At 35.0% G+C, this 70,757-nt stretch overlaps 6 protein-coding genes across 15 annotated transcripts; all 6 read left to right on the top strand.

Annotated features, from left to right (window-relative positions):
- The first annotated feature begins 3,675 nt into the window (after window positions 1-3,675).
- Window positions 3,676-6,344, top strand: LOC142619871 (uncharacterized). Of its 3 annotated transcripts, none has more exons than XM_075793212.1 (2): window positions 3,676-5,003; window positions 6,155-6,344. In XM_075793212.1, exon 1 carries the CDS (start codon window positions 3,814-3,816, stop codon window positions 4,933-4,935), a length of 1,122 nt encoding a protein of 373 aa, XP_075649327.1. In that variant the 5' UTR covers window positions 3,676-3,813; the 3' UTR covers window positions 4,936-5,003; window positions 6,155-6,344. The 3 variants fall into 3 exon arrangements, with proteins under 3 accessions (XP_075649327.1, XP_075649328.1, XP_075649329.1); XM_075793213.1 differs by having other exon boundaries at window positions 5,626-6,344; XM_075793214.1 differs by lacking the exon at window positions 6,155-6,344 and having other exon boundaries at window positions 3,676-4,300; window positions 4,414-5,232.
- Window positions 6,345-22,530: 16,186 nt separating this feature from the next.
- Window positions 22,531-26,877, top strand: LOC142618940 (uncharacterized). 3 transcript variants are annotated; one of them, XM_075791996.1, is made up of 8 exons: window positions 22,531-22,653; window positions 23,944-24,097; window positions 24,210-24,295; window positions 24,385-24,427; window positions 24,562-24,618; window positions 24,869-24,923; window positions 26,099-26,190; window positions 26,397-26,877. In XM_075791996.1, the coding sequence occupies exons 2-8, from the start codon at window positions 23,969-23,971 to the stop codon at window positions 26,514-26,516; spliced, it is 582 nt and encodes a 193-aa protein (XP_075648111.1). In that variant the 5' UTR covers window positions 22,531-22,653; window positions 23,944-23,968; the 3' UTR covers window positions 26,517-26,877. The 3 variants fall into 3 exon arrangements, with proteins under 3 accessions (XP_075648111.1, XP_075648112.1, XP_075648113.1); XM_075791997.1 differs by having other exon boundaries at window positions 22,540-22,653; window positions 23,948-24,097; XM_075791998.1 differs by lacking the exon at window positions 22,531-22,653 and adding an exon at window positions 22,776-22,884.
- Window positions 26,878-38,070: 11,193 nt separating this feature from the next.
- Window positions 38,071-39,741, top strand: LOC142619137 (transcription factor bHLH30-like). Its single transcript, XM_075792211.1, has 3 exons — window positions 38,071-38,211; window positions 38,360-38,596; window positions 38,725-39,741. Exons 2-3 carry the CDS (start codon window positions 38,360-38,362, stop codon window positions 39,244-39,246), a joined length of 759 nt encoding a protein of 252 aa, XP_075648326.1. The 5' UTR covers window positions 38,071-38,211; the 3' UTR covers window positions 39,247-39,741.
- Window positions 39,742-40,412: 671 nt separating this feature from the next.
- On the top strand, window positions 40,413-45,188 carry LOC142619136 (beta carbonic anhydrase 5, chloroplastic-like). Of its 6 annotated transcripts, none has more exons than XM_075792206.1 (10): window positions 40,413-40,575; window positions 40,726-40,972; window positions 41,118-41,170; window positions 42,484-42,645; window positions 42,740-42,788; window positions 42,971-43,084; window positions 43,190-43,243; window positions 43,666-43,748; window positions 43,857-43,962; window positions 44,875-45,188. In XM_075792206.1, exons 2-10 carry the CDS (start codon window positions 40,850-40,852, stop codon window positions 45,070-45,072), a joined length of 942 nt encoding a protein of 313 aa, XP_075648321.1. In that variant the 5' UTR covers window positions 40,413-40,575; window positions 40,726-40,849; the 3' UTR covers window positions 45,073-45,188. The 6 variants fall into 6 exon arrangements, with proteins under 6 accessions (XP_075648321.1, XP_075648320.1, XP_075648324.1 ...); XM_075792205.1 differs by having other exon boundaries at window positions 40,426-40,575; window positions 40,830-40,972; window positions 43,860-43,962; XM_075792209.1 differs by having other exon boundaries at window positions 40,426-40,575; window positions 40,830-40,972; window positions 43,857-43,954.
- Window positions 45,189-51,612: 6,424 nt separating this feature from the next.
- On the top strand, window positions 51,613-52,104 carry LOC142620257 (uncharacterized). Its single transcript, XM_075793655.1, has one exon. It carries the CDS (start codon window positions 51,613-51,615, stop codon window positions 52,102-52,104), a length of 492 nt encoding a protein of 163 aa, XP_075649770.1.
- Window positions 52,105-57,919: 5,815 nt separating this feature from the next.
- Window positions 57,920-69,766, top strand: LOC142619252 (AP-4 complex subunit mu). The gene is made up of 13 exons (XM_075792314.1): window positions 57,920-58,103; window positions 59,245-59,339; window positions 61,206-61,409; window positions 62,694-62,801; window positions 62,924-63,052; window positions 66,226-66,352; window positions 66,796-66,899; window positions 67,012-67,116; window positions 67,613-67,707; window positions 68,138-68,225; window positions 68,417-68,477; window positions 68,617-68,690; window positions 69,352-69,766. Exons 1-13 carry the CDS (start codon window positions 58,046-58,048, stop codon window positions 69,448-69,450), a joined length of 1,347 nt encoding a protein of 448 aa, XP_075648429.1. The 5' UTR covers window positions 57,920-58,045; the 3' UTR covers window positions 69,451-69,766.
- Window positions 69,767-70,757: the final 991 nt, after the last annotated feature.

The following is a 70,757-nucleotide window of genomic DNA, read 5'->3' as shown; positions in this document are numbered from 1 at the left end:
ATCCCGCCCAAAATTCGAGGGGAAATGCTAGCCGTAGGATCTCCTTCTCACCGTAGAATGTGGGGAACAAAGAGCCTCCTTGAGCATTTAATGAGACGTTGCGGACTCCAAAGCGTCAGGAACAGTTACAGGACATGCGAAGCGACATTCTCACGTGTGAGAGTCAGAGAAGTGTGTTGAATCAACTACCTGAAGTCAAAACCCCATTTCTCTCCACGATAGGAGGAAACGAACCGAAGTTTTGAGTGGCTATTGTGGGGTGTAGGAATTCTAATAAGGTAATTGCGCCACATGTCACACCCATGGTCGAGAAGGGCCATTATGCCGAGGAGGCTATGCCTTCGGACAGTAAGGTCACGTCAATAGCATGTCATCAGAGGAAGTCGACTATAGAGAAAGAGCTTTGAGGAGGGGATTAGCACTGACATGATTGAAGGGATGGTGGCTGCCATCACATTTAATGCATCACACCAAACCTCCTGGTTGCATTTATGTGGAGAAGACCCTTGAACAGTGTTGCTTTGGCTACCGTGACTTACAAGGGGTTTGGGAAGATGTCTGATGGGACAGACACTCAAGTAGTGGTCTAGATGATCAACAAATGGAGGGCCAAGATCATCTAAAGGGAGCTATATAATGTAAGGGATCCTCCGGGGACAAGAGGAGGAAAATCGGAAGGGAAAACACTGTAGTAACAAGAACTGTAATAGGATTTGAGTCTAATAGAAATATAGGCCAAGATCATTCTCCTCGAACGTTGCCGAGGAGGGTTTCCTTTGCTTAAGAGCTTGTCCTTCATATTTTCTTGCTATCTTTTATTCACTGCGTATATTCTTGGATCCATTGAAGCCTAGCTTTTAAGCTCATTCTCTACAAATTCATTGTATTGGGCTCTTTGAGCCTTAACTTATTCATCTTTTGGGCTTAAGAAGCAAAGCCCACCCCTACAGTTATACACATCAAATCCCCCCACTTTTCTAACAATGCTGGCTGGTAGTTGAACCTTTTAATTTTTTACCTCTTATAATATCCGAATACCTAACATAAAGTTATTTGGTGCTTTGATATATTAGACAAAATATGAAATTGACACAAAGTCATTTTTAAACATGTACAATGTCATGCCGTATCTAATTCATTGAAAACATTGGAGTATTGAAAACAAATGAAACATTTTATATTTAGTTCTTGCCATCCTCTTTAATTTTTAATTTTTTTTTTATATAGAATGAGTTCTTGCCATCCTCTAATATGGAAACTCATCATGTTTTGTTTTATTTAATAAGTCAATTCCAACCACATGGCCTCGTGCCTCATGGCATAGTCGTTTGTTGCATGAATTAATGAGATCTGAACCCCTAGAAACCAAATATCCTTTGACAAGAAAAGGAAAAACATTTGAAGTTGGAACTTCACAGAAATACAGGCTGTGAAGTTCAAATATTTCTCTTATAATTGTGTGAGATGGACATATATTCTGTGAAAAAAAAAATGCATGAAATGCTAGATATTTTGGGAAGTTGGAGAGAATACGAATACCAATTTGGACTTGTCTTGCCTCTTGCCAATTGTCAACTTGCCATAAACAATACTTTGCCCTTTCTGCAATTTACCCAAAAACATTATTCCCTTTTATAAATAAAAAGTATTCTCTTTCTTTTTTGGTATATAAAAAAATCTGTTTGGAATCTGCTTATTTTACAAAAATTAAAATTTTTTTGCTAAAATTACTGTAGATAAAGGTAAAAGTTAGCTGAAATGGTACAGTGAGACCCATGAATAGTAGCAAAAAGTATAATGAGACCCATGAATAGTAACAAAATGTGTAGTGAGACCCATGAATAGTAGCAAAAATAAGCTGAATAGTAAAATAAGCTGGCTTTTTAATTTTTGTCAAACACACACAAAGTATTCTTCTTCGCAAGAAATTATTAGGTCCACTAGGAAGATTGTTGATGTGGTTCTCCTTGACCTTCCACGAATAAAATGCTTTTATTTATACAAATGTGACATCACTTAGTAATTTTTATTTTTTATTCCTTGTGCTGATTAGAAAGTTCACTCACACATTTATATAAATAATATTATCTTATTAGTTAGGAGGACCATATCAACAATCTTCATAGTGGACTTAATAATTTATCCTCCTTCATCACCCAAGCAAAAGCACCTCGTCAACTTTGAAAGCTAGAATTTCAGTAAAAATAAATAAAAATTATGTATTAAATATTAAAAAATATATATATTAGATTTCATTTAATCATATATAATTTATATTTGATATTTAACACTTAACATTTAATAATTAATAGTAATACTAAAATGAAGGAGTTGTTAATTTGGAAGTAACACGCAAGGTATTTAAAAATCATAAAAAGACAGAAAAAAGAGCCAACTATGGTTGTGACATAAACCAGAATCAATGCTGATGAAAGTCCAAAGACCATAATACCCACAACCCAAAATGAGCTACACCTTAGTTTCTCTGTCATTTTCAAGAAAAGTTTATTCCCAATTAAAGTCTTTTAAAACATTTGGAGTGATGCTAAAAATATTACAAATTTTTAATCATAAAAATCTTATGTAGGTTCCAGTTAGTTCAGTTGGTAAAGTCTCTGATGGTTGTATAAAAGATCTGGGGTTCAATTCCCGCCTACATTAAAAACTGATTGGTGTCTTGCTCTGATAATAAAGAGCTATTATCAGAAGTGGACGCCATAGGTTGAAACTCTCTAAAAAAAAAATCTTACAAATTTTTTAAAGCCACTCGTGTGACAAGTGGTAATTAAAAATGAAATTTATTCATTATAATTATTACTAATAAAAAAATTATTTTGATTCATTATTTTTCTTTATCTTCCACCTATTAGGACTTATTGCATATTTTTTAATAAAATATCCAATAAAAATAATTCGTAAGCCATAAAGTAAATACTAAAATGAGATGAATTATTTTTATTTATTCGCAATGACATCATTTGTCATATTTTAATGATGTGATCAATTGTGAGTGATGAACTGTCATTTTTAAACACATCATTATTTTAACCACTCACCAGAAAATTTATAAAATTGGGACACAATTTGTGGCTCAAAAGTTATGTTCCTAGATTTTCTTATAGATAAGATTTAAAAAAAAAAAAAAAAGAGGCTAAAATGTAGAGTACACTCTTTAAGTTTGACTAAAATTATTTACGTCCTTTAAGTTTACTTTCGTTCAATTGAGTTCTCTAAGTTTCAAAGTTATTTAATTTAAGACTCTTATTTAATTTCATTAAAAAAATTCATTAAGAATGCAACTAACTAATGAAAAAAATTTATTACATAAAAAATCTATAAAATATTTTTATTAATTTTATAGAATTTTTTTTTTCATGTGAAACTAATCTTTTTTAAAGATTTTTTTTTAATAAAATTAAACAAAATATATAAACTGAATAAATTTAAAATTTAGAAAACTTAAGTTGGAGGAAGTATTTTTTTTTAGAACACTAAATATTTTTAACATAGATAAAGATGAAAATAAAAAACTAAAATATATTTTAGCCAAAAAAAATAAAAACAGCCATCGTTAATAAAAAATTATTTATTATTTTAAATAATATTTATTTCCTATATTTTGTCAAAGCCAATAAAATTGATAATATCCTTAACATTCTTGCATCATTTTAAGATTTTTTACAATCTCAACTTTAGCTGTAAGAAAAGTAGAAACTCAAAACCAACACCAACTCTCCACAGTTACAAACCAAAAACCAATCACAAACACCCAAAAAAAAAAAACCACCATCAAAAGAAGAAAACAAAACAAACATGGAAGACCCAAACAGAGCCGAAGCCGAACGCTTACTCGGAATCTCCGAGAAGCTCCTCCAAACCCGAGATCTCACCGGTTCACGCGACTTCGCGATCTTAGCCCAAGAAACCGAGCCGCTATTGGACGGCTCAGATCAGATCTTGGCCGTCACCGACGTCCTCTTGGCAGCCGAGAAGCGCATGAACAACCACCACGACTGGTACTCGATTCTCCAGCTCGATCGCCGATCGGACGATCAGGAACTCATCAAGAAACAGTACCGCAGGCTCGCGCTGCTCCTCCACCCAGACAAGAACAAGTTCCCTCTCGCAGATCAAGCTTTCAAGCTCGTCGCCGACGCTTGGGCCGTCCTAAACGACACGGCGAAGAAAGCCCTATACGACAACGAGCTTACCCTGTTTTCGAAAGTCGATCTCACCTCGGTTTTGCAGGCGAAATTGCCAGTTCGCCGTAACATGAGGCCGAGTCCGAGTACTACTACAGGTAACAACAACACCAACACCAACAACAATAACAGTAGTAGTAGCAGTAAAAAGGATCAGAGGCACGGTAATAGTAGTAGTAATAATAATAACAGTAGTGGTAATTTTCACCAGGAAGATCAACGGCTGAGAATGTCGAGTTTCTGGACCATGTGTCCGTACTGTTACAATCTGTTTGAGTATCCTAGGGTTTACGAAGGTTGTTGTTTGAGATGCCAGAATTGTCAGAGGGCTTTTCATGCGGCGGTGATTCCGTCTTTGCCGCCGGTTGTTCCGGGCCAGGATGCTTACTATTGTTGTTGGGGTTTTTTCCCTATGGGGTTTGTGGTTGGAAGTTCGGATCAAAATAATAATAATAATAACAACACTAGTAATAGTAATGCAACGAAGACCCCGCCGAGTGCCGCGGCGGCGGCCCCAACTGGTGGGGCCACGACGTACCCGAATTGGATGCCGCAGCCGCAAGAAAGCGGGAGAAATGGCGGCACGGTGGTGGCTGCGGCTGCCGGGGAGACGAGAAATGCGGTGATTGTGAATTTGAATGGGAATAATAATAATAATAGTAATAATAATAATTCGGTGATGAGGTTGACGAAGAAGAGAGGAAGGCCGCGGAAGTATTCGGTGCAATCTTGATGATTGGTGTTGCTGGCTGGCGATTTGGATGAAGAATGAAGATGCTCGGAATTGGGGAAACTTAAGAGGTATTGTTGTTGTTGTTGTTAATGTTGTTGTTGATGATGTTGATGTTGTTGTAATGTACTGATTAATGTAGCTGTTGGTTGTATTGTTGTTTGTAGATTTCAGGGGTTTGATTTTATCTTCTTTTGTTAACTGACTACTGGATCATGATGAAAAATGATAGTGTAATTTTATTTCTATATATAGTATGCAGTACTGTGATTTCACTTTTCAGTGAAGTCTTTTTGGCTACCTAGCATTTGGTAGTATAGAACTATAGCTGGTTTATTTGATGTTTGGTTGTTACTTTTTACTTGTTGATCGCTAAGTTTCTGGTCATTCATTCAAGCTTTCTAATGCATCAATTTTTACTTGTTAATCTTGAAGTAGTTCATGTTATTCGGCCCTAAAAATAATCAAAAAAGCTCATGTTTGTTGAAGCAACATTTTGTTCTTAGGTCATAATTTAGGTACAATTCTTTGCGTGTTTTGCCTTAAATTCTCTAATTAAATCCAACCATGTGTGGCTTTTATTGTTTGTGTTGAATTGATCAATACAACCATATGATTGAATTTAACTTGAAGGACACCATCTAAATTTATTTTGCCTTTTTTCTTTTTTCTTTTTCTTTCTGGTTTAAACAGTAAACTTCACAATTGGTAGTTGAAGTTTGTTGGAGCACCATGGATGGTTGGAAGCTGGAACTTTTATTTATTTATATATTTATAAATTGACTCTATTTTTGTTGTATTGTAACTTAATTAAAGGCCCCACAGTTAGCCAGTTAAATCAAACTAATAAATCTACCACATTGTAAAAGCATTTCCTGTGATGTGCCGACTCTGGCAAGTAGAAATCCATGTCATGCTGTTGGGTCATGTGAGCTATTAAAGATACATCCTGTGGCCCTATACTTGGACAGCTTGTTTATTTGTTCCCTGTAAAGCTTGTTTTGAGATTCTCTAATAACTTTTCTAAACCTGTATGTTTCGCACATAACTAGATGGTAAGGACAGAATGATTTGTGGATGATGATAAATCAAAATGGCATTTTCTTTTGCCTTCAGCTCTTACTTCTGATTGTGTAAATAAAGATTTACGCTAGAATTGTTTTGTACTTTGTAAGAATACTTTTCTCCATAAGCTGCTACCTTGACCCTCTTTACATCACAGATGGCAAATCGAAAGATGGAAGGAAGAAAAGTTAGTTGCTGAGAATGGTTAATAGACATCAAATTTTTTTTATGTTCATCAATCATGAATACATGTAATTGACTGGTCTGCTGTGGATTCATGAGGTTCAGTTGTTGTTATTATATCAATGATGAAATGCTATATATTTTTTTCCTTGCTTGTGATGAAATGTCAATTTACAGTGATGTTGTTACTTGTTAGCATAAACAAATTCTTTACATAACGGGTAGATAGCACAATATCTATGCATGTCAATCGTGTGAGGTGAAAGAGGAAGTGAGACTGAGGAACACAGCTTCACTCCGTTGGTTGCTGTGCTGTGATCAGCTATGGTGGGAAAGAAATGAGCTACTCCATGCCATTAACAACACCCATTTTCTGGTGCTAGTTAAACAAATAGACAACATTTATAGCATCTTTAGGAAGTGGAGTGTATTGGAATCCAATCCTCCCCCAATTGTAGAAAGTAACTTTTGACACGGCACTTAGGCATAGTACAGTGTATTTGGCTGCAGTTTGTAAAGAGTCTACAGGTGCAATCTGTTAGGTATTGACTGGATCAAAGGTGAAAGGATCCCCGCATGAGCTAAAAAGCAAAAAGGGGATAAGATCTCATCCTATTCCTTCTTATTTTTATTTTAGGCAAAAATACTATTTTGGTCCTTATAATTTGGGGCCTCAGTTAATTTGGTCCTTATATTTTTGTAGCAGTCAATTTAGTCCTTGTTATTTTCAACTTCGAATCAATTTTGTCCTTACCATTAATTCATTAACAGAAAATGCCTACATGGCACATGACATGCACAGTTGGCACACCTCAAACCTACGTGGTCTCTAAAATAATGTAAAAAAATTATTTAACCATTAAAAAATGGCAAGTCAGTATCTAAATTAAAAATAAAACCAAAAAAAAAAAAAATTCAAATCCCAGTGGATTTTCAGGGATTTTCATCGAACAAAGGGTGGGAATTGGACATTTTCAAGATCTAGCAATTTCAAGGCTTCTCGCTTCGGTTCTTTGCTTTGGAAAAACACCTAGTTTTTCTTGTGCGACACAAATCGAAACCGTACACATTTTGATTCAAAAAGCAAGCAAAGAGAAGAACCTGAAGATTGCTAGTGTGGTACCAATCGAATATTTTTCTGAAGAAGTCACGGAGCTGGCAGAAAGAGAAGAGCAAGCCGTAGCTGAAGTAGCTCGTCAACTTGGTCAAATATGGAATTGTTATCATTTTCACTTAAAGCTCTATGACAATGGTTTTGAATTTGAGAAACGAAAAATATGAGAGAACGAGACAGAAAGAGGGATTCAGAGATTGAAGAAAGGATTGGATTTTTTTACCAGTCCTCTTTTTGAATATTGATTTTTTTTTTTCCAAATATTTTTTTGCTAGGTGAATTTTTTTTTTTTTTTTTTTTACCTTTGCGTTTGTTTCTCTGGTTTTAGGTTCGATGTTCTTGGAATGGTCGGGGAAGGTGGGAGGGGATTTGGAATGGTTAGGCAAATTAGGCCGCTTTGAATTTCTTTTCAAAATCTTGAATTCAAATTTCATAGACACAATCAAATTCATCACCGATCTCCACAGGATCTTTTACAAAAATTAAACATTAAAACTTTACAATTTTTCCTTCTGTTTTGTCAAAGATTTGAATTGGATAATAAACTTAACGTTCCGCAACAAAACGTATTAAAAAGAATCAATCTTTCTTTGTCAATTCAAATCTAATGTTTGAGTGTGGATTTTGAATTTAATTTTTCTTCGAAGAAAAAGTAAAATTTTTTTGAATAGTGTGATGAGAGAGAGGGAGAGAGAGAGAATTGATGATTATGATGATGAGAGCAAAAGGGGCGAGGAATGGTGAATTTGATTGTGGATTAATTCTGTATCAGTATAATTGGCGTAGGATGAGATTATTTTAATCGTTAATTCTATGCTATTGTGGAGTAATTCGTGATAAAAGGGGGAACTGATTTACGTCTCTAGCATTTTTGAGTTTGGGATTTGAGTTTGGTGAAACTTTGTTTGGAAGCTAAGAAAATCGGACTGGATATGGATCATTTTTTGTTTTTGTCTTTACTTTTTTATTTAGATGTTGACTTGGCATTTCTTAATTGTTAATTGTGTTGGAAAATAGCATGAAGTAAATAGGAAATTGATATTTTCTATGTTCACTTGAAGATGTTATTAACGTTCCGTTTGTTTCAATAGAAAACCTTGTGTAAAGATAGTTTTCCGTGTTTTTCAGTGTTTGGTACCATAAAAAAAGATAAATCAAAGGAAAATTATCTTTGGTCAACATAAAAAGCATGACTTATTTTTAGAGATTGTTTTCCGTTAAATTTTTTTGGAAAACAACTCTATCTCACAGCAAACTAACTAAGGGTAGTTAAGAAGTTGTTTTTCAACTCATTTAAAGTTTCTACCAAATATTGAAAAATGAGATAGTTTTATAAAATATACTTGTTAAAAAATGACTGATTTTCTAGAAAACAACATTATTGAAACAAACAGAGCGTAAAAGTAATAAAAATTCGGAGTCACATGTAGGAAATGAAAGATATAATGTATGAGTTTATATACTCATGAGTTGGATGTTGGGTTGGGCTTTTGGCATATGTAGACTGGGCTTACTTGTACAAATAATAATATTTATTATTTTAATTTTTGAGTCAGTTAATCTATGTACAGTAGTTATAACTGAAACAGAGTGTCTGTGTAGTAACGTATAATTTTTCATACTCCCTCATTCATAAAAACTATTTTTTCAAAAAACTTTCCTAGTAAGAATATTTTTGTGCATTTCATTTTGTGTCAAAGAGAGAGAAAGAGACATTGAGTAGTTCGCAGAGCATGACTTTGTGTGCTTCGTTTTCGTGATGCAGATCATTTTATCCTGGGAGGCAAACGTCTGGGAGTCTCAAAGCACCACAATAATTGTGTAATGAGCGAAATCTGCTTTAAGGAGATTGTGTCAAACACAAGATTTGATCTAAAATGTTCATTCTTCATGCATTTGGTCTGTAAGTTTTAAAGTATTTACAGATTCCTCTTTATATATATATATATATATGTATATTTATTATTTATTATTTGTTTATTGCTTTTGTCTATCAGATCTATTTGTGTTATTGCTTATTCTTAGATTTGTGTATTGTTCATTTTGCTTTATCACAAAAGTAAATTGTTGAATTATATCCAACAGTCTTAAAGCAAATTTCCTTAATTTCGTAGTTTACTTTTCGTGAATTATGTAAAATGATTTGTTAAGGTGATTGTGTTTAAGAATTATCCGTTTAAGTTCTTATAGTTACGAATGGTTAGGTAACTTTGCGAATAATTTTGTATACTTGTGCTTTCGGAATCTTTGCTATTCTATCGCCGAATAAACTTAGAGATATTGATAATTTTTCAACGCCGTGTAAAAAGGTATCAATTCAATTTTGAGGATTGGCATTTATTAAACTTTGTTTTACTTGATCTTTCCTTCTTCCTTATTATATTATTTTATTAGGTTTTTTTGTCTTGTTTGAATCTTTGTTTGACTGGCTTTGGTTTATATATTTGCTAGTCCGTGCGTATTATGTCTGCATTGTTTGGTTTTGAGATATAGTTGGCTCATAATATATTATATGATATTTAGTCTTTTGTCTTATTTGCTTGGCTGGGGTTTGGTTTCATTTGTTCAATCATAGTATGAGGGGCCATGGGCAGTAGATGGAGCACTACTAGTCTTAGAGAAATCGAGGCCAAATTTGGTACTAGGAAATTTGCAAGTTAATTATATTTCCATGTGGGTGCAACTTCATGGTCTGCCATTGGAGTATCAACATCTAGAGCTCGCCAAAAAAATGGGAGAGATGATGGGAATAGTTGGTAAAGTTGATTGGGAGGATAGAATTCTTAGGAATATTCGGTTCATGAGGATTAAGGCGCGTATAGACCTTTGGCTCCTTGTAATAGCTGGATTCATGCTTAGGCTTGATGATGGAACTAGAACTTGGGTACATTGTAGATATGAAAGAGTGCACAAACTGTGTACTAAGTGTGGTTTGATTGGTCATACAAGAGAAGTGATGCATTCCTGAGTCACCTGAATCTTTTATAGAGTCTCTAGTTCAACGGGTGGATAGAGGGAGGTTTAGGGTTGAATTGGGAGATTCAAGTACTAGGCCTAATCTGATGAATTCACAAAGTTTTAATCTGGTCAACTCACGAGACCAAAATGAACACAATATAGGTAGACAGAATATGAACTTGGGGCGCAATGAAAAGGAATTAAGCCCATTTGAGATGCTTACACTTAGACCAGGGCCCTCCTTACATTTGACTACCCAAGTGCCTTCAAATCAAGATGTTGGACTAAGGTGCAATGAAACAAGTGAGGAAGTAGTAGGAGTAGAGGGTCCAAAGCCAACTTCCAAAAAAAGACTCGGGATAGAAATAGGGAAGATTGGTAGAAATATTAGACAAAAACTCTAATGTGCAGTCTTTGATAAAGAGGCAGAGCAGGAATGAGATGGTGATGACCATGAGGAGTGCATGGAGACTGACTTGCAATCAAGGCATAGGGAAGCTGGCCTACAACAACTTCCCCAATAGCCATGAGGGTTCTAAGTTGGAACTATAGAGGGCTGGACAGCCCCTCTGTAGTTCTACAGTGCCAAAAAAAGGCCAGGAGTTTAAGCTAAAAATTATGTTTTTGATGGAAACCAAGCTAAGCAAAGATAAAGGGAAAGGTATTTTGGAAAAATGTGGCTTTTTGATGGGTGAGAGGTGCCAAGAGAAGGACTTAGTGGTGGAATGCTGCTAGGATGGATGCAAAATCAGAAAATCAACATTCTTCACAGTTCCAAAAACTTAATTTATGTAAACCTTATGGACCATAGAGGTAACCCTTTATCCATTTCTTTTATTTATGGTCAGCCTAATTTAGCTAAAAGGGGAGAGGTTTGGGCAGAATTAAAGTCAATTCAAAGTATTAGTCATAAGAATTGGTTGTGCATGGGGGATTTTAACCAGGTTGTGTCAATTGAGGATAAGTTTGGGTTTAAACATAGTAAGGTGGATGGGGCTGAATCTCTAAGGCAAACCCTGTTTGAATTAGAGCTATGTGAACTTGTAGATAAAGGACAAAAATTCACCTAGATGAATGAGCATGAGGATGATACTTTTATTATGGAAAGGCTGGACAGGGCTTATGCATCAATTGAATGGATCAATGCTCACCTTCACTATGAACTTAGAAACCAACCAATTTTGAGATCTGATCATGGTTTTATAGTTTTGGACTTTGAAGTGAGACAACCTTTTAGGAAGAGACCTTTCAGATTTAAGAGGATGTGGCTCACCCATGTAGATTGTAAGAATGTTGCACAGGTTGCTTGGTCAACCCAAGCAAAAGGATCAAGGGCATTCAAGTTTCAACAAAAAATTAGAAATATAAGGGGTACATTCTCTGAGTGGAACAAGAAGGTCCTTGGAATAGTGGAGAATGAATTGAAGGAAAAACAAAGGAAGTTACAAGAGGTGCGGAACTCTATTTCCACTATTGTTGATATCGGGATTGAAAGAAAATTAAGGGGTGAGATTGAAACATTACTGCATCAAGAGGAAATAATGTGGGCTTAAAAGGCTAGGAGCAATTGGGCAATTCATGGGGATAGGAATACGAGATTCTATCAGACAGTGGTCAAGCAAAGAAGAACTAGAAACAGAATAGTTCATTTGAAAAGTTCAAATGGGGTCTGTGTAGAGAATCTAGAGGAAATAGAGCATCTATTAGTGGAACACTTTCAAGGGCAGTATCATGAATTTGAGGATAAAGATGTCCACTCCATTTTGCAAGAATCAAAAACCTTGTCTATACCTAAATTGAATCAAAGTCAGCAACAACATCTTGACAGACCGGTGACTAATGAAGAAATTGAGTGGGCTGTCTATCAACTTAATCCTCAAAAATCTCCCGGACCTGACGGTATACCAGCCTTCTTTTATCAGGAGTTTTGGAGTCTTATTAAGCAGGATGTTCTCAATTATGTTCATGCTTTCTTTCATTCCGGTACACTTCTTAAATCACTTAACCAGACTTATCTCACTCTGATTCCTAAAATCAATTGCCCTGAGGAGGTTAACCACTTTAGACCCATTAGTCTGTGTAATATCTCCTATACGATTATTTCAAAAATTATGGTTTCGAGGCTAAAACCTTACATGAACAAGCTTATTACTCCATTTCAAAATGCTTTTGTTCAAGGTAGAAACATCACAGACAATATTTTAATTGCGCATGAGATTTTTGATATTCTTAAGAGAAAGAAGGGTAGGAAGAAAGGGTTTGGAGTGTTGAAAGTAAACATGTGTAAGGCATATGATAGGGTTAGTTGGAAATTCCTTGAAGCTGTTCTGTTGGCTATGAATTTCAGTAGATTTTGGGTGAATCTAATCATGGAGTGTATCTCTACTGTCCAATTTTCTATTTTTTGTCAATGGTTGTCCATCTAATCTTTTTAAACCTTCTAGAGGTCTAAGGCAAGGGGATCCCATTTCCCCTTACCTCTTCTTATTCTGTGCAAACATTTTGTCCATAGCCCTTTCAAAAGAAGAAGATATGGGGAAGATAAAAGGCATTAAAGTTGGGAGGAGTGGGGTGACTTTCACCCATTTGTTGTTTGCAGATGATTCCTTGTTCTTCTTTCAAAATGATAAGGATTCTATTCTGCATCTTAAGAACACTATTCAATGGTATTGCTCTATTTCAGGTCAGGGCATTAATCTTAGCAAATCTGAGCTCTTTTGTTCTCCTAACACTCCTCAAAATGACCAGGAATCCCTTGCCATATCCCTTCAAGTAAAACTTGTCCAATATCCTAATAAATACTTAGGTATGAATTTCAAATTAAGAGGAAGGAGAGTGGCTAATTTTCAAGATGTCATTGATAGAGTTCAAAACAAGCTCCAAGGATGGAAAGCTAAACTCCTTCACCAAGCTGGTAGGACAACCTTGATTTCCTCTGTTCTTCAAGTTCTACCCCTTTATACTTTCTCTTGTTTTAGGATTTTTGAGTCTGTTTGTTCCAAACTTGATGAAATTGTTAGATGTTTTTGGTGGGGTCATTGTGGGTGATAGAAAATTACACTTAATTAATTGGGATAAGATCTGCCAACCTAGGGAGAGGGGAGGACTTGGTATTAAAAAGTTTAATCTAATTAACTAAGCTTTGATGGCAAAACAGTTTTGGAGAATTCAATATTGCCCCAACTCCCTATTAGCTAAAACTTTTAAGGCTAAGTACTTTCCTAGAAGCTCCTTGCAAGCTTATAAACCTAAGCCAAACCATTCTTGGACTTGGAGAAACATTGCAGTCACCCAATTTCCTTTATTGCATCAAGGTAGATGGATTGTTGGAAGAGGTTTTCAAATACCCCTTTCCCACCCTGACTGGTTCCACACAACCCAACAAAATTTGAGAGACAATAATATTATAGGCGGATTTGTGGCTGACCTTATTAACCAGGAGACTGACCTATGGAAAGTGGATTTAATTAAAAATTTGTACTAGACCTCAATGGTTGAGGAAATCTTGCACATTCCTATCTCAAAGTTTGCCAATATGGAGGATAAGCTTATTTGGAAATTTTCAAATTCTGGGGAATATAAAGTTACTAAGGCCTACCTCATGCTCCAACAGAATAGGTCTCCTACAATTCAAAATCAAGGATATTAGGGGATTAGTTGTTGGGTTTGGAAGCTACTGTGGAAAGTGAAGTTGCCCATGAAAGTCCTCAATTTTATCTAGAAATTGCTTCATGTTAGCTTACCTGTGTTTCAAAAACTTAGAGACAGGGGGATTGCTGCTTCCAGTGTTTGTCTCTTGTGCAATGAAGAAGAGGAAACTGTCAATCATTTGATGCTTCATTGCCCCTTTGCTAGAGCTATCTAGCATGGTTTAAGTTTAGGAATTAGAACTTCTTTTTTAGCCACTAATTCATTGAAGCAGTGGGTGGCTTGCCATTATAGATAAGGAGGAGGCTAAGGACAGCAGGATGCTATACCTGCAGTCTATGTTTACCATTTTATGGTCCATCTGGAATCATAGGAACCAGGTCTTACATCAAGGGAAAGTACCTAATCCTAAGGAAGTATTACTAATTGCCCAATCTTGTATTTGCAGGTATCAACAAGTTTTTTCTATGGCGAGGGTGCAGAATACTTCTACAAGTCAGCAGCAAGGGAAGACCTTCACAAATCACAATTGGAATATAATACTAAAAGTAGTTGCATACAAGAACAAAAAGCCCAAGAAGAGTGGTGCTGCTTTTGAAGCCGTGAACATGGAGGGAGTTAGTATCTTCTCAGGTGGCAATAGTTGTAGGAGGAAGCAACAATACTTAGCCCTTCAGGATGCAGTGAGTGAAGCAGTATTTAAAGCTAAGGAGCTGGGCTTTAATAGAATTTTGATTTTGAGCACATGTATGAAAAGACTCTTTAGGAAGCCAGATTGGTTGGAAAAGACTCTTTACAATGACCTTCAGCAGTTAGCCTAGTAGAATGTCTTTGTAAACCACCTATTAGTCCCTACTATGGTTATTTCTCATGTTTTGGATTTAGCTTACATAACTACCTCTTTCCCAGTGCATCATTGTAGGATGATCCCAAATTTTGGATCTATCACTTGAACTATGATGTAATGTTTTTTTTTTTTTTTGTGGTGCAATGAATGTTTTCTCTGGTATCAAAAAAAAAAAAAAAATCATAGTATGAATTGTGTCTACTTAATTTTGTAGTTAGCTTTAATTTCTATTTTTCACAATAACGTTTGAACATAAAAATTTATATTTATTTCTTAAACTTTACTAGTTTTGAGGATTCAATTTGTTTGAATTTTGTTGAACACAGATGTTAAACAAAATTGTTGTGAATCCAGTTGTGGCTCAAACCAACATGAACCTTTCTGCTGTGATTTCTGAAGTGAAATTGGTAGGAGGAAATACCAAAAAATGGTGGGTGGATATTGGAGCTACTCGCCATGTATGTTCAGAAAATAAAATGATTTCTACATATAATCTTGTGGGTAATGGAGGAAAATTTTTCATGAAAAATTCCTCAACCTCTAAGATTGAAGGAATTGGAAAGGTTGTGCTCAAAATTACTACGGGCAAGTTTCTTACTTTGAAAGATGTATTGCATGTGCCAGAAATTCAAAAGAACCTTGTATCTAACTCATTGTTGAGCAAAAATGGTTTTAAGTTGGTTTTTGAGTTTGATAAATTTTCAATCTTTAAGAGTGGAATGTATGTGGACAAAGGATATTTAAGCAATGGTCTATTTAAGATGAATTTAATAACTGTTATTGATAATAATAAGGGTGCATCTTCTGTTTACATGCTTGAGCCATCTTATGTATGGCATGGTAGATTGGGTCATGTTAATTATCATACTTTACATAAACTAATCAATTTATATTTATTGCCTAAATTTGAAATTGATTTTGATCATAAATGTGAAACTTGTGTGGAAGCTAAGATGGTTAGAGCATCTTTTAAATTGGTTGAAAGAAGCACTAAACCTCTAGATTTAATACATAGTGATGTATGTGACATGAAATCTATACAAACTAGAGGTGGTAAGAAATATTTCATCACTTTCATAGATGATTACACTATATACTGTTATATGTACTTGCTAAGGAGCAAGGATGAGACAATTGAGGCATTCATGCAATCTAAGAATGAGGTTGAGAATCAACTCAACAAAAAGATTAATGTTCTAAGGAGTGATAGAGGTGGGGAATACGAATCACCTGTTGGTGAGTTCTATTTACAGCATGACATTGTTCATCAAACCATTGCATCTTATTCACCTTAGCAAAATGAAGTTGCTAAAAGGAAAAATAGAACCTTAAAAGAAATGATGAATGCAATGTTGATAAGTTTCGGTTTACCACAGAACTTGTGGGGGGAAGCTATTCTTTTTGCCAATTATATTCTTAATAAATTGCCTAAAAAGAAAACCAATAAGACATCCTATGAATTATGGAAATGTAGAATACCTTCTTATAAATTCTTAAAGGTGTGGGGGTGTTTGGCAAAAGTGGTAGTTCCTATTCCTAAAAGGATAAAGATGGGACCAAAAACCTTTAATTGTGTTTTCATCGATTATGCTCATAACAGTACCGCATATCGATTTCTAATTTATAAGTTTGACATTCCCGACCTGCATGTCAATACTATTATTGAATCCAGGAATGCGTTATTCTTTAAGGAGATATTTCCTTACAAATTTACACAAGAGTCAAGTTCTTATAAGAGAAACTTTGAGTCTACGGCTAGTACCTCTCATGATCACGAGTTGATGGAGACGTAGTAAGAGGGCTAAAACGTTAAAATCGTTAGGTCTGGATTTTCTAACTTATATGTTAGAAGATGAACCTCAAAACTTTAAAGAAACTATCTCTACACCTAAGGCGCCTTTCTGGAAAGAAGCTGTCAATAGTGAGATTGAATCCATCATTCAAAATCATACATGGGAATTAGTGGATCTTCCACCAGGTTGTAAACCTCTAGGATATAAATGGATATTCAAGAGGAAATTAAATGCTGATGGATCTATTGACAAGTACAAGGTAAGACTTGTTGTAAAGGGTTACAAATAAAAGGAATGTATGGATTATTTTGACACATATTCACCTGTTACAAGAATAACATCCATTCAGATGTTGATAGCTATTTCGGTGTTGCATAACCTAGAGATACATCCAATGGATATAAAAACAACATTCTTGAATGGTGAATTAAATGAGGAGATTTATATGGAACAACCAGAGGGGTTCATTGTTCCTGGTCAAGAAAAGAAAGTGTGCAGGCTTGTGAAATCTTTTCATGGATTAAAGCAAGCTCCAAAGCAATGACATGAGAAATTTGACAATACAATGACGTCAAATGAGCTTAGAATCAATGAGTGTAACAAATGTGTGTATATTAAAAATATTGCAAATAGCTATGTCATTGTGTGTCTCTATGTTGATGATATGCTCATTATAGGTAGTAATAATGATATCATTAAAGCTACCAAGAGAATGTTGACTAGTGAGTTCAACATGAAAGATTTAGGTGTTGCAGGTGTGATACTAGGAAAGAAAATTTATAGAAAATCTGATGGACTTGTCTTATCTCAATCACATTATATTAAGAAAGTTCTTGAGAAATTCAAGAAATATGATGGCAGTCCAGTGAGAATACCTATAGATGTAAATTTACATCTAACTAAGAATAAAGGGCAAGACATATCTCAATTGAAGTATTTGAGAATAATAGGCAGTCCTATGTATATAATGAACTGCACTAGACCGGACATAACATATTCTGATAGCAAGTTGAGTAGATACACTAGTAATCTAGGGGAAGACCACTGGAAGACATTAGTTAGAGTTTTGAGATATTTGAAATATACCATAAACTATGGGTTGCACTACACTTAGTATCCAGCTATACTAGAAGGGTATAGTGATGCTAATTGGATATCCGACATAAAAGACATCAAATCCACAAGTGGATATGTCTTTATACTTGGTGGTGCAACGGTATCTTGGAAGTCTTCTAAACAAACATGCATTGCTAGATCTACAATGGAATCAGAATTTATCACGTTGGACAAAGCAGGAAAAGAAGCAGAGTGACTTCGTCATTTCCTGGAGGATATGCCAATGTGGATGAGACCTGTGTCCTCTATTTGTATACAGTTTGATAGCAAATTAGCTATTGGTAGGGCATAGAGTCATACCATGAGACAGTTGCTCTCTAATGGAATTATTTTCATTGACTTCATAAAGTCGAAAGAGAATATAGCGGATCACTTAACCAAAGGTTTATGTAAAGAGCAAGTAAACTGCTCATCAAGGGGAATGGGGTTAAACCCTATGATCTAGGTTTCAAAGAGACAATAAAATTGTGGAGACTAGATTTTATCACTATGGATATTACATCTCCCACTCGTTCATATGATGAAATAGTGATGCCTGTAAGCGATGTTTAGGGTAAGTTTTGCTTTTAATAATTCTTATATCTTGGAATTCCAAGTGGGGTATAGCAGAATACTCTTAATAAGAGTCACCTATATGAGTGTGAAGTGGACCGCTTCCATGAGAGTTTCAAGGCTAGATTCTCTAAAGCACTTTATGAATTTACCAGGAAATGTTTTGGGCCAAAATGAACACAACTATAGTAATGAAATATGTTCGAAAAAGAGCTGTGTGAATTCTATTGTCTTGGTATACACAAACGGCTGAACATCATGTTCACTGGTTAGCTAATATATCTGATAGTTTTTCACAAAGAAAAGTTCAAAGCCACAAGCTACTTCTCCCGATACAGTCACTTTTCTTCTATTCTCTCTGTGTTTGCATCATCATTTGCATTGTGTTTATCAATTTTTATTTATGTGGGGGATTATTGGAAAATAGCATGGAGTAAATAAAAATTTGATATTTTCTATATTCACTTGATGTGATTAAAATTGATAAAATTCTTGCGTCCCACATAGGAAAGGAAATAGATAATATATGAGTTTATATGCTCATAAGTTGGACATTAGGTTGGGCTTTTGGCATGTGGACTAGGCCTACTTGTCCAAATAATAATATTTTATTATTTTAATTTTTGAGTCAGTTAGTCTGTGTACAACAATTTTACTGAAACAGAGTGTCTGTTCAATAATGTATAATTTTTCATAGTCTCTCATTCATAAAAACTTTTTTTTTTCTAGAAAACTCTCATAGTGAGAATATTTTGTGCATTTCATTTTGTGCCAAAGAGAGAGAAAGAGACATTGAGTAGTTCGCAGAGCACGACCTTGTATCCTTCGTTTTCGTACTGTAAATCATTTTATCTTGGAAGGTAGACATCCAGGAGTCTCAAAGCACCACAATGATTGTGTGAGGGCGGAATCTGCTTTAAGGAAACACAAGATTTAATCTGAATTATTCATCTTTCACGCATTTTGTCTGTGAGTTTTTAATTATTTGCAGATTTCTCTTTATATATATTCAGTATTTGTTTATTGCTTTTGCCTATCACATCTATTTGTGTTATTGCTTATTCTTAAATTTGTGTATTGTTGCCTTCGTTTTATCACAAAAGTAAATTGTTGAATTATATCCAACAAATTGATTTTTTAATATTATTTTATTTGCCGTGTAGGTGTGAAATGTGCAACTAGTACATGCCACGTGACACGTAAGCATTTTTTGTTAGTGAGTTAACGGTAGGGACCAAATTGACTCAAAGTTAAAAATAATAGAGACTAAATTAACTACTACCAAAATGTAGGGACCAAATTGACTGTGACCCAAAAATGTAATAGGCAAAACGGTGTTTTTGCCTTTATTTTATTTTTTAGATTCTTATTTTTATTTAGATGTTGTATACAATGTCACGATAGGTGTCATTACATTCAACTAAAAATGAAAGAGAATTGAAGGATTTAATTGGAAATTATCTTTCCAACAAATTGATTTTTTAATATTATTTTATTTGCCGTGCAGGTGTGAAATGTGCAACCAGTACAAGCTACGTGACACGTAAGCATTTTTTGTTAGTAAGTTAACGGTAGGGACCAAATTGACTCAAAGTTAAAAATAATAGAGACTAAATTAACTACTACCAAAATGTAGAGACCAAATTGACTGTGACCCAAAAATGTAATAGCCAAAACAGTGTTTTTGCCTTTATTTTATTTTATTTTTTAGATTCTTATTTTTATTTAGATGTTATATACAATGTCACGATAGGTGTCATTACATGCAACTAAAAATGAAAGAGAATTGAAGGATTTAATTGGAAATTATCTTTCCGGACAAAAGCAGCCCTCCACATTACTTATTAAAATGGTAAATGGCGAAAATGCCCGCAAAGTTAACTTTTTGTAATGTAGTGAGTAATGCTAGGCCTAGGAACACATAAAATAGCATAATTTTGTGCTATAATTTGCTACATGGTGAGTTATGAATAGTAAAAATGTGATAATGGCTTTATGTGAAACACGCCTTTATTTCTCATTTCAATCAAGTGATCGGATTTTATTTAAAATTATTTTTTCGGTGGTGGGGATGTAAAGTATATTCCTAAACAGGCCAAGACTCTTCGGCTCATAAGATTGTAGCTTGGGCTGCCACTGGTTAAGCTTGAGATATTTTTCCATCTCTTTCATCCCTAGTTGGGTTTTCAGTTGTGCGATGGGCATGGCTCTAGCGTATGGTGTACCCCAATAAAATGAACATTTTCGGTTCGGCTCGTCTCTTTTAAAACTCTGAACTTCTAAAGTCTAAACGTTGGAGATTCAACTATGAAGTTGTAGCAATGTCCTCTATTAATTATTATTGATAATAGACATTATGTCTCTTGCCTCTTAGATTTTTGTCGAATTTAACAGAAAACCCAAGTTTCTATTAGACACTTTTTTTTGGGTTGAGTTTTTTCGCTAAATTTGACTCGAATTCGAACGATACTAATCAAAGTTTTCTATTGAATAAAATGTAATTTTGAAATGTTAAAAAGGTTCATCATAGTTAATGCACACCATTGTTAAGGAGGAAAGTTAACAAGGGGTAGTGGTTTGATAATAAATAAATTGGAAAAAGAAAAAGAAAAAAAGAGATGGGCTAGTGGTAGCAATAGTTTGATAATTAATGCAACCTCATGCAGTCTTGTTACAATTTCTTTTCTCTACTTCTATGACACACGTGCATATATTTGCCATTTTTTCCTTTATCTCATAAAAATAATAACAATATTTTAGTATATTTAAGGGTTCGGTTCATGGGTTCAGGTATATGTTAATGATAACTTTTAATACAATATAGTTGATTGGCTTTTTATATGAAGTTGAACAACATTCAATTTACAAGGATATTTGTTGTTAACTTTTGATATTTTCCAATAGAAGTGGGACCAATTTGAAGATTCCTTAACAAATGCAATACGATGCTTGTTAACAGAACTCAATATTTGATACAGCATAGACTCTAGTTAACAAATGCCCCTTTTCAATATTCTTACCTTAATACAACACTATTCGTTAACACGAATAAGGAGAATTTATAGGAAGTCAAGTAACATTCAATCTAAAAGGATATTTGTTGTTAACTTTTAATATTTCCCAGTAGAGGTAGGATCATTTTGAAAATTCCTCAATGAACACAACATGACACTTATTAACAAAACCCAATATTTAATACAACGTAAACTCTGGTTAACATATGCCCCTTTTTCAATATTCTTATCTTAACACAACACTACTTGTTAACACGAATAAGGAGAATTTATAGGAAGTTGAGTAACATTAAACTTAAAAGGATATTTGTTGTTAACTTTTGATATTTCCCAATAAAGGTGGGATCACTTCGAAAATTCCTCACCGAACGCAACACGACACTTACTAACAAAACCCAATATTTAATACAACATATACTCTAGTTAACAAATCCCCAATTTTCAATATTCTTACCTTAACACTACACAACTTGTTAACACGAATAAGAGGAATTACCAACCCTACTTCCATTACCAAACAAAAAAAATAAGAAAAATTAAAACTTTACTCTTTTTGCTCATTAGAAAGTACCTTAAAATTTTACCTTTCGAAGCAATTAAAAGGTCATCCCAATCTAGAGTTACCTTATAAACTCTTTTGCAACCAAACACATCCTTGTTAATATCCCACATTTTTCTCAATAGCAAACTCAAAGATCATAGTGATAGTGATTTGAAGGAGTATTGTCTAAATTTATTTCAACATTTTTACCAAATGTTTGAAGAGCCATTACTTCGACAAAGAAAAACTCGGCACTTCTTCAAGGACGATGAGTCAGTAAGGAGTTAGGTTCGAGTCTACCTAAGTAGGTTACGGGTCTTGCATATTAAAATGTAAAAATCTACTTACACAATAAAATTACACGACTTCTTTAACATAATTGTGAGTGAAAAAAATAGCATACACATGTGTAATTGATAAGAAACCATTTACCATGTTAGAGTTTCAGCAAAAAAATAGTGTAATTTTTTTGTGTCCCTAAAACCTCTACTAACATTGTTATGATAATAGATTTAAGAAGTGTTTTAGTAAAGTATTTAAACAATAATTTTTATTATTTAATCAATACAACAGGTATTTTCAAAATACTTTTTACTCACATATTTTCAAAAAATTTAAACAAACATCAGGCCTTACTAATTTTAAATCGCAGTTTTTCTAGCCTCCTTCAATCAACCAATTGAATCTAGCCACGTCACTAAATTCAGTGTGTGACACAGCCCATGAAACTGGCACAGAACCCAATAAAGCTGCTTCACTATTTCAATTAAGACCCAAAAATCCCTTGCACTTCGTTTTAGTTTAGTTCAATTTGCTTCTTGTTCGTGGTTTTCACACGTGCGGTCCGGTCCGGTCTCTCTTCCTCTGTCTTCTTCTTTGTTAGTCCAATTGTAAGTACCATTATCAACCAACGTTGTCCTTTCTTTTGCTTCAACTTTTGATTTTTTTTTTTTTTTCTGTAACACTTTACCATGTGATCAAAATTCAAATTCTTTTTATGGGTCCACAGTCTGCAGTGTTTGGTTGCCCAGAAAATGTAGAAAAGGCACAAACAAAATCAAAGCTTTGAATCGTTATTTATTTCTCAGAACCTTACAAGTCATGGATGATTTTTTTACCTGGTAACACAGTGGAGGGTTAGCTTGAACTTTCATTTCTTAGGAGATCCGCACTTTTTTTTTTTTTGAGTATGTGGGTGCAAGCCATTTGAGTGAAACCAGAATGTCGCTGTTAAATGGTTTGGTTTTGAATTTTTTGTTTTGTTTCTAATGAACATTTTCATGTGTTATATTATAGCAATCAGTCATTGTAGGACACAGTTAGCGTTCTCATTGAGGCCATATTTGATTTGTGGTACTGAGTAGGTTGCTTAGAATATATGTGGCAGAAACTATTAGTGTGTAGAGGATCCATAGCTGAGCCTAAATTATTTTGGGGCTAAGTCTTGGTTGATGTTGTTGTATAGTGAGTAGGATGCTTGGACTATTAAAGTGAGGGTTGATTTTAATAATGTAGAGAGACTTTCATTTTTGAAATTTCTTCCATGTGGTAACTATGCTGTACTACCTTATTCTTATCTCTGTTATATCATTGGTTTCCACCTCCCTCTGGAGAATGTGAAGAGGTGATTTGAGGTCTTTTAAGTATGGTGTCCTAGAGTTTTGTCTAGATAAGTTTGTTCATGAAAGTGGAAAGCGCATGTATGTGACTAATTTATAACGTATGTAAAAGAGCGATACTAGGGATATTACATATAGCTTACAAACTGACGTGTCAACTTTTAATTGTTTAAACGCAACACAAAAAGGATGGTCAAGAAATTTGTTTAGTATGCTGTTGATTTAGGCACCAATTGCATTCATTGACATGTAAGTTTGTAAGTCTTTTATAGTAAAATTCATAGAAGCTTTAGCATTTTCCATATGTATAATTTAGCAAGTTATGCATCTTACTGCGTGTTAAGATGTTGTCTTATTGGATAATTGGCTCTAGTAATGGAAGGATTTCAACTAAAAATGGAAAGGCATCATAAAATTATCTCAAGGCATTACATGGTACAACTTTGAGGATTAAATTGAAAAATGAATGTTCTGTTTCAATTTTTTAATCATGTTATTTTGTCATTGATGGCTTGAGATAATGCATGGGATGCCATCTGATGCACTTGTTCTTGAAATTAGACAGTCTGCATTGCAAAAATAAACCATGAAAAACAAAAATCTCACAAATGGCGAGATTGGCAAGAAAGGTGTGGAGGAGATTGCAACTAACAAAGTCACACTGGGGGATTTGATATGGGTCAAGCATGATGGGGGCTCATGGTGGCCTGCACAGGTATTTGAAATTCTATGCATTTTGCCTTCAAATGGTCTTCATCAAAAATACATGATGATATCACCAACATATATTTGATGTTTATTGGTTTATATATACAATGTTTTGGTAGATTATTGATGAGAACAGGGGGAGCATTAAACCTGGAGATAAGTCAGCTGGAAAAGTTCGTGTTAGGCTCTACGGAAGCAATGAATAGTAAGTAACCTGACCTTGCTTGACCTTTGTGCTTTTTCCATTGGTCCATGCCTTTATACACATTAACATGACTTGCATTTATCTTGCAGCTTGTACGTGGATCCTGTAAAATGTCATTCGAAGTTTGAGCTAGTAAGTGTTTAATGCTGATTAACTTGATCATTACACTACCTTTTAGATAAATTGAGTATTTTTGTTTTTGCCACCATTTTAATTTTTATTCTTTACTTTGTGATTAATCAAACTGAATCATTTTGACTCTTCAGGAACTCAAACAGAATAATGATTCTTATAGGAAAATTTTGGAGAAATCCCTAGAGAAGGTAACCTTTTCTTTTTCTTTTACTTTTACTTTTTTTTTTGAGCAAGCAATGAGGAGGTTCTTAGTATGGTAAATCTGTTCCTCATCCTCTTGGGTGATGAATGATCTTATATGCTTGTAATTGATGGTTTTTTCTATTATTTGGATATGGATGTAGGATTGTTCTCACTCAAAATTCTGCTCCTCTTGGGTGATGAATGATTAGATGCTTGTAATTGATGGTTTTTCCTATTATTTGGATATGGCTGTAGGATCTTCCTCACTCAAAATCAAGTAGATCAAAGAGACAAGGGGCCAAATCTAAAGGTAAGTCAACTTTCTTGTGGTCGTGTTTGTTGTTTCCCTCCCCACCCAGCACAGTGCACAACATGTTGCATAATATGCATGAGTTGGTGACATGAATCCAATGGGCCCTGGGTTTTCTATAAAAAAACTTGAATAAATTATAATTTCTATAAAATAAATAACTACATTATTAGCTAATAGTAAGGTCTTGATGTTTCAATGTTATAAATAGGAAGCATGAACACTTTGTCGTATTTGTGTCATACCGGTGTCGCACCGGCCATTTTATGTTATAATTTTTCAGAAATTGCTCGTGTCATCGTACCATGTTTGTGTCCGTGCTTCCTAGGTCATATTTTGAGATCCTACAGTATAATAAATAAGCACATGTGTGTGTGTGTGTGTGTGTGTGTATTGCTGTTTATTTCAATGTCCAGTAAATATATTTGAATTAGTGGTCATTTGGGTGAAGAGTCACTGACCTTAAAAAACAAATTGGTCAGACCTCCTCTTAAAAGGTGAGGAGATGCTGTCATACTGGATAATGATTACTAGCATATCAAAATTTGTAGTTTTTGGAACTTATAGCATGCCAACTGCAATATTCATTATTTATTGCCAAAGTCATTGAGTTACTAATACTATTGAAACAAAAAGGAAAAAGAGTAGAATAGCAGCTTTGATAGTATCAACCACATTGAACTTTACTAAGAGAGAGAATCTTACATAGGGAAGTTTATAATATACTTGTTTCTTCATTTAAATTAGAATATTCAGAATTCAGTTCAAGTTTTATAACAAAAAGGAAAGAGGATTTATAATATTTTTTTCCCTGGGTTTGGGGGGGGGGGGGGGGGGGGGGGTGGTTGTCAAAGATGATGTGAGAGGGATTTAAAAATTGCGGTGAATCTTGTAAGCAGGCTGTCGTATCTGTTTTTTCTAGAGAATTTTCTATGGATTTGAATCCCGAAATGTTTTCCATTGAAGAGGTTTTTCATGGTTTTCCACTTTTTTACCAAATCTGTATGCTTTTTGCTACTTTCATTATTGTTGCTTTTGATTTGGTTATATTTACTGTGGGTAAATAACTGTGTTCAAACTTATCTGTTTGGAATATATAGAACTTAGTCTCTAAATTCAATTAATTTGTTGCATAAGTTGTTTGGATTTAAAATAGATTCTTCAATTGTTCATAGATGACGAAACCCCTGAGAAAGAAAGAATACAGAAGAGACCCAAGCAAAGTATCCAAAGTGCTGAGAATGGCGAGACAAATAGCCCAAGCTCTGTGAGTATACCTAACATTCTTTCCCCCATTTTCAAAGAAGTTTTCTTATATTAATGTATATAAAGTTGCCAATGGGCTTCTGCTGAAACACCATCTTCTTTGTAATAAGAGCATAGAGGGTGAGATCGTTAATAAAAAATCACTGTGTGCATGTAAATTTCTAATTAAAGACTATTAATCTATTAGTGTTGGATCATTGCTCATAGGAAACAACTTTATTTGGAAAGTCTCCAGAGCTCAGTGCCCGAAGACTGAAAGTCATGCAAAGTCTTGGTTTGATTGCTCCTTCTGGGTCACCGTTCCACAAAATGGACACACTTATCTGAGTTTGTGATAATAGTTGGTACTGATCCATTTTATTTTGTAAAAATTTAGTGCTGTTGTATTGTACAGCCTAAATCTCTATTTGCTTACAAGGTCATTGGCACTTCAATCCTTTGCTTAATTTGCTTGGCCAATGGAAGCTTTGCTGTGGTGACAGTCATGGGCCTCATGGCAACAATCCTAAACTTAGAAGAAAAAAAAAAGGTGTTTCTCTTGTAGTTAGCACATAATTCTTTGAAATTGAGACAAGTATTTGGTTTACTTTTTTTTATAATTTTTTTTTATAGTAGAACATTAAAGAGGGCATGTTTAATTAGTGGGTTTGGACCCATTTTTAATTTAAATTTATAAGGTTTCTTGTTATACATTATTACATTCAAATCATCCATAGAGATGCTATGCCAGTATTCATTTTCATGATGGCTATGGTCAAGATCAAAACCTTCCTATGAGATTTTATAATAGTGAGTTTCATGGTTCTTATGTTATTGCATTTTTATTAGTTGAAGTGAGTGCATTTTTATAAAGTTGTCAAATAATTGTTAATAGCAAAATAACTTAGTTTTTTGGGGTTTAAAAGCAACAAATTAGGAATTTGAAGAATCTGAATCCAAATCCGAATCCAAATTCCATTTTCCATTCTTTTTTGGGTTGTGATCCAATCCAGATTAGTGTTTAGCAATCTGTCATGTCTCAAAGCTGTATTCAAGTCAATTAGCACGAGTATGTTAAATTTGGTTTTAATGCTAATCAATCTTACTCGAAGTGAGTTTTGCCTCTTGAAAGATCTGTTAATCATAATTTCTCTTTGTTTTTACCACTCACTGGGTACCAATTCAGTTTTAGAATTAAGACACCTCTGAACCTTAACTCAGGTGGTAAAGGGTTTGGTGTGCTTGGCCCTAGGATAAATTTTACCTGTCGAGGGAAATAGAAGGTTTTGTAGACCAAAAATTACTCAGTGAGTACATAATCTAATTAAAAATGCCAAGCCAACATGCACAACGTACTACTCAGCTTGTTTACATTGTTTTGACAGCGACTGCAGCTAGATTAGAACAGTTTTTCTAAACCTTTTAAAAAAAAAAAATTGAAGAGAGTTTCAAACTATAACATCCGCTCCTGATGATGTTTTTTATCATTAGATTAAGACATCAATCGGTTTTTAGTGTAGGTGGGGATGAAACCTCAAATCTTTTGACATGCCTATTTGGTAACTTTAAGAGATAAATGAAGTTGGAGTATTCTGAAACAAGCTGTTTCAATAATTCTTGTGCATTGGCCATACAACTAGCCACTAAATTTCGATTCTCACATTTTTTTTCCAAGAGTTTTGATTGTGAACTTGTGAATATGCTAATTGGAAGTAGAAGCTCTTTGATTTGCTAAGTATTAGCTGCAACTTTTTACTTTGATTGGGGATGGGTTGTGTTGTGTGTGACGAAGCTTCACAAGGTCACATTTGTGTTCTAGCACAAGGGACATTAGGATTAAAGTGATGCTTGACTCTGCCAATGTGTCGTGGGGATGGATAAAAAGGAGGTCCATCACATTTCAAAAGTTAGGCTACTAATGTCCACAATGTGGAGAGAGAGAGAGAGAGAGAGAGAGAGAGAGAGAGAGAGAGAGTAATTGAATGTAGAGGTAAAAATTAAAATGGAGAGAGAGCCAATTGGATAGGGAGACAAAGGAGAGGAAAAAAAATGGAATCCAAATGTTAATGTTCACTTTAGAAGGAAAAAAAACAAATGGAATATAGATGTTGAACATTCGAATTTGCTTTGGAGAAAGGAAAAAAAAAGTGGAAACTAGATGTTCAACATCCGAGTTCACTTTTTTGATAAAAAAAAAAATTATAAAAAAAGAATATCACATATTCCCTACAATCATAATTTGATATTTTTAATTTTTCAACCTAAAAAGCTTAATATATGTTGCCAAAAATCGCCTAGGTCTATACTTTATGAGACCCGATGCTTTGGCTTGTGTCAGTGTGTCATCCTTGGAATAATTCTGTTGCAATTGCATTAACAAAGTGCCAAAACTATCACAACTCTAGTACCCGCATTGGGAACCAAATAAAAATGGAGGGACTCTCTAGCTAGGATTTTAGAGCAATTCAAAGTCAATTTCTATGTTCACGGGGAAACTTGAATTATTGTTTAGGTGTGTATCTTTACTCTTTACTCTTTAGGCACATGTTTCCCCACGACCACTGTAAATCATGTACCCCCTTTGCTCTTCCCCTAGCGAAACGTGGATTGAGATTGTGGTGTGAAATAGAAACAAAATTTTGAAAAGTTGACATCGAATCAGACCATCCGTAAGGTTTTGAAACTATTAAAGGGCCTGAAAATTCTTCTGGTAACTCCAACCTTTGTCTCTCATCTTTTTCCTCTTTGTTCTGCAATCAGTGACACAATGTTTTATGACTTCTTTTTTGCTTTTATGAAATTGTGAAAGAAGGATAATAAAAGTGAGGTAATGTATTGAGAAGAATGACTCAAAGGAATTGACCGGGCATGCAAGCGGTGGAGCATGTGGTTTAATTCGATGCAAAATAAAGAACCTTATTAAGACTTAATATGTTGATTTCTCTCTGACCCAAGTAGTATAAGACACGTTTATGAATTAGCAAGAACTACATTGTAAGACTAAACACTCCTAAGTTTTTTTTTTTTTTTTTTTTTGAGAAATACATACATACATACATACATACATATATATATATATAGGAGAAGGGAGGAGATAAGAGAATATACTCACACACACTTCTAAGCAGGGACGGAGCCAGAACTTAGATGTTGTTGGTTGTGTGTAATGACTTCGGCCTTTGACTTTGTTTCTATTTAGTCGCTTAGCTGCTAGTTGTTTAAAATTTTTTAAAGGGTCAGATTTTTTGTTTTAAGTAAAATTGGTTGACCGGGCTTAATTTTTTATTTTTTTTAGTTTTATTATTGATAATTTTTGTTGTTGTGCTAATTTTTTTGGGATTGTATATTTCTTTTTTAGATTTTAGACATATAAATATTTTTTAATGGTCTTTAAAATGTGAAAAATGTTTGAGCTACAAACATTTTTACAAATTGCTAATAATGATAGTGGTGAGTCTAAATAACCAATAAGAATTTGTTACCTTAATTGTCTATAAAAATGTTATAGAAAAATTTGTGACTATAACAATACTCTTAAAAGAATCAATGATATTTTTAAGGGAGCAAAAGTGTAATTTTTTATAACAAAATTGCTAAAATTAGTACCTAATATATATAATAATAATATATTTTTTTTTAAATGGGGCCATTGCCCCCAAGTCCAAACATGAATCCATCCATGCTTCTAAGTGATTGATATAGTGTGAAAATGTTGTTGAAGTAATAATAATTTATCACCTTTTTTTGAGAAGAAAATAATTTATCACTTAGCAAGCTATGAAGATGATGTGATATAAATTTTTATTTATTGTTTGAGACTTAGGGTAAGTACAACATTTTCACTATTTTCGTTTTGTTGTAACTGATTGATCAGGTGGTGACAAGTTATCATTGATTACACGAGTCCATAACTGATACTGCTTACTCTCTCAATTATTGTGAAGGGTTTATTTATTCCATTGCTGACCTTGCTTTGAAGGCTGACTTGTTAAGAGAAAGTTACGTGTCAATTATTGAATGGCGATGTACTTCCAGCAGGTAACTGTATTACAAAACAAACAAAAACAGTAAATCTAGAGCCTCTTTTTTCTTTTTCTTTTTTCACAAATATAGAGATGCCAATCCGTAAATGGTAGACAATAAAATGGTATTAATAGAAGGTTGAGAATTAATACCAATTTCACAATTTATTTTTTTAAAAATGGCGTTACACAGTGGTATTGCTTAAAAAAAGAAAGTACATCAGGAGACGTAAGGCTTTGACTGACAAAAAGTGAGGCCTTAGTGCCTTACATAATTCCATTCTCTTTACTCGAAGACAAAATGAGTAAAATACGACAGATCATGTCTTCAACCAATGTTTTCATTCTCTTCCCAGTAATTCTTGATAGTAATAATATGACTCTGGTGAGGAGGTTGGTAACCTAACTGGAGATTATTTCTAGAAAAATTATTTTCTTTTTTTTTTTGGTTGCCCACAGTGTATCCTCAAGGCTTTCAACCAGAGACTAATCACTGTTCGTGCCGGGAGAAAGCTAAAGGCGAAATTCGTTTCAAAGTGCAGGTAGCAAAGACTGAACCTAGCACACCTTGAGCCCAAGATAAAGCACCCGTAGCTCTACCAACTCAGCCAACCCCCTGGGTTTAGAAAAATTATTTTCTCTCATCAAATTCTTCAATTTTTATTGAGACTAAGGCATGTAACATTTAAAAATTAAATAAATGATACGTATTAAAAAAAAAATTGAAAATCCAAGTAGAGAGAATTATTGAAGCTAGAAAAAGTTATCAGGAAATTTGGTTTTCTCTAATTGATTATTTTATTTTATCACCTTTTTAACTTTTTGACACCATGGAGCTTTCTTAATTTGCTGTGATTTTTATCAATGGTTTTGTTCCAAAATAATGGAGATGGAGGGAAGTTTAAAATTAAAACAATTTCATAAGTACAGGATTTTTATTGAAGAAAACTAAAAACCCATGAACTAATTAAAACAATTATATTACTCTTCACCTTTTTCCTTGTAATTTCAAAAAACAAAAAAGCTCCTCTTCAGCAGGATGAGAATTATTATTGGATAAGGGCTATCAGCTCAGAGTCAGCTATGTCTATTCATGAGAGTTCACTTGGAAGCAAAGCAAAGCAAAAGTGGGGTCCAAATTATAAAGCTCTAAAGAGACTAGCACTAGCAGCATGGGACTGGCCTAGTTGAGCCTGAAACTCTAATAAGAGTTAAGAAACATGCCAATTGCAGTGTGGAAAGGGTTATGTTTTCATAGCTCAAAGCAAGCAAAATAGATAGGAAAATGGCCATTAGGGTTTCTTTTTTCTTCTCTTTTTTTTTTCTTTCAGATTTGAGGTCCACAAATTCCCCAACTGCACCTTCTGATCAGTCTCTCTGAACTCATCTCTGTTCTTCCTCTCTGATGCAGTACTGCCATCAGATGTTGATCTCACCTTCCTACAGTTATAGAGCTTTGTGGAGGGTCCACCCAACATACTCACATGCATTTTGACAGAGTTATTTGTGTTTGTTTTGTTCTTATTGTAAACATTTCTGATTTCATTGAATTCCAGCCAAAAAAAAACTAAAATTCTCTGATACCCACATTTGAAAATTTTGGAATGTAGTGGTTAAAACATTCTTCATTTCAGATTTTATGATTAGGGCAATGTAGTTTTATTATGCTTATGCATTACTTGCTTTGATGGGTTGAAACTGTATCAAACTACATAATTGGAAAAAGAGGACCCAGCAAGCAAGACTCATAATGATATTATCTAGAATATAATTCAAACTGTACACACACACATACACAAACCATCACAATAATTTTATATGTGCAATCAATAAATAAATTTATTAGTATATATATTTTTATTCTCGAAAAACATATTATATAACTTGTAATTGAATATATGTTATTCTTTAACATTTGTTTTAAGGTACTCATTAACCATACCAATAGTTGAATTGATAACTGGGGCGGAGCCAGGGGAGATTGAGAGGGGGTCACTGCCCCCTGACTCATCTGAAACTTTCTTAGCTATAGGCATATGAGAAAAATTTGCCTCCTTTGATTCATTAACATAGGAAAAAAGCAAAACAACACTTAATAAAATGAACCAAAAACTGATACGGTCTTTCACAGAAAAGCAAAAAAACATGGCATTGTAATAGAAAGAGCAAGGAGTTACTTGACACATCAAAGAATGATACTGTCAAAAGAAATTTTAGTTTTGGCTTGTCCCACCTTTTCACTTTCTGACTAATATACTGTCACAGACTCGTAACATTTTTGCCTTTTATTTTTTATTTAATTTGATTAAATGGTAAGAAACACAATAATTTTCATAATAGTTGAGTTAGTAAATTTTTGCTTATTTACAATTGTATATTTATTTTGTTACAAATATTTATTAATAATTTCAAATTAATTTTGCCCCCTTTGAACTAAAATTAATTACACAGGCTCATAATATTTATTTACAATTGATTTTGCTAGGTTTTGCAAATCAAATATGCAGAGCCGACTGAATTGATGTTTAATAATTAGTTTTTTTTTTTTTTTTTAATAATAAAAGCATCAATAAAATCAACTAAGTCAGCCGAATTCAACCGTCCCCCTTAAATGTAATAACTATGTAAGGTGTTGTCATGATCATCAAGTTTGAATGATAAATGACATTAACACTACAAGAATTTTTTTTTTTTTTTTTTTTTGAGAAACAACACTACAAGATATAGGAGTATATGTTATCCTCTTACAATATTTATTTATTATTTATATATACAATTATTTTTTAATTACTACCATCACTCAATAAGTATTTATTTTTTCAACATATGGTACCAAACAGATTTGTGGAAACATATGTTGTCGGCATCTGGTATTTACTATAAAAAGTATTTGACAACATATATATGGTATAATAAATATATACAAGTACATTTGCCAAAAATAAATATATAAGTATTTCCTATTTATATATCTATTTTAACAAGATATGATATGGTACCAAATTAACAACATATGTAGTCAGCAACACAACAGATTTGTGGTAAACAACACTTGTAATAATTATCTTTAAAAAAAAAACAAAAAAATCTAAGCCAATTTTTTTTAAAATAAAAAATCTTTTTAGTGCCTAAATATTATGATTAATGTATGTAGTTAAATCTTTTAAAAAGTTGGATGCTATACATGGTTAGTCAAGTGCAATGCAAGAAACAAAAACATAAAATTTTTCTTATTATTTTCTAGTTGTGAATCTTCTGATTAGCAACACTTTTAAGATAAGGTTTCTCTCAAAACTAGTTTAGAAATTAACCTTTCAAACTACTCTCATATCTTTTTATTGGATGTGAATTTTGAAAATTTAATAGTTGGATTGCATGTTTTTTATATTCTTAATATGCATGTAAAATTTCGTTCAAATTAAATTTTATTTATTATTTGATCAATAAACTTATTTTTATGAATAATTTTAGACCACGAAAATTTGAAATTCAAATATTTAATGATGATATAAATATTGATCTTTGACATTTTTGAAAATTTTCAAGCATAAGAACATATAATTTAATAGTTAGATTTTCAAAAATTAAATCGAATAAAAAAATACAGCAAAAGAGTTTAAAAAGTTTATCTCCGGACTCCTTTAGAAAAAAAAATTCCTCACTTGCACATGAATTAATCATTACAAATTGTGTCAATAATTGTGAAAAAAGTTTCTCAAAAAAAAAAAAAATTGTGAAAAAAAATAATAGAACTTTAACTCTTATTAAGAGATTAATTTTCCAAAAATAAATATATTTAATCTAATTTATATTTTAAGTAAAATAAACCAAAATTGGTCATCAAATAGTGAAAAGATGAAAATGAGAAAAAATGAACGGCAGAGATGGGCTCAGCTTTTGTTATTGGTTGCCACCTCCATTTCCACCCACCCAAATGGGATTTGTGGTACAAGTTTATAAGTTTATAACGCGGACTGGGTTGGCATTATAGACAAAAAGAAAAGGATGACTGGATGAGTGTGAATTGAACCAGTGAAAGTGTGAAACAATATTTTGTCTTAACAAAAATTTCTAAAGGGCCAAAAACAAAAAAGAGGTTGTCGGCTCATGATCGCTGTTGTCACTTTTTGATTCCCTTATTATAAAAGCTGTCTGCGCCGCCGTAAGAAATAGTGCTTTGCCTTTGAAAATGACTCTCTCTACTTTTTAGTTTTTTCCTTTTTCAATTTCCACACCCACCAATTCCTTTTTTTTTGGGTCTTCACGGCAATGGTGAGCAGAGGACTCATCATCAGTCATCGCCCACTAGCAATAGCAGTAGTAGTCTATAGTATTTGTTGTCCTACTATATTCGACAAAATTGGTTAAATTGTATTTCTTCTAGAAAATTTTAAGAGAATAGTACGTTGTACGTTGCTGAAGTTATTTAATTATGAAGTTATTTAAATATATAGATGCTTTTTTATATTCGAGTTTATTAAACTCGAGTTTTAACCCAAAATCAAGTTTAGCAAATTTATACAACATTAGACAGCCACGCAACTTAAATTAATTGAAATTCGAGTTTGATAAACTTGATTTTGGGTTGAATTACTTGAGTTTGACAAACTCAAATTCCAGAAAGAGTCTATATAATTAAATAACTTCGTCATCGTATTATTTACCTAAAATTTTCCTTTAAAAATACTATTTAGCAAATTTTGTATTATAAATTCCATACATACCTTCTGTATTTACCTTGCTATTTTACCTTAAGTGGCAAACTTTGTAGTGAGTTTTTCACTTTTAAGTAATCTATTTGATGTTGAGGGCTGAATTGGTTGGGAAATTGTTCGAGTTTGCAGAGTTAATAGTATATTATAATTAATCTTTAAAATATATGTAATCTATTTGATTTTTATATTATTCCATTGATAGAGTTCTAAACTCATCCAACAAGCTGTGTGAGTTGAGCATAATGGTCATCTCTATACCTTAAAAACGTAAATATCTCTAACCAAATCAAAACAAGCAATTTCGTTTTCAAACGTAACTCTAACTACACTAATGAAACTAAATAAAAACCTTTCATGGTCAAATCCTATATATATTGAACAAAAAAAACAAACTAATTGATATTTTAGTCTATAATTACTAGATATGTATTTAGTATTATTTGATGTGATACTTTATATATATTAATTAAAACAATTCACCAAATAAAAAAGTATTATATGAATTTAATAAGACAGGTGAAAAAGTTAATTTTTGAATTTGATGACTTACTTTTATTGGTTCGAAATACCAATAAAAACAAGCAACATAATACAAAAAATATTATATAAATGGGTGGAGGAACAAGAATATATAGGATGAAGTAGACGTGGAAGAGTGTTCTTCCACATTACTCCACCTTGATAGGAGGACATAGTCGAAATATCTTAATATAATTTGGGATAAGTATGAAACTGTACTTTAAGATTCAATTAGGTTTAAGACGAAATTCTTCTATTAAAAAAAGGTTCAAGACAAATTTTCTAACGTTCAGGTTTCATAAAGTAGGTTTTGGGGTGACCCTTACCTAACTGCTAACTTCCCCAATGCTTTATTTTTTTTATCTTACCGCTAGAATCATAAGAACCACGAAATGTCTTGTAATTTTAATGTTATAGCCTATGATGAGTTTTTAGTATTATTAGGAGTAAATTTTATTAGTTGTGGTGGTATTTTTTTTTTCTTTTGCTGAAAGTTGGGGTGGTATTATGGTTTAAAAAAATGGCTTGGATTGGCTGGTTGATCAATTGAGAACCGAATGCCAATTCAATCTGATTAACCCCCCCCCCCCCCCAAAAAAAATCAATAAAAAACCTATCAAAATCAAGTGCTTTTTCGATTCTTTGACAGTATTGATTTTTAAAACCAAGGATGGTATTTAATTGATATACTTCTCTTGTCTTTAGTTATAAAAAAAATAAGTAAAATTATTTAATATATCTTAGGGTTCAATATAACTGATTTTCTATTATTTCATCTACATGTTTAAATGCGATTAACCAATATTTTAGAACTTAACATTGAATTTATGATTTTAAGGGTATGTTTGGTAAGATAATTTAAATATAGTTTTTTTATTTTGCAAACCATAAAATGATGAGTCCCACACTTGAATATATTGTTTAGCTGATGTTTTCTAAATTCAATTTTTAGAAAATTGTATCTTATTTTTCTTGTTTAGACCAGGATTTTGAAAACAGTTGAGAGGATGTTTTCAAGATACAAAAAACGTTTTTAATGGCATAGTTGTAAATAAAATGAAAACAATGGACCCTACAGATTTATCCACACTCTTCTATCTTTAAATTAAGAAGTTTATCTTTATCATAAAAAAAAAAAAATCTCATGCTCCAAATTTGAAACTTATCATTATTAAAAAATAAATAAATACATAAGCTCTATCTCCTTATCATTATTTAAAAAAAATTACAAATTTTACACGTTATATTTTGTAAAATTTAAAAAATATTTATAAAAGTAGAAATATTCTCCCAGACATCATTTTTTTGTTTTTAGTATTTTAAAAATTATTTTTAAAAGTAAGAGCTAAATACATATAATATAAAAATTATTATTTGTAAACTAATTTCAAATTCAATTTTTGTAAATATTATTTTCATATTATTTTAAAAACAAAAATAAAAATCATCCTACCGTGAATTATCCTAAACCTGTCTTGTGACAATTCACACTCAATGATACCTTTGAAACATAGAAGGATCTAATCCATGCCAAAATCAACATAAGTGGATGTGCATCAACAGTCTAAAAAGTCTGAGCAAATAGTTTTTACCTCCCCCCTTTTTTTTTTCTTTTTCTTTTTAATCTAATCCATGCCAAAATCAACATAAGTGGATGTGCATCAACAGTCTAAAAAGTCTGAGCACATAGTTTTTACCTCCCCCTTTTTTTTTTCTTTTTCTTTTTAATCTAATCCATGCCAAAATCAACAAAAGTGGATGTGCATCAACAGTCTATAAAGTCTGAGCACATAGTTTTTACTTCCGGTTAAAAAAGAAAAAGAAAATACAAAATACAAAATTAGAAAGGAAAATGAGCTTAAATTAAATGACTGAAATGACCTATCCAAACAATCAGAATCTTCTTATTTATATCAAAACCCAGTTGTGTACGTACACTTTGTCATGGACTAGTTAATGACTTAATGTTTTCACTTCTCGCCTAAACTTCTTCGGTTTTTAAATAACATTATATATATTTTTTACACTTTTTATTCATACATATTTCAAAAAATTATAAACATCACTAAAATTCTTCTACCAAATGAACCCTTACTTTTCTTCTAAAGATCATTCTCATTTGTCATTCCAAATGAAAAATGCAAGAGAAAAGCACAATTATCGGATTTGTAAAATGTTAGAATTGCAATTTTTTTTTATAATAGTGCTATATTGCCATCCTAAATATAGGATGGTAGTGCAGTACAATTGTAAAAATTATAATATATTTTAATTGATAAAATGGAAGAGAGATAGGAAAAAGAGAGAATAAGAGTTGTATTAAAATATATTGTATTATTTTAGTAAATTATATATATATATATATGTGCGCGTATTATTTTAATGAGTAGAATAGAAAAATAAAAATTATGATGTTAGGTATATTGTAAAATAATATAGTATAATTGATAAAGTAATGATAAAATAAGGAAGGATACCATTTTTTATTGCAAATCCTCTTACTCCCTTCCATGTTAAGGTTTTAACTTTAACCCTCCCAATTTCTGCCTCGGTTAACGTTTCACTTTTAAAACAGTCAGAAAGGTTTAAAAAAAAAAAAAAAAAACACTGTGACACTGTCTCTCTTTTTATACTCATACGGTCTATATTACCAGTTACCACTTCACACTTAAACCTCAACTTGCTTTTTCAGTTTCCTCCACTACGAGTCTCTATATTTCTCTTCCCTCCTAGTTCTTCTCACCTGATATTCCTAGTATAATACGACGTCGGATCATTCGTAAAGAGGTAATCTTTAGTTAGTGTTTCACATTCAATAATACAAGAACTCCTTCTTTATTATTCTTTTTTTTTTTATGAACTCCTTCTTTATTATTCTTTACTGTTATATATATATAAATTAACGTTGTGTTCTTGTCTTGGTGAACAAATAAAGATGCTTCCTTTTCAAAGCTACTATGGTTTTGATCAACAAGAGAAGACGAGTCATGAACCACCAAACTTGGTGGTCAACTTGATGGACGGTGGAGATTCAACGATGAGCTCGGCGTCAAAGCTAGAGAGAAAATCAGAAGAGGCATGTCGGAGTCACAAGGAAGCTGAGAGGAGACGCAGGCAGAGGATTAACGCTCATCTCTCCACTCTTCGTACTCTCTTACCTAACACCACCAAGGTTTCTTCTTCTTCTTCTTCTTCTTTTCTTTTTTTTTTCCTCAAACTAAATTTTTTCACGTTATTTTGATCGAAACGCCGGGGTATTATAGTAATTGGGAATTTTTTTTTTCTATTTACTTTTGACAGACCGACAAGGCTTCGTTGCTAGCAGAGGTTGTCCATCACGTGAAGGAGCTGAGGAAGCGAGCTGATGACATGGCGAAACGGGACGGGGACACGTGGATTTTTCCGAGCGAGTCGGACGAGGCGAGTCTGAGTTATTGTGACGGTGACGGTCACGGTGGCGATAATAATAATAATAATAATAATAAAAATAAAGATAATAATAGTAAGGAGATGAAAGCGACTTTGTGTTGTGCGGACCGACCCGGTTTGAATGTTGATTTGGCCAGAGCGATTCGGGCGGGTCGGGCCAGGGCGGTCAGGGCGGAGATGATGACTGTTGGTGGGCGGACCAAGAGTGTGGTGGTGGTGAAATGGGCTGAGAGTGTTGGTGGAGAGGAGGAGATTGGGGCCTTGAAAAGGGCTTTGAAGGCTGTGGTGGAGAATCGGGTCTCGGATTCTGGGTTGGGCCGGGTTGTGTCTGGGAGTAAAAGGGCTCGGGTTTATGGTTCGGGTAATGAGAAGGGTGATAATGAGTTTTTTTGATTTGACTCATTTCTTGGATTTGTTTTTGGCTTTTTATAGAATGTAAAGGTGAAAAAAAGAAGAGGACAAAGAGCATTTACATGTTGAGTATATTCTTCTACCACATTGTTTCTCGTTCGATCATTCCTACAAATGTATTGTAAACGTCAAGAACAAAATAAATGTCTTATTATTAGTCAGTCCCAAGAAAAAAAGAAAAAAAGCCAAAAAAAAAAAAAAGAAGAAGAAGAAGAAAAGAAATAGAGTCGTATGGGTAGAAGGAATAGTATGAGATGGATTGATTGGGTTTTAAAACAATGTTGGAGGAGTCTGGCTCGCATTTAGCAGATACGACACTACATTACATGTATGCCTAAAAGTGATTATGTATCACTTTTGTGTTGGATCTAATATACTATAGTTTGTTTAGAGTATGCAATAAAGACGTGAAATATGTATTATTTTTATTTTATAGAGACAGAGGTCTAAATCTAATTACCCCTTATTTTGGTGTTTCGTCTCTCGATGTATTTTAGAGCATTAGACGGAAGCTATGCTTGTGTTACACGCATAGCCCAAGAAAAGGTCCAGTCAGTCATTTTTTGAGTTTTGTCTAATATACTAAAAGATTGTATAGAAAATATGTTTATTTTACGTGTCTGTTTGATTAGAACTTATAAAAATAACTTTTTAGTTTTTATATACCATTTTTTAAAATTTTAATTTTTTTACTTTTTTAAATTACAAGTATACTTCGACATATTGTATAAATTTTTAGCAAAAAAACTAAACAGATTGTTCAACAGACAAAGTTCCAACCGATCCTGGCTTTATTGCACTAAACGTTTGTTGCCTTGTATGATTATGACTGTTCACTTTGGGATGAATTTGTGAAAGTGACTTTGCTTTGGCGACTAGGGCTCACAAATGGCCAAGCTATAAAACACCGTTGAATGAGACTGACATGTGATGTGCTTGTGGCCTTGTCCAAAAAAACCTCTCAGTAATATTTGTGAGGGCCCCCCGAGTATGCCTTGCATGTTTGATCACTTTGATGGTCCATCCTTGGTGTAAAAGGATATAAACTAATAATGCAAAAGGATAATTTTCACCAAAAAAAAAAAGGATGGATAACTATTGGTGTCTTTTGAATTGGATAAGTATGTCTTGGCCACACCTCTCAAATTATCAATTATTGTTGTAAACGATAGCTACACTACTAAAATATGAAATATGAATATCATTTTTATCACAATATAATTTATTTGGTCCAACTATATATTGTGGTTTTAGAAGATAATAGTTACCAAATGTAGAGGCAGGAAGGAACAGAGATGGTCTGGCAAATTCGTGAGTAATGTGTTTGTAATGTTTTCTATCTTGTTTTCTCAAAAAGAAAAAAAAAAAAAGTTCATATTTTGGAAACCGTTGGAATTTGTATTTTCCATTAGCTATGCTTGTTAAGTTGTTATGCCATGTTAGGCTTTTGTTTCATTTCAGCTAAAGCACGTGATATACTGTCCTAAAAATCCTTGTCTGAACGACAAAAAACATTAATCTCAATTCAAGCCTACGAATAATTACTGAAAGTAAAAAAAATCCAGGCTCTAGAGCTCGTACAGTCATGTCAAGAATGGCAGTTCTCAGCTCCTCTTCGATCTATGGGGACTCCTTTCATTGCTCACCCTTCTCTGGTTTAACCAATTCCTTTGTGGGGTTTTCAAGAAATTGGGCTAATCCAAACGCAGTGAGTTCTTACACTTAATTCTTAGTCATAATCTGATTTGTGTTGTGGAAAGTTTTTTTTTGTTGCATTTGAAAGTAAAAGCTTTCCAACTTGTTCCCTATTGAGTAATAATCTTACGTTTCTTCTTGTAATGTTTGATTCCCAGACACAATGGAGCAAGAATATGGAGTCCCATTTGAGATTACTGCCTTCAGTCAAGTAAGGTGTTTTTTTTTCCCCCTTAGTAGACTAGTTGATTATTGATTTATTAAGTACCAAAGTATTAAATTTTGTCCTGGTGGGTTTTGCTTGCATCACTGTAATGATAAAATTAAGATGCATCATCCATGTTTAACAGAAAGATGGCAAACTAGGAAATGAAAACTAAGGATTTGTTTTTTTTGGAGAATCAAAAACTATGGATCATGAATGGCTAAAACAAGTAGTTTCAGGCTGAAATGAAGGCCCTTGGGAGATGGCATTCCTTTCCTTTTGAGCAATTAAGAAACATAATTTAGCATTGGGCAAGACTTAGGAATAATTCTTTAGGTGCTGTACCTTTAGTTCTCCAATTGAATTCAACCACTATCAACCATTGCAGCAAAACTAGTGTTATCTTTTCCAAGGATGATAAAATTCAACCTTGTGGTTCATTGGTCAATGCAGCCTCCTGGTTGAATTGAATTGGAAAACCTAAGGTAGAGTACCTAAATTTTACCGTGTCTTTGGTACAAGCTTAAGGGCAAAGATATCTGTCAGGTTTTTGTGACATACAAATTACTGTTATGGATAATCTAGTTTGGTTAAGTTTTGAAAATGAGAAAAATAGGCTCCTCACTGTTTGACAATATATCCATGTTATTGTCAAGAATGGCAATGTAAGTTTCTAAAATAATGAATTTCATCTTTTGAACAAATTATGGAAGTCATTCCTGTTCATGAATGTTAATCTCTGCAGTTAGCAGTGATGAAATGCATCAATTTTGGTTCAGAGGTCATGCATTGTGCATTACGCACTTGCTCTAACTGTTGCTACTATTCTGAATGGTTGCTCCCTGTAGTGCTGTGTTGTGTTTCTAATTACTCACAACCAAACGGTCACATAATTTTTGTGTGCATACATGTCTGTATTTCTTGATTATAAAATTTATACTTTATAAAATGATCTTTCTTCTCTTTCCTCGTGATGTTTATGCATTTAGATAACCTGGCTAATTTTTTCAGCTGATGACATTGCATAATCAGAGAGTAATTCATGACAATTCTAGATTTCTATTTCATGTATTGCAATACTAGGTTTAAATTTATTTTTTGATAAACATACTAGTTTTAAATTTAATTGCTGAAAGGATTCTGCACATTTATCATTGCAGACATATCAATGCAACTGTTACTTTTGCTGCTGACCCAGAAGATAAGGATGTCCATTTTTCTTAGATATTTTGTTTTGAGAAAATTCACCTTAAGGGTCTGAAGTAAACTTTGTACAGATATTCTAACTGCCCTTCAATATTTGGCATCTGTATCTGTAGGAGAAACCAAATTTCGAGACTGAAGGCTTCAAGTTGTTCCCTTGGACTTGCACAAGAACTTACCAGCTATAAAGTGGAAAATATGGGCAAAACTGATGGGGACCAGGACTTGTTTGCTGAAATGAAACAAAGATTTCTTAGTTTCAAGAAGCATAAATATCTGTGAGTAGTACTAGTAGTTAGTATGATAATCTTAGGGCTTTCATAGCTTTAAGAAAATTACTCCTATTAACAGTTAACTCATGCATTTGAACAGAGAGGATTTGGAGCATTTTCAAGCACTTGCTGAAGCTCAATACCCTAAGGTAATGAACAAACTCAATACTGTTAATTGATCTTGATACACTACAAACTTTGTCTGTTCATTTATTTTTTGATATAGATACTCTACATGACTATATAGTCTTTCATACCTGCTTTCCACGCTGCTCCATATTATTATGAATATGATGGGATAGATATGTTGAACTGACAAATGCAAGAGCAGTTTATGGTAATTGCTTGTGCAGACTCTAGAGTATGTCCTTCTAACATCCTTGGGTTTCAACCTGGAGAAGCATTTATGATTCGGAATGTTGCGAATCTTGTTCCCCCACTTGAGGTATTCTAGAAATTAACTTTATGTTATGTATTAATACTAATAAAAGTAGAAAACATTCCAATTGATTTTATCCGTAGCCACTGTAACATGTTTTATTTTTTATAGCATGGACCATCAGAAACTAATGCTGCTCTGGAATTCGCAGTAAATACTCTTGAGGTAAGTAAAGACCGTAAACTCCCAGAAAAAATAAAGTGTAGTCTTATAACATTTTAAAAATTACAAGAATTTGAAGCAATCTCCAGAAGATGAAATGTTTAAACAATAGTTTGAGTGAAGTGCAGATAAATTTCTAGAATGAGTTTAAGTTGAGGGAAAAGCAATGCAATTTTTCATGAAAAAGAAAAAGGAAAAAGGCCTTTGAAATCATAACAATTATTGTGGTGGTTGTATAATTGTAGTCAATGTTGTTAATGAAAGTTTTTGGCAAGATGCTCAGTATAAAAAGTCTCTTTATAATTGGGTAAATACACAAGATAAAAGTTCATGTAAAAAATTTCGATATTTAGAGTTGAATCACATTCTGTTTATGCCTCCCTATACATGTTTATTGTTGAAAAATACAAATTGACTGTCTCCAGGTTGAAAATATATTAGTCATTGGTCACAGTACCTGTGGTGGAATACAAGCCCTTATGAGCATGCAAGATGATGTAGACTCAAGGTTTGGTTATACATTTTCAATTCTTTGGCTTCTGATCGTGTTCAATATTAAATCTTAGTGGCAGTTTTTTTTACCTAATTTCTTATTGTAGTTCATTTTTCTCTTCAGAAGCTTTCTAGAAAAGTGGGTCATAAATGGGAAATCAGCCAAGTTAAGAGCAAAAGCTGAAGCGGCCCACTCTAGCTTTGACCAGCAATGCAGACACTGTGAGAAGGTTCCTTTCCATTTGAAAACACAAACTTCCTAGACTATCACATGAAAATTGCTACCTGGCACACTTATTTGAACTATACAATTTGTCAGCAATTTAGAATGTACTTTTACTTGTTTCTCCTAAAAAGAAACTACTTTTACTTTAGACTTTTGATTATATAGATTCAACTTGGCAGAACATCCCTGCTGAGATATATACAATTGTAAAGCCAGTTTAGATAAAGCATATGAGTAGGGGTGGCAATTCGTGTTCGCGTGTCGGGTTCGTGTCGTGTCAAGTCATGAGTATTCGACTACATAGGTCAACACTAACCCGACATGTTTATTAAACGGGTCAAGATTTCTCAACCCTAACACAACTCATTTATTAAACGGGTCAGTCGTGTCGACCTGTTTATCAGCTTTTATCAAAATGAAAAATAATAATTAATGAAAAAACAAACAAATAAATATTTTTAATATAAAATTTAGAACTAACGAGTAACTGCATCACAAATAATCATTCAAAGTTAAAGCATATCCCAATATCACAAATAATCAATCACAATATGTCAAAGAAAATAAATCACAACAACTAATAAGTTTATATACCTAGAGTTTGAAGGGTATATTGGTAAAATATCATTTAATTAAACGGGTCAGACGGGTCAAACAGGTTCTATGTGTTCAACCCTAACCCAACCCATTTATTAAACGGGTTAGTCGTGTCAACCCGAATATGACACGAACCCGTTAAGCCTCAACCCATAACCTGCTAATTTCGTGTCGTGTCGTGTCGGGTTCGCGGGTCGTGTCAAATTTTGCCACCCCTACATATGAGCAAATTGGTGTTAGAGAATTATAGAGATGGTAGAGATTTTGAGTCTTCAAAAGTTTTGATCATAAAAGTAATTATTGTTTAATGTGTTAACAGGAATCAATCAACCGTTCGTTACTGAACTTGCTTACCTACCCGTGGATACGAGAGAGAGTCAGGAAAGAGTTGCTCTCTATTCATGGAGGGTATTATGATTTCCTGAATTGTTCATTTGAGAAGTGGACTCTTGATTTGAAGGGAAGCAGCATTGAAGGGGGCAGATACTCTTTCAAAGATCAAGCATTTTGGTATTGATTTGTCTGCCACCAGCTGAGCTTGACACTTACAAACTCTAATTTTTTTTTCCCCTTAAATTTCTTAGTGTTCTTTCATACAACTGAAATCATGTAATTTATCTCTGTCTGTAAAAAGAAAGTACAACTTGCTTGTAATTCCTGCATATGCACAGGCATATTTAACAGTAACATTCAATATGTACTCAAGTCATTGTTTGAACAAACAAATTGCACAAATAATTTACAAATATTATACTAACTAAATAACTATAGTAAGTTTAAATTAAGATTTCAAATTTGGTTTTTAAAAAAAAGCAGTAATAATGATGAATCCTTAGAGTTTCATTTAATACTGTTGTCAATCATAGAGTTTCACAGTATCCATTAGAATGATAATGAGTCCTTTTATTTTGACAATACAAGCAGCTTATTGAAAATGAGGATATTTTTTTACAGCTCATTGAGAGAGTAATGAAAATATAGGTCTAAGATGAGTGAATTATCCATTTGTCTTGAGTTTTTATGAGGTATGGTTAGTTACAAACTCTCTAACCCATTCAAAGCATACATATATGGAGTGATTAAGTAAATCAAGTTAAATTAACTTTTATACATTGTATATAGCATATAAGTACAAAATATCAAACGTGTAAAAAATTACTTGGTAGGTGTAGAAAGAACAATTGAAGTTTTTTTTTTTTTTTTTTGAGAAAGAAGAACAATTGAAGTTGATAATATTAATTATTTTGAATTTTATTGGTTGTGAACTGTTGCTGCCTACTCAAAACATCTTGGGCAAAGATTGAAAAAAAACTTTTAGTGTGTTTCATCTTGTGGCATTACCAATAAAGACTTTGTGGCATTTTCAATAAAGACTTTCATAATTCAATTTTTCTCTCTCCTATTGTAACTGCGGGGGTAAAATGGTCAAAACACAGATTTGGGCCTTGGGCCTGATTTGGTGATGAGAGTCTGTCTGAGCAGAGACTTTGGGGCCCACAAGCCAACTCGTGCCAAAAAGATTGTTGAGGTTGTCCAAGGAGAGGCATCTCCTTGGACAAGTCAAATAAAGATCGTATGACACGTCATGATGTTTAGGGAGAGAATTCCGGAAGGTTTGGTGGGTAAAGATGTGTTTCACATAGTTATAGAGAGGAAGAACATATGAGAAATATTTAGGGAAAAGGCTGCTACCACCGCATTAAAGATCTTGCACCTACCTCCCTGGCCGCATCAATGGGGAAATGACCTCTGAACAGTAATGTTCAGCCTTCCAGCTATTGTTTGAAGATATCAAGAAGGTGATGGATGTGACAAGTATCTAATAGGGTAATTTGTGATACACGTGGAGGATAAAGGGAAGAAGAATGATATAAAGGAGAAAGAAAGGGGATCGGAAAGGAGCACGGGGGGGGGGGGGGGGCAGAAGAACAAGAAAGAAAAGAGAAAAAGAGAGTACTGTATACTTCACCTTCAATTTTAGTCTATTATTCAAAGAAAGAATAGCAGTATAAGACTTCCTCGGCTTACGTCCGAGGAGGATTTCTCACTATTTTTATCCATTGATTGTGTGTGTAGTGTCAATCTAGCCCTCCATCTGTAGTTCAATATCCATAATACCTAGGTTTCAAGCCCACACTCTACAAATTTGATTGTTTAAGGCCTTTTGGGCCTGAGCCCATCACGCTTTACGGTCCAGGTACAAATTTTGCACTTACAATTGGTGCCATCTGTGGGAATCTTGTGTTGAAGCAGTTGGAACACTATGGCAAGCTCAAATCCACATCATGCAAAGTCTCTCGGGTCCCAGTATGAGGATCATTTCCACCATCTCGAATGTGAGAGGGATTGAGAAGGTAGTGTACATACGGTGCGTACTGGTGGGAGTTATTCGTATGGTGGAAGCAGAGTCCCCCATAAGGATGATGCTAAGGCCATGCAGAAGGAGATTGATCACCTTAGGAAGAAGTTACGCTGCGCGAGGCGGAGGAGGACACCCTCTCTTTTTTATTCTTCTTCTTCTAAGGGCTCCCAAGGCAGTAGTTACAAGTCAAGGTCCAGAACTCCTAGTGAAACCTTCTCGTATGAGAAAGACGACCTTCATGATCGGAGGGACAAGAAGTCTTCCTCCTAGGGCTTGGGTTGCACCAAATTTCCAAGTCACTCTTCACACGCAGGATCGAAAAGGGAAAACTTCCACGACGGTTCACTCAACCTGTTTTCACCATCTATAACGGCAGACTGACCCGGTGAAGCATGTGAGTCATTTCAATCAGAGGATGGCAGTCCACTCTAAGAATGAAACCTTAATGTGTAAGGTCTTCCCCTCTAGCTTGGGACCTGTCGCCATGAGGTGGTATAATGGCCTGAAGGCGAGTTCTATTGATTCTTTCATGGAGCTCACTAAGGCATTTTGTTCTCGTTTCATTACCTACAGTAGAGTTCCTCGGCCTTTGGAGTTATTGTTGTCCATGGCCATGAGGGATGGAGAGACCTTGAAAACGTATTCTAATAGATACTGGGAAATGTTCAACGAAATTGATGGTGACTTCGATGAGGTGGCGATTAACACTTTCAAGGTGGGCCTTCCAACCAATCACGACTTGAGGAAATCCTTGACCAAGAAGCCTGTACGGAGTATACGTCGGCTCATAGATTGTATTGACGAGTACAAAAGAGTTGAAGAGGATCAGCAGCAGGGTAAGGGAAATGCGAAGGTTATCCTTCACGAGAGGAGGGATTTCAGGTCGGATAGATATAATAACAACAGGCCGAGGAGAGATTTTGCTTGGCAATCGAGTTCGGCCACTCCTTAAGCAGTCAACACCGTATTCCAAGAGCCGGTGCATCAGTTGCTGGAGAAGATCCGGAAGGAACCGTACTTCAAATGGCCTACCAAGATGGCTGGAGATCCTACAAAGAGGAATCAGAATCTCATATGTCAATATCATCAGGACATAGGTCATACCACTGAGAATTGTCGGACATTATGGAACCATTTAGAGTAGCTGGTTAGTGAGGGGAAGTTGAAGCAATTTCTGTACCATCCCAATGGACAAGGAAGCCATTCGGGTTCGAACAACCAAAGGAACAACTCATCTAGGCCCCCCTTGGGAACAATTAATGTCATCTTCACTGCTCTTGGAAGGACTGGCTCGTGTCCTACCAGAGTGATGTCTGTGTCACATGTTCTCGCCGAGGAGTCTAGCTCAAGGCCGAAAAGGGTTAAAGTTAGTACTCCACCCATTTTGGGCTTCTCGGATGAAGATAAGATTGGGACCATACAACCGCATGACAATGCCCTAGTGGTTACACTGAGGATTGGGGGTTATGACGTGAAAAGAGTAATGGTTGATCAGGGTAGTAGCATGGATATTATGTACCCTAATTTGTTTAAGGGGCTTAATCTAGAGCTGGAGGATCTTACTCCTTATGACTCACCGTTGATAAGTTTTGAAGGGAAGACTGTCATACCAAAAGGACAAATTCGTCTGCCTGTGCAATCAAGTCCAGAAACAGTAGATGTGGATTTTATTATGGTTGACGCTTATTCCCCATACACGGCCATTGTGGCAAGGCCTTGGCTGCATGCTTTGGGTGCTGTATCTTCAACGTTGCATGTTAAAGTGAAGTTCCCTTTAGGGGAACAAATTGAAGAAATTCTCAAGAGTCAATCAGTAGCAAGGCAGTGTATATCAGCTGCAATATTACGTCAAGCTGAACCAGGACCCTCGGTCTTGGCTACGGAGGACTTATAGCAATTAACATCTCTGGATGCACCCAATGTGGTGACAACAGAGGAGGCAACATGTGAAGAATTAGAGAAGTTTCTTGTAAGTAATGACCCTGAAAAGTTCTTTCAAGTTGGTACTCGGCTACCACATCAGGAGAAGATGGAATTGGTTATGTTTTTGAAAAACAATGTAGATGTATTTGCTTGGGATCCCTATGAGGCCCCTAGGGTTGATTCGAGCTTCATTTGCCATCATTTGAACATCAATCCTACCGTTGTCCAGAGAAGGTAACCACCTCGATGTTCTTCTAGAGAACATGTTGAGGCTGTCAAGGAAGAGGTGCTCAAGCTCAAGAGGGCTAGGGCAATTAAAGAAGTTTTTTATCCGGAATGGTTGGCACACACAGTAATGGTGAAGAAGAAGAATGGGGAGTGAAGAGTGTGTGTGGATTTCACAGACTTGAATAAGGTTTGTCCTAAGGATTCATTTCCAATACCTCACATTGACTAGCTGGTGGATGCTACAATTGGGCATCCTCGGATGAGTTTTTTAGTTGCCTTCCAAGGTTATCATCAAATACCTTTGGCACTGGATGACCAAGAGAAGACAGCCTTCATTGCTCGTACGAGAAATTATCACTATAAAGTGATGCCATTTGGTTTGAAAAACGTAGGGGCTGCCTATCAAAGGATGATGACCAAGATGATCGAGTCACAGCTCGGAAAGACTATTGAGGTATATGTGGATGATATGGTGGTGAAAAGCAAGACGGTGCCTATGCATGTGAAAGATTTAGATGACACCTTTCAAATGCTTAGGAACTACAAATTGCACCTCAACGCCTCTAAATGCTTTTTTGTTGTAGGCTCTGGTAAATTCCTAGGTTACATGGTGACTCATAGAGGAGTAGAAGTAAATCCAGCACAAGTTAAGGCAATCAACAGCTTACAACCTCCTCGGAACCCGAAGGACGTTCAAAAGCTAACGGGAATGACTGCTGCTCTCAACAGGTTTATTTCTCGATCCGCTGATAGGTGTAGACCTTTCTTCCAGTTGCTGGATAAGTGGAAGAGATTCGAATGGACTGAGGAGTGCACTTTAGCTCTTCAACAACTTAAAGAGTATCTTTCTCGACTACCCATCATGTCTCGGCCAGAGGTTGATGAAGTCCTGTTTGCATATATAGCTATGGCTATTCTTGCTGTTAGTTTGGTTTTGATACGGGACGATGGTGGTATACAGAGACCAGTTTACTATGTGAGTAAATCTCTGCATGAAGCTGAGGTGCGTTACTTAGCATTGGAGAAAGCGATTCTAGCTGTAGTGCATGCTACGCATAAGCTTCCTCACTATTTTCAATCCCACACAATTGTTGTTTTGACTCAGCTCCCTCTTAAGTCAGTATTGCGAAGTGCTGATTATTCAGGGAGGATAGCTAAGTGGGGAACGATCTTAGGGACTTTTGATATTAAATATATGCCTCGTACCTTTGTCAAAGGCCAGGTCCTTACTAATTTGGTGGCCGAATTCACTGAACCTTCGTTAGAAGAAAGTGCAAAAGGAATGCACATGGATGAAAAATCATTTGGCATGATTTCGTGTAAGGAACTTCCGAGTTGGAAAGTGTATGTTGATGGGGCAGCGAACCAGAGGGGGTCTGGTGTCGGACTAGTTCTTGTGTCTCTGAAAGGGCTTACATTTGAGAAGTCTCTAAGATTGGGATTCTCGGCCACTAACAATGAGGCGAAGTATGAAGCTTTGCTGGTCGGGATAGATATGGTTTAGAAAATGGGGGGAAAGTCAGTCCATATGTTCTCAGATTCTCAGCTAGTCGTAGGCTAAGTGCTAGGGACATTGGAGGCTAGAGATCCAAGAATGCAAGAATACCTGACCAGGGTTAGACACTTAAAATCCAAATTTGATTCCTTTATCTTGGCACATATATCTAGGAGTGGAAATACACATGCTAATTCATTAGCCACGCTTGCAACATCCTCGGCTCAAGGTTTGCCTCAGGTCATTCTCGTTGAAGACCTTTTGAAACCTGCTCAGACGACTGAAAATGCCATCCATATTCATCAGGTTAGGCTTAGACCTAGTTGGATGGACCCCATAATGTCTTTTCTTAAAAGTAAAGTCCTACTCGAGGACAGATCAGAGGAAGATAAAGTTCGCAGAAAGGCACCTTGATTCTGGTTGTCCGAGGATCAGAAGCTGTATAAATGTTCTTTTTCAAGGCCATACATGCTGTGTGTACACCTTGAAGCAACAGAGTCACTTTTGGAGGAATTACATGAAAGGATTTGTGGAAGCCATACAAGTGGAAGGTCTTTGGCTCATAGAGCTCTTACCCAGTGGTATTGGTGGCCTAATATGTAGAGAGAGGCTCAGGATTATGCAAGGAAGTGTAATCAATGTCAGAGGTTCGCCCTTAACATTCATCATCCCGGTGGTGTACTTAATCCTTTGTCTAGTCTTTGGCCGTTTGCTCAATAGGGATTGGATATTGTAGAACGCTTCCCAAAGGCTGTGGGAAATAAAAGGTGGTTGCTCGTAGGAGTTGATTATTTTACCAAGTGGGTTGAAGTTGAGCCTTTGTAAAACATTAGGGATATGGACGCAAAGAAGTTTGTTTGGAGGAACATTGTCACTAGATTTGGGATACCTCACACACTTATTTCAGATAATAGCTTGCAGTTTGATAGCAAAGCTTTCAAAAAATATTGTGGTAACCTGGGTATCACGAACATGTACTCCACTCCAGCTTATCCTTAAGGAAATGGGCAGGCCAAGGCTGTTAACAAGGTGAGAGTAAATGGTTGAAGATGAGGCTAGATGATGCAAAGGGAAGATGGGTGAAGGAATTGCCACATGTTTTGTGGACATACCGAACTACTCCTCGAAGATCCACAGGAGAGACACCCTTCTCCATAACTTATAGGGTCGAGGCTATGATCCCTTTGGAGATTGGGTTTCCGACGTTGAGGACAAGTTCCTTTGTCCCAAGCAGTAACGATGGTTTGTTAGAGAAAAGTCTAGATCTAGTTGAGGAACGGCGAGAGGTCGCCGTAGTTCAGCTAGCTTATTATCAGCACAAGCTGAAAAGAGGATATGATGCTCATGTGAAGCTAAGGCCACTAGCGCCTGGAGACTTAGTACTGAGGAAAGTCTTGGGTACTGCCAAGAACCTAGCGTGGGGAAAGCTAGAACCTACTTGGGAAGGGCTATACCGAATCACTTCTGTGGCGGGCATAGGGGCATATCGTCTAGAAGACTTAGATGGAAAAAGTTGTACGGCGTCCTTGGAATGTAAATAACCTACCAAGGTACTACTATTAATGAAAGACACTTTTGCCATTTTTGTTTTGTTGGCATTATGTCGTGCTTCAATTCATTATTTCAATTCATATTTTCTAAGTATCAAACAGAAATTTGGTCATGCATAGCTTTTCAGACCACATACCTCGTGAAAATTGATATATTATTAAGTGTTAAACAAAACTTTAGTTATGTCGGGTCTTCGAATCTTCTACTTTGGGGGAATTAACATTTCATTTCGTTTTCATAAGTATCAAACAGAAACTTGATCGTGCATGGCTCCTCGGACCACATACCTCGTGGAAAATTGATATATTATTAAGTGTTAAACAGAACCTTAGTTACGTTGGGTCCTCAGATCTTCTACTTTGAGAAAATTAACATTTCATTTCGTTTTCATAAGTATCAAACAGAAACTTGGTCAAGCATGGCTCCTCGGATCACATACCTCGTGGAAATTGATATATTATTAAGTGTTAAACAGAACCTTAGTTACGTCAGGTCCTCGGATCTTCTACTTTGGAGAAATTAACATTTCATTTCATTTTCATAAGTATCAAACAAAAACTTGGTCATGCATGGCTCCTCAGACCACATACCTCGTGGAAATTGATAAATTATTAAGTGTTAAACAGAACCTTAGTTACGTCGGGTTCTCGGATCTTCCACTTTGGGAAAATTAACATTTCATTTTGTTTTCATAAGTATCAAACAGAAACTTGGTCATGCATGGCTCCTTGGACCACATACCTCGTGAAAATTGATATATTATTATTAAATGTTAAACAGAACCTTAGTTAGGTCGGGTTCTCGGATCTTTTACTTTGGAGAAATTAACATTTCGTTTTATTTTTCTAAGTATATAACTGAGATTTGAGTAAGTCTTGATTCTTGGGCCATACATTATGGTAAGTTTAATCATTTGCTCTATACCCAAAGTTAACATCAAATCTAGTCTTGAACTGTATTTCACTTGTTTTAAGTTCGGATATATTCATACATATTTAATTCTATGCTGTTGCATTTTTGGATATTACAATTTCAATACTAGTATTTATTGGGGCATCATAAAGATTTCCCTGCATATTGGGATATTAAGTCAATTATGCTATGCTGGTAATTTACATTAAGGTTAAAGAAATAAATATTTCAGTGAAGGAGATTGGTAATGAACTAAAAAGTAATCTTTTGAATTTATCATTAATTCTGTTAGTGGTTACATTGCAAATGAAGTTCTAACAAGGATCAAAATAAAATTTCTAAAAAAAAAAAATTACATAAAGAAAGAGTCCTAGGTGGCCTATGCCTTGAGTTTCGGTGGAGGGGGCAGCTTCTTTTGTTTTGTCCCCCTCTTCTGTGTGCTTAGGCTCAGCTTCAGACGAGGTTTAGACTTGTTTTCCTTTGTCCTTTGCCACTGGTGGAGGATCATTTGGCTCGGCATGCTTGCTTGGGCGCTTCTCAGCCTTATCACCTTGTTCATTCTCTTTATCAGAGCCAGCCAGTTCTTTAGGAGGTGGAATAGAATCTTGAATTAGAGATGGCTGTGTCGAAGGCACTTCCTTGGAGGTAGTTGAAGTGGGAGGAAAATCTTCAATCACTCGAATATCTTGTGGAATCCAAATGTTCTCGGACTTCCTTAACTCAGAGCTGGCTGGGACTCTTGCCACGTTTAGGGCTTCTGCCCAAACTTGTTGACAGTACTCCTTGCATAATTTTGCTAGCTCCTCGGTCAGCCGGGTTTCTGTTGTCTCAACCCCTTCATTATAAGCAGGCTTTTTGGTAGCCTCCATTGTCTCCTTGAGAGTACAAGCCTCTTCCTTGACTTGAGCAAGCTCCTTCTTTAGGTCTGAGTTTTCTTGCTGAGCTTTGGATAGGTCCTTGTCTTTTTGGCGCAAGAGTTTGCGTTGCCCTTCCACTTGAACCTTGGTGGTCTTGAGGCTGGCCTTAGCACTGTTTTTCTCTCTCTTCTCGTCTACCAATTTTTTGGTCAAATCCTCGTTGTCCGCCACGGCACGGCCTAAAGCCTTCTCAGTCTTGACCCTAATTTGAAGCTCAGCCGCAGCCTATTTCTGAGAATCCTCCACCCATATCTCAGCAACAAAAAATTATTGGATGGCCTGCATTAAAAAATTAAACAAGCATATTATCACCGAAACAACATGGACACACATGTGGGAGAAATTATACAGAAATATAATGAAACAGTGAGATGGAAGTAATTGGAAAAAACGTACCAGACCCAAGTCTCTTTCTAAGGAGAGGAAAAGGTGGGGTTGGGTCATCTTATCCAAAACCTCCATATCCTTTGGTAAGAGAAGGGGCTGTTCTAGAGCATCGGCAAGGTGGTGAGCACGTCCTTGCTGGAACGCTCTGATGCTGGAATGATTGGGAATGGGAGCCCCATCTAATTCCAGTGCAGAGGACCAGTTGGCCTGTGTACGGCGCACCTCGGCCAGGTCATGGCTTTCCCCACTCTCTACAGAAGGGGCGCACGTCCTACCCTTAGCAACATTTTGTTGTTGGTGTTGCTTAAGTTTCGTTTGTTTCACCATTTCTGCCTCCTCGGCCTCGTTTTTCCTTTTGTTTTTAGGGTCAAGGGCGTGAATCTTAGGGTCGGAAGGAGGAGGAGGTGGTGGCAGCTTAGGAGGGGGTTAAGACTCAACTGTATCCTTCTTGCTAGCTTGTGTACCCCTCTTGGTCATCAATGCTCTTAAATAGGACATCTCTTCTTCCTCGGCACTAGTTTCAAACTGTGCAAATACCAAGCCCTTTACACCTGAACTCTCGGAAGGTTCGTTTTCTTCGTCCGAGATGGTGACAATGTGGCTCTCTGTGGGTCTCTTTACTTCCTTAAGTCAGAACCGATCTATTTCTTCTTTGAGTGACTGCTGTGAAGATGTTGACTCTTCTCGGATGGCTGTTGCTTGGGAGTGTGCCAAAAGAGGAACTGCTGCGATTAGGCGTGCGTAGAGGATCACTGATGGGTCGTCTGGTATCTCATGGGCAAACAGAAAGCTAGGTCTCGAAATATCAATCCTTCTGTGTCTCTGATCACCCGCGATGATCGCGTTGCCGATATCTTGGAAGTCCTCTAATAGAGGGTCGTATCCCAATATGAGATGGGCTGCTTTCACTTGCAGGTCTTCGCTCACGAACACCTCGGATCGTAGAACAAGATTGAGGTCCGCAACGCTGCAGAGGCTTAGACGGGGTCGAACATGTTGTTTGTCTGCAAAAATATCCGAGGAAGCAAATATGGTTAGAACAACAATAAGGGCCAAATGAAGAGAGAATAGAAGACAATGTAATAAAAAATGGTAAAAGTTGAAAGAAGTAAGTCACAGGTGAGGGAATCTAATGCCTATGGATTCACACCTGGGGTTCCCCATTTGACTGGGCAATGAGGACCATCAAGCCAACTTCCCGAAGCAATTAGATAGTCGTCCTTCATGTCTTTATTGGATTTAGGAAGGCAAGATATGAGTCTAACGATGCTAGACCTAAATTTGAGGTAACATCCTACATCTTTAAGTTTATGACACTCGTACATGTAGACGACGTCATGCCATGTGAGATTCAGACCCATTTGCTCGTTTAGGGCGTCGACACAACCTAAAACTCTAAATACATTGGGTGTGCATTGATCTGGGCATAACCTATGATTACGGAGGTATTCACTGGTTACGTTTTTCATGAGAAGGGTCATCCCACCCTCTAGGAATGCTATGATGGGAATGACAACTTCTCCCTCCCTCCTAGAGGGCAGTATCTTAAGCCTACATTTTGAGGAATATGATATTTAGCCCGAAAGCCCTCCATACCGGCATTGGTATCTACTAGGCACTTGAATCTACCCATTCGGTGGGGGCAAGAGTGAAATTTTAGAGAGGAGAAGGATATAATTAATGGCCAAGAAGAATAGCCGAGGAGAAATGAACTTAAAAGATTGAAAACTTACGGAATATAGGTAGACGATTCTTCGTGAGCTTCTTGAGATGAGAGAGAATGGGAACTTTTGAGATGTGATTGATTTCTGAAGTGAGAGATTGAATTTCGGTTTCCTGGGTGGTTTGGGGTATGGGAAGCGGCATCGAATGGGATTTATCCCGCCCAAATTTGATTAGGGGACCCGAACCATTGGATGTGCATCGCACTGTTAGATGAGGGGAATAGAGCGTTACCTGCAGCAATTAATGCGCGTTGGGCGGATTTCAAAGCGTCAGTGGCGGTTTAAAAGAGGTGAGAGGACATCTTCACACGTGCTGATCTGAAAAACGTGTGAAGGTTGTGTTGTTGTGTCAAAACTTCACTTTCCTTCTCTGATAGGGAGGAAAACGAAGTTTTGAGGGGCTATTGTGGGGGTAAAATGGTCAAAACACGGATTTGGGCCTTGGGCCTGATTTGGTGACAAGAGTCTGTCCGAGCAGAGACTTTGGGGCCCATAAGCCAACTTGCGCCAGAAAGATTGGTGAGGTTGTCTGAGGAGAGGCATCTCCTCGGATAAGTCAAATAAAGATCGTATGATATGTCATGATGTTTGGGGAGAGAATTCCGGAAGGTTTGGTGGGTAAAGATGTGTTTCACATAGTTATAGAGAGGAAGAACGTAAGAGAAATATTTAGGGAAAATGCTGCTACTACCGCATTAAAGACTCTGCACCTACCTCCTTGGCCGCATTAATGGGGAAATGACCTTTGAACAGTAATGTTCAGCCTTCCGGCTATTGTTTGAAGATATCAAGAAGGTGATCGATGTGACAAGTATCTAATAGGATAATTTGTGATACACGTGAAGGATAAAGGGAAGAAGAAGAATGATATAAAGGAGAAAGAAAGGAGATCGGAAAGAGAGGGGGGGGGGCAGAAGAACAAGAAAGAAAAGAGAAAAAGAGAGTACTATATACTTCACATTCAATTTTAGTCTATTATTCAAAGAAAGAATAGCCGTATAAGACTTCCTCGGCTTACGTCCGAGGAGAATTTCTCACTATTTTCATCCTTTGATTGTGTGTGAAGTGGTAATCTAGCCTTCCATCTGTAGTCCAATCTATATGACCTAGGTTTCGAGCCCACACTCTACAAATTTGATTGTATAAAGCCATTTGGGCTTGAGCCCATCATGCGTTAGGGTCTGGGTACAAATTGTGCTCCTACAATAACTAATTAATTTTTTTTTTAACTTTTTTTTTTTGTTTTTGCATTGATTAGAAATATTAAATAAATACTTCACTCCTCCCCTGAGCTTGAACTAAAACCCCCACATTTCCCATGCACTTAAGGCATGGGGAGATATTTCGTCCATTATCCAGCCCAACTCACCTTATGGTAATGTTCACTTCTATTTATCATTGAAAATCAATGTTACATTGAAATGGATAATAAAAAAATTAATGAGAACTAATTTATTATTGTTTACATCTTAATAACAAGTACACTTATTCATTTAATCGTTAGTTAATATCTTTTTATTTTTTTAATTATAGCCCATTATTACTTGCAATTTCTACTTCCACAACAAGTTCTAAGGGGTAAGTTGTTACCGATTATAATTTGAAATTTTGAACACACTACTAAAACTACATTTTTGCCTATCAGTAATAAGTATTGTCAAAATTTTGTGGATGTACCCTTTTGTTATGGGTCCAGATTAAGTGCAGTGCACTGGACCCAGTTGAATGGCAACACGTGTCCACTGGACACTCAAACCTCCCCCTTTTGTTATTACTTAAGCCCCCAAATTCTGGTTAATAGTAAACGACCCGCCGTTTGCACACCAAGAGCAGCTCTATAAAATGCCGAAGGTGAAAAACCCGTGTAGATTTAAAAGAAGAAAAGAAATAATAAATAAACCACGCGATAGCCAAAGCCAAAGCCAAAGCAATCTGAGCTTTGAACAGAGTTCGCACAGCGAGACCGAGAGAGAGACGATCATTCATTCATCATGATCTCGCAATTCTTCGTTCTATCGCAGCGCGGCGATAACATTGTCTTCCGTGATTGTGAGTTTTCTTTCTCTGAATTTTACCTCAAAATTTCAATAATCAAATCTGTACAATTTTAATATTATGTTGCGTTGCAATTCGTAGTCCGATTAGATCTCGGAAACATTACGATTCCGAAAGCGATTTGATTTGCTTTATACTCGATTCAATTCAATCTATATCTGGTTCATTTGAATTTGCTTGCATTTAGTTAATATTTCATAGATCCAGTGAAAATTTTCTACATCACACATGATTCTGCTAGATTTATGTGGAGTTGAGATAAAAATGAGGCTTGGAAAGAAAGTAAAACTGAAATATAACAATGAAAATTAGGTTTAGAGAAGGTAAAAACAAAAACAAAAAAAAAACCAAAAAATTAAAGAAATGATTTGGTGAGCTATATATTTATGAAGAATTTTGCATGACAATGTGGCATTGTTCCTTCAAAATGACATATAGTACGCAGAATTGGCTTTACTTTGTTTAGGGAAAAGGAAACATATTGTTTTTTGTAACGATGAAGTGCGTGATTGTTAGGTCTAAACGCTATACTCTTAGCCGATCAGGGGTGGATGCCCTTGGATTACCCAAGGTTTTACTGGCTAGCGGCGAGTCCAAAGGGCTCTTCTTTTGAACGGCTCCCTACTTTATTTAAAAAAAAAGAGGTTATGAATTCAAACATGAAATGGAACTTTGTGCAATTACCTATACGCTTAACATATTAAAATAATACCGGTGATGTACATACTTTTTATTGTTTTGTAACAAATATGGGTTTGATTTATTTGAAATTTTCAAGTAATCTATGCTATCTATTCATGTTCCACCCCTTGGTCGTTTAGAAAATGTTCCTAATGCATGTTGATTTTAGTAAGAATGACTGTGTAGTTAAAGAAAATTGGTGATAAATTAACAACCTAAACTTGATCTCTCGGTAATATTGTCATCATAGCTGAAGAATTATGTGGCAGATGCACTTTTCTAGGTTGGTCTTCTCTGATTTTACGATATTTCTATGATAAATTTGTGCTCGTAAAATGTCATTATCTAGTTCATTTAGATTTTCTGATATATAGAAGTACTGTTATACTGTTTTGCCGTTAGCTATTTAATTATGAAACCTAGCATTTGAGAATATATGATCTCTGTCTTGCAGATCGTGGTGAAATACAAAAGGGAAGCACAGAAATATTTTTCCGTAAAGTGAAGTTTTGGAAAGAGGATGGGCAAGAGGAGGCTCCACCTGTCTTTGTAGGTATTATCTTACTGAAGAATGTCAGGCAATATGTTTCCTTAGATGCCGAACTGCTGATTTAGATGAAGTGAAAGATTCACACAATTACTTCACATTGCTGTTCCTGTATGTGTCCTTAAAAACAGTCTGATAGTTAATGGTCTAAAATTTATCAAGTGTCTTCTGGGTATGTAGATTTTTTACATTGAGAGTTCATCAATAACTGTCTGGTTTATTACAGTAAAGTTTTCATTGGAAGTCTCTGACATGAAGGACTGTAATGTGTGGGAAATGTTTTTGAAGGGATGAATCAATCCAGCTCTTTTAAGTTTATATCTTTTAAGCCTATATCTCATTGTTGGTGTTGTTCTCTGGATATTTTTCATCGTTGCACTGAAAGCTCAAAAATAATTGTTTGCTTCCTTTCCAATTCACTTTTGCTAGAAGTCTTGAAAGGGTGGTATGTGGATTTGAGTCCTTTTAGTGGGATACATTAATTCAATTTCTTAAGCTTCTTTAATTGTTTCGTTTATTACCTTTAGCTCTTAATTATAATTACTTTTTATTTATTAATTATTATTGGATTAGATTATTTGAGAATTTTTTAAAGGTAAATATAAATACTATATTATCACATCTGCCATTTCTGAGAGAGATATTGATAAACCAAAGTAGAGGACTTGATCATCTGCACTAACTTAAAAAAAAAAAAGGTTCTCCCCACCCCCCACCCCTAACAACAATAAAGCCTTATTTCCAAAACATTTTGAGTTCGGCTGGACATCCCCAACAGAATAATCAGGGTCAATCGTATATATTCTTCTCCGCCATTCTATTATATTCAAAATCATACTCTATGTTACCTCCTAAATTGACATGTCTTTTTTTTTTTTTTAAACTATTTCTACTAATGTTATTTTAAGCTTCCTTTACTTTTTTTGGTTCACGCAGCTTGAAACAACGCAATATTTCTCACTAGTGTATTAATCACTCTCCTTGGCACCAAACCATCTCAAACAACTTTGTATCATTTTCATCTTTTCATCAGTAGGGGTCACCCTCATCTTTAAACAAATTTCCTCATTTCAAATCTTATATGTGCATGTATCTCCACGTATCAATCTTAAAATTCTCATTTGTGGTACACTCATTTTATGAACATATTTCTTCTTAATGGCCCGTCTTTTAGTATGATAGAGCTTTGTTGGTCTTATAGCAGTATTATAAAATTTTTCCTTTAACTTAATAGGTATGCTATCACACAATACTCTTGATTCATTCGTTTGCTTCATCCACCCTACTTTGTGTCAATATGATTCACATCATTTTCGATCTCTTTATCTTTATGAATTATTGGTTCAAGATTTTGAAAGCATTTTCTATTTGGTTTCTCTTAACCATGTCTTCTTACCACTCTTTCATCTTTATTTCTAACCTCCTCCCTAAAAAGGGGGGAGAGTGGCCCTCATTTGAACTAAAGTTAGTACTTAGTATACAAGAAATATCAAGAGCTTTGAGTCAATATGAAAGTTTTTGAAACCCTGCTGTATTGTGTCAGGAATGATTTTTACTAGAAATAAATAGGCACAAAATGGCTTCACACTCTTCATTATACCCTTGAAAGTTGATATTAGGATGTGATTTCCCTGTCCTCATGTTCTCTCCAGTTGGTCACAACACCAAAATGTGCCCAAAAGAAACAAATATTATTATTCAGAAATTGGCAATAATTTCATAAGTATAAAGCTTCACCTGCACAGTTATTGTTTTGTTAATTTGCTTATCTGTTTTTGATATGATGTGTAGATTATTTCATTTACTTTAATGATTTATATGGTTCAGTGTGCTGATTTTTCTTTCTAATGTATCTTTTCCATTGGTAGAATCTGGATGGTGTAAACTATTTCCATGTGAAGGTTGTTGGATTGTTTTTTGTTGCAACCACAAGAGTTAATGTGTCACCCTCTCTCGTCTTGGAGCTTTTACAAAGGATTGCCCGTGTCATTAAAGATTACCTCGGGATTTTGAATGAAGAATCATTGCGGAAAAATTTTGTGCTTGTGTACGAGTTGCTTGATGAAGTTATAGTAAGCATCTTGTCATGTTGAGTTAATTCATTGGCATTCCTATAAAAAAAAAAAAAAAAAATCCTATCAAAAAGAGTTAATTCATTGGACTTATATTTATTAAGCCTATGTACCAGTGTTACTAATACCGGATTGTACCACCAGTTAAACGGTAATACCCGTGTTCCATGATATTTTCAGGACTGGTATGGAGTGTAATACCACTCTAGCAGTCATACCGTGACCTGCGGCTAAAAGACATAATGCTTTGAATAAAAATTCATAAAAAGGAAGCAAAAGTTATCACACTTCTGACAAAAATAAAATTACTTTTTGACTTTTTTGTGTGTGTTTAAGTCAATTACTCAAACATAATAACTAGCTTGTGGCCTTTTAAACGTATTCTCTCCTCTGCGCAACAGTGAATTGTCATTCCATTCTCTACTAAAAATTTATTTTGTTTTTATTATTATTATTTTTTATTTACTATTTTGGTCAAATCTTGAATTTAACAACTAAGACTGTACCAATTTTTTTAAGGTAAGATTTTTTTTTTTTTGAACTTTTATGGGATATCTGATATGTAGACTTTTGGATTATAGGATTGGGTATATTTACATAAAATGATGTATTTATTTTTATTTTTTTATTTTCTAAATTTATATCATATGATATAGTTTTTTATTTTAATATATTTGAATGACCTAATTCTACTTTAATTTAGTTAATTTATATAATTATATAATATATTAATTAATGTAGTAACTTGATCTTGCTAATTAATTGTCAATTTATCATCTACTTTGCTTAGTGTTGAAGAACTGACTATCTCATTGTCCTTACTGTATGAGTTTAGGAATTTTGAGCATTTTGTTCCGCATATTTTAAGTATTCTTGTATTTGAAAATGTTCATTCTTCTTTATATATTCTTCCTAATAATACATTTGGCCGATCCCGATTAGTCTGTTGAGGATCTATAGCCACCCAAAATTTTGGTACTAAGTGGTTTATTGTTCTTCTTGTTGTAAATTCTCCATAACAATTGTAAGCAATAGATCTGAATGTGATTCGTATGAGTAATGCTTGTGAGAAAATTATTCAATTTGGAGTTTTGCATCAAAGTATAGCACATGTAAAAATCAAATTGAGTTTCTGATGGAACTTAAATGTGGCTTTCTTTCTGTTTTAGATGTGTTATAGATTTCTATTCTGCAGTAAATAAGTTTTGACACTTCATTGAACCTGCTTGATTTTATTTATTGATAGCACTTTCTGAAACATGTTGGATTGTATTTCACTGCCAGGATTTTGGTTATGTGCAAACAACATCCACCGAAATGTTGAAGTCTTATGTTTTTAATGAGCCAATTGTGGTTGAAGATGCACGTTTGCAATATTCTGCCCTTTTTATGGTATGATGTCATCTGATTAATTTACTTCTCCAATAATTGGACTTTAAATGGTGTCTGGTTTTTTTTTTTTTTTTTCCTTGCACGTTTCTTCCTATTGATTCCTGATATATGGATGTCTGCAGCAAGGGACAAAAAGAATGCCAGGAACAGCAGTCACAAAATCTGTTGTAGCAAATGACCCTACGGGTAGGAGGAGGGAGGAGATTTTTGTTGATCTAATTGAGAAAATCAGTATCACCTTTAGCTCAAGTGTGCGTACTTCTGTCTTCATTTCACTCTCATATCGGTGATTATTCTAATTTCAGTGTTGTCACATGTGGTATAATTTTTACGTTATCTACCTAATAAGTGACAGGTGAAGGAAGTTAATAACGTTTAGCAGCGCTACATAATAAGTTAGAATCAAGCCCCTGTACATATTTTTAATGGTAATGAGACAAAAATAGAATCCTTTGATGCTAAGAGCTTTGTAGCTCAATTGGCACCTTCTGATGTTTTCAATGGAGACGTCTAGAGTTCAAATCCTTTCTCCCAGAATTATCGATTTTTTTTTTGGCCAGCGGGGGGGGTGGGGGGGTGTGAATTCTTTGATGTCTCAATAGTAATGCCTAGAAACTGACACTAAATCAGCATTTAAAAGAGTGCAACTAAGAGACTTTATTTTCTTGTAGTTAACTTGCTTCTTCAGTGTAGAAATGGAACTAACTTAGCCTCTATGATTGACCATCTCCCTCCTACAGATGCTCATAATGTACATATATCATATGCCTTTCATCAATTTTATTCTATTTTGACAAATCCAAGGTAAATCTGTGTTTCTTATAAAAATAAAAAATAAACCAGTAGCAATTCTTCACAAGGCCCCTAATCTTCATAATTGATAGCTAAAAATTCTACATGTGATAATTCTACACAAAAAACAGCCAATCCACTACCATACCACTGCATTTTTTCGTTATAATAAAGGAAATAAGTTATTTATTGGAAAAGACTACATGAAATTGAAGCCAAGAGCCTTATAGCTCAATTAGTTGGTACCTCTTGGTATTTCCAAGACATCCAGGGTTCAAATCGTCCTTCCTCGTTGTAACTATCAAATTATCAAAAAGACTACATGGAATTGAACACATAGAATTCTAAAGAACTACCATAACACCACACATATTCCGGAAATATACTTGTTTAGGGGGTAAGCACTTTCAAACCTCATCTCTCCTTCTCAATCACTCGTCCTTTCTTTGTGATTTTCATGAGAAATTCCTCAGCTTTCTTTATAGCTAAGCAGTGATAATTGCATCTTCTATCTTCTTTCTCACTAGCCTCCATCTTCTAACCATTCACTTTTTATTTGACTATGTCATGTTATCTATCGTATATTTCTTAATCTTATTTAGTCTTAAGGGAAAATTTATGCATTAAAAAAAAAAGGTATTGCCCACAAGCATTGTGTGCACTTAATATACAGTTTTTGCCTATTTAAAGATAACCATGACAGCTATATGCTTTATACTTTTATAATCACCTTTTAAGTTCATTATATAAATCCTATATTGCTTGTGTCATGTCAATTAATGTCTATGTTGATGCTTTTGTCTAAGATTGATGCTTTTTTGTTTTTGTGCCCCCTCCCCCCCCTTCTTTTTTGGGTTCCTTACTGCTCAGTTCATTACTTAATTAAAACTTAAGCAATCTGTTGTGAGCTCACTTTTAGTTCTATAATTATATGCATACAGTATATTGCACTTATCAAATAATAATAATAATATGGTGTTTACACATTTGATTCTCAACCTTTGCCCCATGTTTCAGAATGGTCCTGATTTTAAATGTTTTAGTTTAGTCCTAAACCTTTTAAAGTTGTGTCAAAAAGGTCATTGCCATCAATTGGTGGATGGAATAATCTAACATGGCAAACAGAAGCACTAAATGAAGCACTGATGTTGACATGGAGCCAGGTGGCAGTTTTTTTTTTTTTTTTTTAAATTTTATTTTTAAAAAAAGAAGACAGCAGCCTGTTAAAGAGAACATGTGCTATGCATGTGAAGAGCAGAATTTGGGGATTTCACATCTTAAATCCCTAGCTTAACATTTAGACGTCAACAAAGAGGGATTTCAGGAAATCCCTTTTTTGGGGCATTTTTTAACCCTGTTCTTTATGAGGAATGGAAGTGGTTTCCCTAACATTTCCAATCCTTGACACAGACCCACAGAGGAAAGAAGTTTAATTCCCCAGCAACTGACCTCTTACAAGGCACCCTAATTATTTGACCAATTTTAGATCTAAATTCCAAAATCCCATTTGGAGGAAATGAGGAATTCATTTCAAGCTCACTGTAGTCAATAGTCATGAACTCAAACCAATTGAGTCGGCATTAAATTCTTATTTAGAGAAAGAGAAAATTTTTGGAGCCTTTTGATTTTGAATGAAACAAAAAGAACCCACATGGAAGGGATCAAGAGAAGTTATGATGGATGAGAGTGATGACGAGGCATCACGCAGAGAGGAGCGGCTAAGTCCAAACTTGCTCTCACCTTAACAACAACACTATTTAGTACTCTCCCAGATGGACCCAAAAATTTGACCTGCCCACCATTGTCTTGCCAGACCACAACAACCCCTGGTGCTACCTGGCTTCAAATTCAAAACCCCCACCTCCTCACTTGCACCACAGTCCAAATCCCACTTGTTTCGTTAAGGGTACACTTCTCTTATCTCTCTCCCCTGTCATCTTCATCTCGAATCCCAGAACAAAGAGTATGAAAGCAACATAATATTTGTTACCATTTCTTGACTCAGTGATTGGATGCCAATCATCTTGAGGATCAAGCATAGTCATCTTCAGAGCCTTCCTCACGGGGCTTCCAAGTGGAAATCCAATGATTTCGGATGTTGGGCTAGGAACTTCAAATGTGAAATCCCCAAAATTGGTTCCTCTACACATGGGTTTTTTTTCAACAGCTGATTTTTTTGACTGTCACCTGGGCTCCATGTCAGCATCAAAGCATGATTTAAGTTTTTTCTGTTTACCCTTTCAGACTTTCATATCAACTAATTGACAGAAAGGATCTTTTGACACACGTTTAAAAGGTTAGACCTAAATTGAATCATTTGAAAGGTTAGGGATCATTTTGAAACATGGGGCAAAGGTTGAGAACCAAATGTGTAATTAAACCAATAATTTTGTGTGGACTGTACTATCAATTTGTTGGATGCAACATGTGGATCTAAACTCAAGGTTGATCTCTCTCTGAAAAATTTCTTCATGGTACATGAAATTTATGATAATCTTCCTTTTTCATGTCTCTTTTTGGTGATCTTTTTCTAGATAGTCTTATTTATTCCATTCATTCTTTTATAGGTTATATGTTTCTTAGTTCATCACTACTTAAACCATTGTTAATCAGTATAAAGTTGTTTAAACAGGGATATATACTGACTTCTGAGATAGATGGCACCATTCAAATGAAGAGCTATCTCACTGGCAATCCAGAAATACGATTGGCTCTTAATGATGACCTGACTATAGGAAGAGGAGGGAGATCGGTATTTGGTATATTTCTTTGGTTTTTACCGGCAGCATATCTGATAAAATAATTCTAAAAATTGACTTTTCCATTATGATTGTGATGCTCTCAAGTTGTTCACTTCCATCAACATGTAAAACTTTCAAGTTCAAAAGCCATATTTCCAGTAATGTTGTTTAAGATAATATTTTTAAAGGTGTAATGCTGTTTATTCTTATATTTTGTCCATGGTGATATGTGTTTTTGAAGTTTGTTCTATGAGGTTATCTTCTTCCTTAAAAAAATAAAATAATAATAATTATTTTGTAAAGCTTTTTGTTTGTTACAGACTTGTAGTATGAAATATTTGGTTACTGTCGCTGGTTATGATGCCTTGTATCCATTGTCCAAATAAATGTTACCAGTGATTTGTCATACTTTTAGATCTTACTTTTACCATTACATTTGCTGCTGCTGCTTTCCATGATAGACTACAGGAGTTCATCTGGGACTGGAGCAGTGATATTGGATGATTGTAATTTTCATGAATCTGTACATCTAGATAGTTTCGAAATGGACAAAACTTTGAGCCTGGTGAGTGAAATCAAGATAAATTAGCTTGGAAATTTTTTTAAATTATATAAAAAAAACTTATTTATTTGTTCATGTTGTCTAAACTGGTGCTTAATCATGTTAATTCTATCAGGTACCACCAGATGGTGAATTTACGGTCATGAACTATCGATTGACTCAGGAGTTCAAACCTCCTTTTCGTGTAAACACTTTGATTGAAGAAACAGGAGCCCTTAAGGTCAACACTGTCCTTGTTTATAATTAAGTTTGAATTATCATTGGAAATGTTAATAAGAGCTGGGTAAGTTCCATTTAAACCCTATAGTTTAGGGGCTGTAGGTATTAAACCTAATTGGATAAGTTACCTTTTGAAACTATAGGGTTACTTTTTGGAACCTCAAGATTTAATATATTATGATTTGAAATCACAGGGTTTAATTTATTATTTTTAAAACTATAGGGTTTAATATGTTACTCCCTCTAAATTATAGGGTTGAAAATTTAATTTTTATAAAGAACTATTCGTATGTAATAAAAGTGGGTGCCTTTGCCATATGTTATTATATCAATTTTTTATTTTCCTCCTGGCTTTATATGATTTTTAATTTTAACATGTGACTGAACATAATAATACCTTTCAGTTATATCAAAAGGTCACCAAGCAAATGTTGATGTTATAGTAATATCGTTATCCTTTATTTCTGGTACAAACATCTTAAGAGTTACAATTGTAGGCTGAAGTCATGATTAAAGTACGTGCGGAGTTCTCCTCAAGCATTACTGCAAACACAATTATGGTTCAGATGCCACTACCAAAATATACTACGAGGTATTATTCTATACCATCTGTCTATTATTTGATAAGGTCAGCAAAAGTTTGTGAGCTATTTTATGCTTCAGAGCTGAGGTCCTTGATTTGCCAATTTTGTAGTAGAAATTTATCCATGAACCACGTAAATTTGCTTACCTTTTAGTGAATGTAATTAATCAGAAAAGTAATACAAAATTTTACAGTCGGTTATGGATTCTAAATAGACTAAAGTAGAAAAGTAATGCTATGTTAAAAGAAGTTTGACCTGTTATGTTCATGTGGATGGAGATAGAAGCTTGTTATTAGTTATGAGATGGTTCTTCATCATTTTTATTTTTATTTTTTAAAAATCAAGAGTCAACACAGACTGGCCACGCTGTTGGACAGAGCACATTGTATTACAGTATTCAATGTTCACTCATTAGATTATCAATTGATGTTTTTTCAGAGCTAGTTTTGAGTTGGAACCTGGAGCAATTGGACAAACAACAAATTTCAAGGAAGCAAATAGGAGACTTGAATGGGGTCTAAAGAAGGCAATGATTTCTTATTAATACTCTCATGGCTGGTCAATAGCCTAGTCCCCCCTCCCCCATTGTTATAACTATCGAATTGTTTAAAATAATAAAATAAAGCTCCATAGCCAATTTTATTATGTTTCCTTGTGCCAAAAAAATTAAAAAAAAAAAGAGAGATGAAAGTTACTAATGCATGTCCTACACAACAGATTGTTGGTGGATCTGAACATACTCTGCGTGCAAAGCTAACATTTTCTCCGGAATCACATGGTATGATTTATCAATTAGCTATGATCAGTCGTAATATAAGTATCTTAGTTGATGATCCCAATAATTGTGTTTAATTTCTTACTAATTCATTGTGATTGATGTATTTCCTCATGTGTGCAACATTTATCGCTCACTACAGGAAATATTACAAAAGAATCTGGGCCAGTTAGCATGACTTTCACAATACCAATGTATAATGCTTCCAGGCTTCAGGTAAAGCCAAGTCCTGATTTGCTCATTGGTTATAATATGCTCATTGCTAGGAACTTAACCAAATTGTACCCACACATTTAACCCATGAGATGGATTGTAATTTGTAAGCTCTGATATTAATTTGTTTTGTTCTACCGTCATTAGTTTGAACGTTCAATTGAACCGTTTGCTGTTATGATTTGGTCCTGTTTGCTATTTCTGGGCATGTGTTGTGTGGGTCAGATCAGGCTGGTAGTCTAATCAGCAGTAATGCCTAATGTGACTTGGGTCAAAACAAAAGCTTGTTTATAGTGATTAAAATACTTTATCTGAACTGGGTCAGATCATAAGGCTGGTATTTTTATGGCTAGAATACTCTAGATTCTAGTGGCTCTTACCCCTCAAACACCCCACGTTCCCCCTGGGAAAAGTTACAAAGTCCGGTAGACTGGGGCCTGTTATATCAGGCATTGCTTGGTCCTGTTTTAATGCTTATAGTTTTCTTGTGCGTGGTTAACAAGGAGGGTTTATACCATGCAATTTTGTGGCTGTAATTATTGTTGGAACCAACTGAATGATAATTTTATTGTGCAGTAGATGTGTTTTCTGGTTTAGTAAGCTAAATTTTATTTCCTTTTGAGTGCCTTTGTACATGCTCAAGTCTTACATGTTTTTGGTGCAGGTGAAATACTTGCAAATAGCAAAGAAATCCGGAACTTATAATCCATATAGGTGGGTGAGATATGTTACTCAGGCCAATTCGTATGTTGCTCGTATATGATGTGGTTAAAGCTCTCTGTTGCCCCCATTTTTTTTGACCAAAAAAAAAAAAAAAAGGGTTAAAAGAGGGGGCGAACAAAGTGGCTTCCCTACCTGGACATGACCATAGTTGCCCCCACTTTTGTTGCTAACTTATCATTCTAGTTGAATTATACATCAAAGTTGTATTGATGTTTTTTGCATTTGATCCTTGTGCTAGTTGCTTTTTATCTAGATTGGATTCTTGTCTCTCTAGTTAGCATTGTTTGTTAAACATACAACATTTAAATAAGTGTCTGGACATTTTTTAAGAATGGAATGAGATACAATAAATGTAATGATTCTGAGCCCTTGGCCACAAAGACACACGTGATATTGGAGGAGTTGCGGTCCAACCAATGAGTTTGCCTGCTGCCAGGTTGTAGTAGTATAATGAAGGCTATGAAGCCAAGAACAAACAGATGAATTTCCATTGACTTCCATGATAGAGTTCTGCTATATCTGGCGAGCCCATCTGCCAAACAGTTTGATAATTGTCCAATGGATGAGTGGTTCAACGGTTCAACCAACAGTAGACAGACTTTCTATACATCCTTGTTTATGGCTCTCTATAAAACACTGTCAAACTTTGCTTGCAAACCATTCTCATAAGAAGCCTAACTTTCTTTTGAATTGCCAATCAAAGATAGTAATCCAGACATGAATTGTCCCAAGAAAATGTGCATTCTATTCTTTGTAATGCTGCTAATAAGTGGCAATGAAGTTTTTGCCTCTCGCCTCCTTGCAGAAACAACACTGCCTGAGGTTCCCGAGCTTCCTAAGCCCGAACTCCTGCCTCTTACCACACTCCCAAACTTGCCTAAACCTGAAGTACCACTACCTAAGGTTGAACTCCCCCCTATTCCTCACATCCTGACTCTACCAAACCCGGAGTTACCTTATTTGCGTAAACCTGAGTTTCCGACTGTGCCTCATGTGGCCTGAACTGCCTCCTTTGCCTAAACTGGAGGTGCTAAAACTGCCTGAATTGCCACCTCTGCCCCATCTTCCAGATCTGCCAAAACCTACATTGCCTACAATCCCATTCCCAAGCCTTCCAAAGGACATACCTGTTTCTTCTTTATTCCTACCCCACTCAACTTCTAGTCCTCGAGTTTCTATGCTTGGCATTCAAAATCACATCTTATTAAATCAAGTATATGTGGATCCATCTGGGTAATTTGTGTAGCATTGGTGTTAGTATTACCCGCAGTGTGTTTTCTTTGTGTGTGGAAATATCATGTGTTTTCTTGTAATTGTGGTAGATTTTATATAGGGGATGTATAGTAT

The sequence above is a fragment of the Castanea sativa genome, chromosome 12 (genome assembly GCF_040712315.1).
Source record: "Castanea sativa cultivar Marrone di Chiusa Pesio chromosome 12, ASM4071231v1".
NCBI classification, from domain to species: domain Eukaryota; kingdom Viridiplantae; phylum Streptophyta; class Magnoliopsida; order Fagales; family Fagaceae; genus Castanea; species Castanea sativa.
Note: the sequence above shows the minus strand (reverse complement) of the source record. Positions and strands in the feature narration are given on the sequence as shown.

Coding starts and splice junctions, on each gene's coding strand:
- LOC142619871 (XM_075793212.1), top strand. CDS start 3,814: ATGGAAGACCCAAACAGAGCCGAAGCCGAACGCTTACTCGGAATCTCC.
- LOC142618940 (XM_075791996.1), top strand. CDS start 23,969: ATGAAAAACAAAAATCTCACAAATGGCGAGATTGGCAAGAAAGGTGTG. Junction 24,296..24,384: donor CTCTACGGAAGCAATGAATA/GTAAGTAACCTG, acceptor TTTATCTTGCAG/CTTGTACGTGGATCCTGTAA. Junction 26,191..26,396: donor AGACAAATAGCCCAAGCTCT/GTGAGTATACCT, acceptor CATTGCTCATAG/GAAACAACTTTATTTGGAAA.
- LOC142619137 (XM_075792211.1), top strand. CDS start 38,360: ATGCTTCCTTTTCAAAGCTACTATGGTTTTGATCAACAAGAGAAGACG. Junction 38,597..38,724: donor TCTTACCTAACACCACCAAG/GTTTCTTCTTCT, acceptor TACTTTTGACAG/ACCGACAAGGCTTCGTTGCT.
- LOC142619136 (XM_075792204.1), top strand. Junction 41,171..42,483: donor AGATTACTGCCTTCAGTCAA/GTAAGGTGTTTT, acceptor CTGTATCTGTAG/GAGAAACCAAATTTCGAGAC. Junction 42,646..42,739: donor TTCAAGAAGCATAAATATCT/GTGAGTAGTACT, acceptor GCATTTGAACAG/AGAGGATTTGGAGCATTTTC.
- LOC142620257 (XM_075793655.1), top strand. CDS start 51,613: ATGAGGCTAGATGATGCAAAGGGAAGATGGGTGAAGGAATTGCCACAT.
- LOC142619252 (XM_075792314.1), top strand. CDS start 58,046: ATGATCTCGCAATTCTTCGTTCTATCGCAGCGCGGCGATAACATTGTC. Junction 62,802..62,923: donor AATATTCTGCCCTTTTTATG/GTATGATGTCAT, acceptor GGATGTCTGCAG/CAAGGGACAAAAAGAATGCC. Junction 68,226..68,416: donor TTGAATGGGGTCTAAAGAAG/GCAATGATTTCT, acceptor CCTACACAACAG/ATTGTTGGTGGATCTGAACA.